General features: G+C 38.8%; 1 protein-coding gene across 1 annotated transcript; it reads right to left on the reverse strand.

The window, feature by feature from the left end:
* Window positions 1-22,960: 22,960 nt before the first annotated feature.
* On the reverse strand, window positions 22,961-52,698 carry LOC117411403 (actin-related protein 2-B). The gene is made up of 9 exons (XM_034018876.3): window positions 52,543-52,698; window positions 44,242-44,352; window positions 41,486-41,701; window positions 38,233-38,305; window positions 37,467-37,603; window positions 36,562-36,711; window positions 28,971-29,116; window positions 27,330-27,462; window positions 22,961-24,052 (listed from the first exon to the last, which is right to left on the reverse strand). The coding sequence occupies exons 1-9, from the start codon at window positions 52,588-52,590 to the stop codon at window positions 23,882-23,884; spliced, it is 1,185 nt and encodes a 394-aa protein (XP_033874767.1). The 5' UTR covers window positions 52,591-52,698; the 3' UTR covers window positions 22,961-23,881.
* Window positions 52,699-68,419: the final 15,721 nt, after the last annotated feature.

The following is a 68,419-nucleotide window of genomic DNA, read 5'->3' on the forward strand; positions in this document are numbered from 1 at the left end:
CCTGCCTGGTGTGTTCCTTGTTCTTCATGATGCTCTCTGCGCTTTAAACGGACCTCTGAGACTATCACAGTGCAGGTGCATTTATACGGAGACTTGATTACACACAGGTGGATTCTATTTATCATCATTAGTCATTTAGGTCAACATTGGATCATTCAGAGATCCTCACTGAACTTCTGGAGAGAGTTTGCTGCACTGAAAGTAAAGGGGCTGAATAATTTTGCACGCCCAATTTTTCAGTTTTTTATTTGTTAAAAAAGTTTGAAATATCCAATAAATTTCGTTCCACTTCATGATTGTGTCCCACTTGTTGTTGATTCTTCACAAAAAATTACAGTTTCATATCTTTATGTTTGAAGCCTGAAATGTGGCAAAAGGTCGCAAAGTTCAAGGGGGCCGAATACTTTCGCAAGGCACTGTATGTAACTTGGTGTCCGGCTGACATATTTCTCAAAACAAATCAATTTCCTATTGAAAATGATATCTTTTTAGAAAGGTAACATTTTAATCTACTCTGCACAATAACTTATTAATACATTTTTAAACGGTTTTAGCCTTTTTTTGTACTTTCATATTTTGAATCTCATAACCAACCCCTGTCCCAGAGTTTGATTTTTAAGTTTCAGAGTGAAATGTTATACATTTAATTATTATAATGTTATGTTTTTATACAAATATCTGAAAAGTATTTAAATTGTTTCTAAAACATACATTCAATATGAGAAATGCTATGTCATTTTGTATTTATACACCATTCTATGTATGTCCCAGAGTTTTGCACACAAAATCTCATAACCGACACCCACTGACTTTTTGTGTAGAAATGATAACATATCAATAAAGTTTTTAAAACAAGGTGAAAGGTAAAGAGTTTCTGGAGGGAAGGACTGGAGACAGAGGTAAATATGCTCTTCATTATTTTTTAAATATTACTGTTTAACTCACTAGTGCAGTCTGGCACAGTTGTGTAGCTCATAACCAACACCTCTAGCAAAACATGGAAATAAAAATATTTATGAAACTTACATGTATTTAATGTAAATTTACTTTATCCTCATTGTTATTACATTGCCATCGGAAAACAATGGCTGCCCTGTTTGTTGAAAATGGACAAAAGTGAAATTTCTCATAAACGACACTTTTCAAAAACAAGAAATATGTTGGTTATGAGAAGTTAGTGTCGGTTATGATTTTTATTTATATTATTTACTTGTATACTTCAAATCATTTTTTGGGGTGGGATGTTGCACATTAATAACAATAAAATACCATTATATAGGTATAGTTAGGGTTACAATCAGTTTTATATTCTCTTCCGGATCCAGATTTTCTCTCCGAACTCATAGTTAACATGTTAATAAGATGTCTTAGCATGTATATAGCAAGGCTGAGCTGTGTATTTGTGTGTATAAAAGCTGTCATTAGCTGTCAGTCGTGGTTAGGGCTCTGGACTCTTGACCGGAGGGTCGTGGGTTGAATCCTCGGTGGGGACACTGCTGCTGTAGTCTTGAGCAAGGTACTTTACTTAGATCGCTCCAGAATAAACCCAACTGTATAAATGGGTAATTGTATATAAAAATAATGTGATATCTTGTAACAATTGTAAGTTGCCCTGGATAAGGGCGTCAGCTAAGAAATTAATAATAATAATAATTATAATTTTTACAGACATGATGCAAGGTAAAGGGAAAGCTAAGATGAGCAATGCAGAGAAGTGTAGAAGATACAGGGAAAGGAGAAAAAATGATCTTTAGACAAAATAAGTACCTAGCAAAGGAAAAGGAAAGAAGTAAAAAGAAATACATACCAATAACTGAAGTGTCCTCTGGTCCTTGTTTCTTTTTTCAGGTCAAAAAATGCCCTGGGTCGACATTGTCTATACCTTTTAGGATTTTGAATGCTTGAATCAGATCACCGCATAGTCTTCTTTGTTCAAGACTGAATAGATTCAATTCTTGATACCCGGGATAATTCTGGTTGTTCTTCTTTGCACTCTTTCTAGAGCAGCAATATCCTTTTTGTAACGAGGTGACCAGAACTGAACACAATATTCTAGGTGAGGTCTTACTAATGCATTGTAAAGTTTTAACATTACTTCCCTTGATTTAAATTCAACACTTCTCACAATATATCCGAACATCTTGTTTGACTTTTTTATAGCTTCCCCACATTGTCTAGATGAAGACATTTCTGAGTCAACATAAACTCCTAGGTCTTTTTTCACAGATTCCTTCTTCAATTTCAGAAGAAGGAATCCTGTAAATCAGGGTAATAAGTGTGCAGAAAGTTCCTCTGTATCTGGAGCAGGCCAGGTCCAAACGCATGAATCACTGTGCACCTCTAGAAAAAGTCTTGGGAAGACAGATGGAAGAGAATACTTCCAAAGAAGAAAGATCATAAAAAAACCACAGAAAAAGCAAAGTTCCTTGAGGAAAAGAAAGCTGGAAAGACAAACTGAAAAATACAGAAAGAGGTTATACAGAATAAATAAAATAACCATAGATTCTCCAGGGAGGGTTACTGAGAAAATGCTGAAAGAATGCCAAGTGAGTAAGAATGTGAAGAAGGCGCTTCTTTTTCATAATGTGATGAAAGTTCAGGTTAAGAACATGCCCAACAAATACAGTGCCTATAGTAAGTATTCACCCCCCTTGGACGTTTTCACAGTTTGTTGTGTTACAACCTGAAATCTTGATGCATTTAAATGGGATTTTTTTCCCTTTGATTTACACAACCTACTCAACACTTTCAATGTGTTACAAAAAATGGGGGGGGGGGGTGAAAAAACAAATCAATTAAAAATAAAAACCTGAAAAGTCTTCATTAGAGAAGTATTTACCCCCTTTGCTAACACTCTTAAATAAGCTCAGGTGCAACCAGTTGCCTTCAGATTTCACACAATAAGTTAAATGGAGTCCATCTGTGTGCAATAAAAGTGGTTCACATGATTTCAGATTAAATACACCTGTCTCTGTAAGCTCCCACAGTTGGGTAGTGCATTCAAACAAATATACTACCATGAAGACCAAGGAGCTTTCAAAACAACTCCGGGATAAAATTGTGGAAAGGCACAGATCAGGGGAGGGGTATAAAAAGTTTTCAAAAACATTGAATATCCCTTGGAAGCACAGTCAAGTCGATCATTAAGAAGTGGAAGGTATACGGCACAATCCAGAATCTGCTTAGAGCAGGCCGTCCACCCAAACTGAGCAGCCGGGTAAGAAGGGCATTGGTCAGAGAAGCCATCAAGAGGCCAATGACAACTCTGAAATACCTGCAGCGTTCCATGGCTGAGATGGAAGAAGTGTCCATGTGTCAACAATAGCTCAGATACTCCACAAATCTGACCTGTATGGAAGAGTGGCAAGAAGGAAGCCATTTCTGAAAAAAAGCCCATGTAAAATCCCGCTTGGAATTTGCAAAAAGGCATGTGGGAGTCTCTGAAAAGATGTGGCAAAAGATTCTGTGGTCCGATGAAACAAAAATTGAACTATTTGGCCTAAATGCAAAGCGTTATGTCTGGCGCAAACCCAACACAGCACATCACCCAGGTAACACCATCCCTACTGTGAAGCATGGGGATGCTTTTCATCAGCAGGGACTGGGAAGCTTGTCAGGGTAGAGGGCAAAATGGATGGAGCTAAATACAGGCAAATCCTTGAGGAAAACCTGCTTCAGTCTGCAAAAGACCTAAGACTGGGATGGAGATTCACCTTTCAGCAGGACAATGACCCCAAGCACACAGCCAAAGCAACACTGGAGTGGCTTAAAAACAAGAAAGTGAATGTCCTAGAGTGGCCCAGTCAAAGCCCAGACTTGAATACGTTTGAGAATCTGTGACAAGACTTGAAGATTGCTGTCCACCAACAATCCCCATCCAACTTGACAGAGCTTGAACAATTTTGCCAAGAAGAATGTGCAAACCTGGTAGAGACTTACCCCAAAAGACTCACAGCTGTAATTGCTGCCAAAGGTGGTTCTACCAAGTATTGACTCAGGGGAGTGACTACTTATCTAACCAAGACATTTTCAGTTTTTTTTTCATTAACTTGTTTCACAATACAAATTCTCTTGCCTCTTCAAAGTGTTGAGTAGGTTGTGTAAATCAAAGGGGAAAAAATCAAATTTAAATGCATCAAGATTTGAGGTTGTAACACAACAAACTGAAAACGTCAAAGGGGGGTGAATACTTACTATAGGCACTGTACCTGACATTTAAGAATAGTATTCTCAAGAAATACAAATTAAATAAATATGCAGCCCAGCAACTGCAGAAAGACCACAGTTATATTACCAGCTTTAAAACTTCACAAAAGAAGGAGAAGAAAGCTGCTAGGGAGAAACAGAAGATTGTCATGAAGTTTCTTTCTCGTGACGACATAAGTCGAGTGATGCCTGGCAAGAGACATACCATCACACTGTCCAAAATCAAAAAAAGGAAGAGGCTCCTTACTGCTCCACTGCAGAAGTTGTTCTTGCGGTTCAAATCTGAGAGTCCTGGTTACAAAATATCATACACTCAGTTCACCTGTTACAGACCCTTTTGGATTGTTCCACCAAGACTGGAGGATCGGCAAACTTGTCAATGTGTAAAAAAAGTGATCATGACCAGTAATGCTGAAGAACTATCAAAGAGTTTGGTTTCCTCACCTGAGAGTAAGCAGGTGACCAATGTAGGGACAAGAAGATTGAAATTGCTATCAGCAATGAAGACCTCACACACGCAATTGTGAACTGGAAACAATGGATAACGCAAAAAGAAGACAGAGAAACTAAGAACAGAGAAATCAAATCGTGCACTGTGACATTCAAGCACACTGCCTGTGGAACTTTGGAAGAATTCATATTATTATTATTATTATTTATTTCTTAGCAGACACCCTTATCCAGGGCGACTTACAGTCGTAAACAAAAATACATTTCAAGAATCACAGTACAAGTATTAATACAATTAAGAGCAAGATAAAATCCAATGACTTCGGTTCTAGCAAGTACAAGTATATGACAAAATATGATTCAATAACGGAGCAGATAACAGTGTCAGTGATAGTTACATCAGGATATAATTAAAATACAAAATACTACAGATTAAATAACACTTGTGACAGATTACAGTACTCTACAGTACAGGATTAAATGCAGTGAAATCGGGAGCAGATAAGAGCAAGTAAAGCGCATTAAGGAAGAGTGATAAAGTGTCCAGAGGGAAAAGAGGAGATCTACAGGTGCTGTCTGAAGAGGTGAGTTTTGAGGCGCCGGAAGGTGGTCAGGGACTGGGCAGTCCACCACTGCGGGGCGAGGGTGGAGAATATAAAAAACAAATAAGGAAGCTGGTAATATGCGTACTCACACGTTTAATATCCATAACCAATTCAAGATGAGGAAACAGCTAAAAAAAAAAAAAGTCTCAAAGAGGATGAGGCTGTGATTCTTGTTGTATTTTCAAAGAACTGCAAGTCCAACAGTCAGGTTCAGGGACCTCATTTTGGGGCATCACACTATCAAGTGTCATGCCATACAGTAGTGGTCTATGTAGGCGGTGAGAAGCTGACAAAAAAAAGTTTTTGTACAGTCTTGGCGGATCGTCATTGTGAAGTAGCCATATGGGCACACATGACACGAATCCCGAAATGGCTAAAAAAAAGAATTCCAAGAGGTGAAAACTCTTTTCTGGAGTGATGGACCCACTACCCAGTACAGAAACAAAGGTAATTTTTACTTGCTTTCTACCTTGCCTTTCATCCATGGTTGTTACGGTGTATTGGAATTTTATGGAGGCCGCCCATGGAAAAGGGCCTCATGATGGTGTTGGAGGCACAATCAAGTCCATTAATAAAAGTGTTTTCATTAAAAAGTTGCTCTTTGTTGAAATTAATGTTCAGCTTTCATATTTTGCTGTGTATTACTCATTTAATCAAACCAAGTAGTGTAAGAAGTTGCTTGTATCATTCATGATGTTTTTCAAATCAAGTAAGCTTATTTGTGTATAAAAAAACGACAATAGAGTTGCAGCCAGTGTCCTCTTACTTAAGCACTCAAGCTGAAATCGTAAAGTAATTTAAAGTTGGCTACAAACGTGGCAGTGGACTGTCTCTCTTTAGCGCGCACGCAAGAACTTGCAGACTTAATGCAACCGTGTTGAAATTTTAAAAAGAAAGCATTTTATGAGATTTTTAACCCAGAGGTTTCGGGACTGTGACCCGGCAAGCCTCGGCACAAATTAAGCACTGCATGCACGCCCCTTACCTACCTACGCTATAGTAACGTGGCACGTTGACTTTGAAACCACACCCACTATAGCGCTTCAGTGACGGTATAGCCTTTCACACAGGCAGTTATGACGGTTCAGTATCGACTCTGAACCACCTTACATAAAATATGACGGTTCTGTGGCGGTATAGGCAATTCACACAGACCTATAAGCCGCTTCAGTGGCTGTTCTGAACCATCATAACTCCTCTGTGTGAAAGCACCTTTAAGTACTGTTTGCTTAGGTATTTATATATTCTTCAGGAAAAAAAACTTTTATGAAAATGTTACTTAATAGAGTGTTGGTTATGAGCTAGAAATTTAAATTAAAAACAATACATTTTTAATTATTGGGTGAAATATATATATATAACAAAAAAAATACAATTCTAGAAATACCACATTTATAAATCTATCTAACAACTATGTTCAGTTTTAACAAGTTTTCTATTGGGTGTCGAGATTTTGAGGGATTCATGATAGAAAATTAAGAAGAAAAATACAAAACAATTAAAAAATATTTACTGTGCCAATAGTAGGAAACAAAACCAAAGATTGCTGATTGAGTATAGGTTTAAAAAAACTCATAACAGCAATAATTTTATATCAACTTTTTATAAATCCAAGTTACATAGTTATTTGAAAATTCCCCAATTACCCCTCGCATTCAATTGTTGTGAACAAGCTTTTACTTAACTGCAATGATATTAAAATAATAACGTCACGGGAAGAGGAATGCAATGAAAATGTATGGTACAATCATCGATATTTACTCGAACGATTATATTTTGTGTGCCCAATTAATCGATTGAAATCTTGAGGCTTAACTGACAGCCCTAGTGCGTATAGCCCCAAGGCCTAGTATAAAAGCATAGGTTTGAATTTCTCCTACTGTATTTATAACCAGGTTCTGAAGAGGCTCACATGCCAGAAGCCTTATGCTCTTTCATGATCAATTTCTTGCACTAGACTTACATTTGAGGTCCTGTGAGCTTTATACATGTTTATGATCTCATGTATTTGTTAATGGAGATGGACAGGCCCTTTGGTTCTGATGGTTCCCCACCCCACCCCAGCTTGAGAACAGAAAACTTGTGTGAACTTTAGTATGAGCTGCCCTGTACATTAAAAAAAAACAGCTTCTCATTCAGGTTTTAGGCATTATTTCAGTGCAGGCCATGGGATTTTGAAACACCTGATTGTTACTTGGCTTTGAGCTTGTCTGGGTTATCCAGGACTGAACAGCCTTCCTCATTCCATTCAAACTATTTGACCTTTCAACTCTGCCAACCCCACCTATGCTAAATATACATAGACAGAGAATAAGTGGGACTGACATGACAGAGTTGAAAGGTTACATGATATGAATATAATGAGGAAGGCAGTTAGCCCCAGCACTCGGTATTCTCCAGGCAAGCTCAAAGCCAAGTAAAGTCTTGCTAGGGTTTGACACAAAAAAGCATGGCATGATTTCCAGTGAGGCTGTTATATAAATTACAAGATTTAATTGGTTTTGTTCCTCCTGATTTTTTTTTTATCTGTGTGCAGGTCAGCAAGGAACCAATTTCTTGTTTTTAAGTCTGGCTAGAGTCTCCGGTATCCCCCTGAGTGTTTACGTTTACTCATCTTTGTCCATCTGCAGTGTTTTCCTGAGGCTTTCTGTTTATACTCTAAAAAGTATTTCCTTCCTTCCTTTACATTTAGCCCCTGAGCTCCCCAGGGGTGTGTGTGTTGATACTCCAGCAAGTAATCATGCACTCCGGCTACACAAGTAAGGATTAAACCCTCTTCACTTGGCTCCCAAAGAATGGGATAGTGGGAGCAGTGTCACTGTCTCCAGCACAGTTGTTCATTGTCCTAGAAAACTAGGAAACATCCTTGAATTTACTTAACAACAATGTTTAAGTAAGAACCAATGCTAAGAATGCTAAGAAACTGATACCTTACCCTCGCCAAACAGGTAAACATGTTGGTGCACAGTTCTATTAGATTACATTTCACAAACATGTTCTTTAGAATTAAAACCTCTTCAAATCTCAAATTAATAGTAGCTATATATAGGTATGTACATAAAAATATATGTATTGTGGATTCTGTAAATTCATGAATCCATTCAGATACTTGATGTGCTATTGGGGACACAAATTGCTGGGTTTAAAGACTAAAATGCATATTACTACAACAACTGATGAGGGCACCTCTTTGCAGGCAGTTTCTGCAGAGGAAAACTAATCAGCTGGAAATGGACGCTAAACTACCCTTAATCTGGGTCTCGAAGGCTACTCCACTCCAGGTTTAATAGGTAAAAAACCCAGAGTGTTGTGGCTAACTACTTTAGGTCATGGATGGTATATTAGAAGGAGTTGAATTATGATTTCACGAAAAAAAAAAAAAGACATGATCCAGAATCGAAGGCACAGCTGTGGCACAATATGTGTGTGTGTAAATTCACATCGCTTCTTACCTACTTACTATCTTTATTACATTATTACTGCTCCACCCTCTTTTGCACTGAGAATGTTTGATTTGTTAACTTGATATTTATGTGTATTTAGGATATATCCTGGTTTCCCTGCTGAAGGTCACATGGCCTTATTTCAAACCATTGGAGTCACGTATGAAATGATTAGGTACCTATACTGGTCATTAAAATATCTGTATATTACAAAGTATAAAATACATGCACAGAATCTTTAACAGAAGAAAAGCTGGACCAGTGCTAGTATTGCTTGAGCGAAGGTAAAATAAATTATTTTAAAACCAAAAAAAAAACATGTACTTGACAGATGGTGAAAGGTGTAAATCAAGAATTTGTTGTGTCCTTTAAATACAACTGAATGGATAATTGGCCTCCACATAAAAAAAAATGAAAGGGGTTTACTGTTTAACTGAAGTTGCTTCATTTTATCACTTGTTGTGTATATGCTTTTCTGCACTGTATAATGTTGTTTATCTTTAACAGATGTATCGTTAGCCCTGCATGTGTCCAAATGTAGGTGGTTTTGCAAAACCTGAACCAAAAAAGAGGACTTTATTCACTAAATTGTTTTTGGCAAAAAGGCTACAGAGGAAAAAACTGTTCATGTAGCAAAAGTAAAAATAAACCACCCAGAATTGTTATTTTAAAGGCTCCTATGTGAACCTAAGTTGTTTTACAAAATTATGTTCCACCTTACGAGAAAAAAATATTTAACTGGTCCTTATGACTTTGAAAGATGCCACTGTGTATGGCAAAGCAGTGAATATAAACATACAGAAAGTGTGAATAGCAATGCAAATAAACTGGTCTGTTGTAACTCAGTATTCTTGGCACGTGCTGTTTAATACACGAAGGGGGGTTGGGGGGAGCTGTGGACCAGGGTAGGGTTTTCATTCGCTACCATCCCTTGTCTTCCTGTGCTGTGCATGTGTGATTCCCTCTCCCCAGCTGCTCAAAGTATTTTACCAGACAATTAAATGCTTAACAGCAATAAACACACTCTTTTCCGCACTGGTGCACTGTTGTTTACTTACATATCACAGCTGAATGCAGAGAACATTTAGTATTAGAAATCAAGTAAAACTATATGAGTCAGTGTGGTCTAGTGGAATGATCCTGTCTTCAACTCCCTCAGGCACTGACTCACTGTGGTCCGAGGCTGGTCTCTTGACCTCTTCATGCCTTGGTCCCAACCAGATGTAAAGCTGGGAAGAAGTAAAACTAGCAATGGAAACAAGCTTGGCTATGCAGGTTAGACAATACATTAAAATAATATTTAACCTTAATTCTGCAAAGCTAAATAGAATGCTAACAACATGTTGTTTCACCTGGTACTTATTTTTAACTCATTTTTCAAGAAGCCTAGTTATTTTTGACAATTTAACCATCTGTACATCTTACAGATTAGTACCTGGATCTCAAAACTGTATTCCCAATTTGGGATTTGTCAAGAACTCTGAATGCTTGTCCTTGACTCCAATATGTAAAAGGTAATATTCATGTTAAAGTGAAGATAAATACTATGTATACAGATGCCACCTAGTGTTCATAACAGTGATGAAGAATCTCCGTTGATTGGCGTTTTTCCACTTTTACTCAGTCCACGTAGGCCATGATCAAACCACGAGACCGTGACACGAACACCATTTGCATTTTAACTGTCTATATCTGCAACTGATGACCTGTACAACACTCTCCGGGGCAGGGTCCACTCTCATCCAAACCACCGACAGGTTATTGTTGTCCATTTTTTAACCATGGCCAACAGGTGATGGTGCTTCAATTTTTGGACACAGAGCTCGCCGACAGATTGCTGCTTGATAATTGGCACGTTTTGTGTGCTGTAGTAGTGCATCCCTTGTAGGAGGCATACACTGCTCAGATGGTGATTATGACGCAAGGCAGAACACCCTGTAACGAACGTCCTTAACATCTGATGATGATGGGGTGACTATACAGATGACAGACACGTTTCTCAAGAGCAGTGACATCAGACGCTGTGATGGTGCAAATTCTTGTCCAAGCTGACTTCAATGAATTCTCCATTTTTGGTTGCCACAGTGAAGGCTGCCTTCTTCCCTTTGCCGTACAATGCACTAGTGGAATCACAGCCAGTGAAGACATGAAGTCCAATCATGGACTCCGTCACTCTGGAACCCAGTGCAGATGTTATTTTTTTAAAGATCAATGATACAAGCTTTGTTCATGCTAGTGGCCATATATAAATATAACTTATAACTCCAACATCAGTATCCGGACTGTGGATGATGACATTACGGTATGTGCTACTGGCATGATGAGCATGAAGAAGGATTCGAGTGTCCGCTTCCTTATGGTCACAGCGCAATTCATCAACAACATCCACACTGAGTACAGAGTTCATGACTCGTAGCCAGTGACACTGTGGTGTATGGGCAACATATATTGAGATGTCATTCTTCAACACACCAAAATTAGCTGTTTTCCATGTGTTGAGGAGGAACTCTATGAACGCCTCCTTATTTTCCCCGCTGGTTAAGACTCACCTAAGTCCACATTTTTTTTATTGGTCCGCATGCGTACCTGCATACCAGTTAAGCCAAGGGGACACTAGTCTACATGTTGCTAGAAAATGTAGAATGAAACCTGTTGCTTCTACATTGTTGCTTCAAATTTCAGAGGACACTATTCTGCAGTATGTAGAAATTGTAGCTAGAATGTTAATGGACAACACAGAGAAGACAATACATAGATGATATTTCCTCTCAAAGTTTATTGGTGTTTTTTTAGTCTAGCATTTTTTTTCAATATAATACTTATATAGTACATTCTTAAGTATGTACACATAGGATTGTATTTGTAACATTTACCATTACCCTCATAATTTGTGTTCTGAATGTGTTATTTTTGGCTTGAATGTTTTTCTGTTTTATGTGTGTAAATAAACGTGTAAATAAAACTGATTGTAAATAGAAAGAAGTGATAATTGCTATAGTTTTTATATTATATTATTTTGAACAGAATTCCTAAATGTCAGGTGTTTGTTTTTTTTCTTCTTCAACAAATCAGATATTGGTAACTGTGTAACAATATTTCATACATGCCAACAGTCCCTATATGGTCAGGGCAGTCCCGATTTCCTAGTAAATGTCCTGCGTCCCGATGCATAGGAAGAAAATCTCGATATTTACCCATAGGAAAAAAATAATTTATTCTGCACAGTAGAGTTACTGAAAACCACACGCTGTGTTCTTCGTGCGGCTGACACATCTGCTGATCACTAACTTATACAAAGGTAAGAACGCTTCATTATGTCTATTTTTACTGTGATGATGGTCATGTGGTGTTGAATTGTGTATGATGCATAAGATTTAACATGAAGGCTCTAATGCTTCAGCATCAGTACCAAACCGGCTTTTTTTTTTTTTTTTTTTAAAGTAATTTCTACTGTTATACTATAATGCCAACACAACATTGTTTAAAAGGGTTCATAATAGTAAATCGTTTTTTTCAAGGAATATAATATTACACATTTTGTCGACTTTATGCAGCTCTAGTACATCTCGTGGCATTAACTGACAAATTGGTCATTGACTACCAGGAATGGTCCGATTAACACTTATTTACTTGCCTATACAACCTATTTTAAAAAATCACCTTGAAAAAAATTAAAGGTGAATCTCGGCTCAGCATTCATTTTATCTGCCATTTTTCTAAGTTTTTTTTAGCCAGTGAAGAAGCTAGTAATGTGACTTTTTATATCACTTTCATTGGCTGATTTATTCTATGACGTAATGTTTGTTTCTACAAAATCAACAGTCATTTGATACAGTTGCTTGCAACAAAGTTGCCTGAAACTTGTAGCTTGCACGTCACTTTCTACATTTTTCTAGCAACATGTAGACTACGGTCCCCTCGGCTTTGTCAACCTCTGATTATGGGTCAAGAGGGTACAAGGCGTTGGAAAGCCATATTCTCTGCAGAAAACATGTAGACATAATAAATACTTGTCGCAGTAACTACAGCCTGTCGTCTGCTTTTTCTTTGTGACCTGATGTTGATGGAGACAAACATGGTGATCCAGCAAATTATAAAATACACCCCATGTTTCAACAAGCATCTTTTGAAAAACAAGAAGTTGCCAGACATTTGATTCCCATAGAAGACAGTAAAAAATCAAGAGGTAATTTTAAACTTTTTTATTAATGCAATGTTAAGAGTTTTTGATTTTTTTTTTTTGTACACGAACCCATTTTAAGTTTAAACTTTTTTTTTTTTTATTAAACTTACATTACATAAGCAATTAGTGTTTGTTTTTAGGAGCCGAGAGAAGCTGGAAAAAAAAGGGGGCGTATCTCCTGAAATACAGATAGCCCTGACACCACAACACGGACATAAACAAACAAGATAGCTGCTTCTGCATCCAGCGCTCAAAGAATATCACAGACATTTGCAGAGCTTTTTTTAGATGTTATAGTAATAAAATAATAATTGAGGAGTTTGGTGATAAAACGAGTGATCAGGAGATGATTTATCGGTATGCACTACTATGAAGAGGTATGTGTAAAATACAACGAACAAGGGGTGGGGCAGGGCTGGAGATACAGTACTGAGTGTCCTGTTGATATGCAGTGCCTTTGAAACCTGTTTTACTGTAAAAAAAAAAATACTTTTAAACAGCATGTCTAAAATAAACTGAACATGTGAAAATAAATTGGAACTGACACGCCTGATATGTGCTGAATAAATGGACAGATAAGGGTTAAACTTTTTTTTTTATTAAACTTCCATTACATAAGCAATTAGTGTTTGTTTTTATCAGCACTATATTTTCTTACATTTTCTTTCCATGGTGACATAAAATGAAGCAGAAAATGTCCACTTTGTGCTTAACCCTTTGCAGTCCATTTATTAAGTGCGTGTCAGGCGCGTCAGGTCCAATTTATTTTCACACGCGCAGTTAATTTTAGACGCGCTGTTTAAAAGTATTTTTTTCCCACAGTCAAACGGGTTTAAAAGGCCCTGCATATCAACAAAGCACTCACTAGGCATCTCCAGCCCCGCCCCACCCTTTCGCTCGCTATAGCTTTCACATATGCTAATAAATAAATAATAATAATAATAATAATAATAGTCGTACATACCGATCGATCATCTCCTGATCACTCGTTTTATCACCAAACGCCTCAATAATGCGATCCAAGTCATTATTTTATTACAATAGACTACCCTCATGGCCTAGATTTACGGTTGTTCAAGAGAAGTCAACTGGTCACATGGCCTGGCGGCCATATTGGAATTGTCAAAAATATTCAAATGTCTTCTCTGAAACGGTTATGTCGATTTGAAGCGAAACTTTGCATACATAGCTTGGCAAGGTTGTCTAATAAGTTTGTTAAAAGCAAGTCGCTACATTAAAAAAACATGGCCAAATGGTAAAATTGCACATATTTGCACATATTACCTTGCTAAAGCTGAAATGCAAAATTTGTTTAGAACTCCTTTGAGAGTTTTAGACAGTGTCATAGTTACTGTAGATTACACAAATTAACCCATATATGCTCTATTCAAAAATGAACTTGACCATGACCTTTGACCTCTCCATAAGGTCAAATACAAAGCTAGCGTATAACTCCTTACATATTGCAGATAGGGTAATGGTTACTATGGAACACATATAGGAACCCATACATGCTCCATTCAAAAATTGCTTTGACTGTGACCGCTGACCTCTCCTTAAGGTCAAATGTAAAACTAGCTTGTAACTCCTTAGAAAGTGCAGATAGGGTCATGGTTATTATGGAACACAGATATGAACAAGAATGCCTTGGAAGCCGTCAAGTTGCTTGCAACTTCTAGTTGTTATTATTATTATTATTATTATTATTATTATTATTATTATTATTATTATTAATTTTATTTTGTTTCTTCCTCCTCAAAGTTGCTCAAAAACTCACGAAAATTGGTAGGTTGGTAGATGCCCATGGGACGGTGCACCAGAAAAAAAAACAAATGCCATAGGTCACATGGTTCAGCAGCCATATTGGATTTCGCAGAGACTGTTAAAATGCCTATGTATCGAAAACAACTTATTGCAGAGTTCTGAAACTTGCTATACATGTTTAGGGATAATCCAGGATTAATTGTTGCTCATAAGAAGCTGATTGGCGGCCACGTCATAAAAATAGAGTAAAAATGTGAAATCATCAAAAAACAAAAATCTGCAGGCAAAACATGTTTATTGGGTAGGTTTTTGAGTAAGACCATAATTCAATATTGAGCAAAACAGTGTATATATATGTGTGTGTGTGTGTGTATGTGTGTGTGTGTGTATATATATATATATATATATATATATATATATACACACACACACTACAACTTCCCTATAATGAACTTGTTGGGGTCCAAGCCTTTTGATTGTTATATTGAGGGGTTCGTTATAGCGAAAGGACAATCAAAATGAACGATAAACTGTTGGAGTAAATTAATGAGATGATATTGTAAATAAAAATATAATTAGATATACCTGTTCGTCTAATGTATTCAGAAAGTGGTTGCTGACTGAGGGCGACGATGCCGACACATCCCAGGGGCTGAAGCCCAGCAACCGAAAACATATATGAAGGTTATGACACGAAGAGCCGCCCCTCGGGAGAGGAAGTCAATCCCAGGAGACCAGGACACGAACAGAGATATGAGGGAGCCACCCCGCGGGAGAGGAAGTCAGTCCCAGGAGACTAGAACACGAACAGAGATACGAGGGAATCGCCCCTCGGGAGAGTAGGGTATCCAGCATCTGAGACTTCTGTAAAGGGGAGCTTGTTAAACCCCATGATTAGCTGAGACTTCACACTGCCTGGGACCTGAAGTAAGGACAAAGCATGCAGGTTAGTATGGGACTCGAGCACTGGAAGCATAAAGCATCCACGTCCCGAAGAGGGATGGATAGAACAGAGCCTCACGAGGTGAGGTAAGATAAGCGCAGGAGCTGTGACAGGACGGAGTGTGGCCAGGGGTCTGCTCTGACTCACGTGGTGAGAACCCCCCCCCCCTTGAAAAGGAAGGTAGGTGGATGCCTGGACCTGAGGTCAGGGAAGTGAGACTCACTTGCCCCTCAAAGGATGGACCCCCGGCTCCTCGTAAAACCACACGCACCGTGAGACAAACAACAGACAGCACATGCCAACACATAATATAGACAAAAGACCAGGACAAACAGAGGGATGATTTGGAATTTTAGTAGGTGTAACTGTGTGTGCCCACCGCTCAGTGGAAAGGAAAAAAAAACCTTAATTAGGGGAAAACCTCTGATGGCCCCGGTGGTCAGGAAGCCCCCACTCCGGGCATACTAGCGGTTTTTAAATGGGCTGCGACTATATCAGTGGAAGATGAACAGATCCAACGCGGAAGAGGACCAGCACCCCATGTTCTTTTATCAAGCTGAGATTAATGTTGGCCCTCGAGGAGGAGGTGGTTGCGCCTATACGGAGTGAATGAGGGGTGTAGAGCTGAGGAAGGAGATCTGCTCTGGAGACGAGGGTGGAGAGGTGGGTTGAGAACTAGTGGCGAGTGATGGTGGAGCGAGATGAATCAATGAACAGAGGGTCCGAGGGGGGGGCAGGGTTTCCTGCTGGAAAGATACCTTGACATTGAGGAGATAGCGCAGATAGGGGACTCGATCCTAGACAGCTGAATGAACTGACCTTGCCGAAACTGATCCCACGTAGGGTCAGACGAACCGCTGGTGTGGAGAGAATGGTGGGAGAGGGCACAGACATGATACGGTAGTGGTATTGTATCCTGGAAATGTAAGCTTTAATAGATGCTGGGGCAAGATGGAGAGAGTCCCTAGCGTGGACTGTGAAAGCCTAATGCTGGGCACAGAAAGTTGAAAATGCTGACCATGCTGTAGAAAATGAAACTCTTGAAGAAGGGGCGAGGGCTGCAGGCTGTAATGCTGAGCAGATTGAAGGAGGTTCCTGAGAATAGGATTCAGTCGAACAGCATCTGGTGGAAGTGGGGAGTCGGGAGGGGGTTTGGGGAAGCAGACGGGACCAGCTGATGGAACTTGGATACCTGCAGGCGAGAAAGAGCATCTTCATTGTTCATGTAGATACCAGGAAGGTGGCAGGCTTGGATTAAGAAATTGAGACAGAAGACCATATGAGATGATGAAGCAGACGCATGATGAGAGGGGATGAGGAACGTCCTTTGTTAATGATATGCACTGTGGGTTTATCGCTGAGGAAAAGGATTGATTTCCTTGACCACTGGTGACCCCAGAGGAGAGCAGCTGCCACAGTTGGATAGATTTCCAGAAGAGCGGTGGATTTGTCTTGAGGGGGAAGAAGCTGAATTTTGAGGGGCCAGGTTCTGGAGAACCTATACTGATGTCAGGAACCCGCCGAATCCGATGGATGAGGCATCAGTGAAGAGGGCGAGATTGTGCGGGGCTGAAATGAAGTCATCATAGAATAAAGAGAGACCATTCCAGTGAGTAAGGAGATTGACCCATATCTTTATATCGTTCCTGGCATCGGGTGAGATCTTAATGTGAGAGTTCAGGTTCTTAGCAGTAGATGAGAGAGCTAGGAGACAGAAAATGAATGTTCTGCCTTGAGGGATGATGCGTATGGCAAAATTAAAATGGCCAAGGAGAAACAGGTGGTCACGTTTCTGAGCCATGAGCCTGCCGAGCTGCTGGCTGGGTGTAAGCAGAATCGTCTGGCAGGGCTGGTGCAACCAGGGACCGGGAAGAGGAGGGACAGGAGGCCGGCGGAGGAGTCTGAGGCAGGGACTCGGCAAGTCAGATGGGAAATCTAAAGTTGGAGACTTCTCCATTTTGAAAGCCGGTAGGTTTTTGCAAGATTTGAATTAGCTGAAAAATTATCTTGGAATCCTCTTTGCTGAAACATTTATTTATTTTTTTAAGTAGCACTACCGAGTCACTAGACAGTGAGGGTGCAAGTGATCAGGGCTTAAATAGGGAATTACAGACTAATTGACAGGAAATTAGAGATCCCCAGCTCTTCGCCCCCCTGAATTGCGCTATGCTAACATTTAAAATGCAGTACAAAAAGCAAAAATTCTGAATTGAAGCTAAACTTTTATTCAAAATCAGTCTGAGATGAATCCAACATGCAAGAATCCCAGAGTTTTTATTCCAAATCAACCTGACATGAAAAGTTAATCAGAGCTTCATTTTTCTTTTTTTAATTAATTTTTGCTTTGCCGCATGGTTGCTGAAGAAGCTAAAAAACAGAGTGCCTTTTGACAACCTACAGACGTGCTCAAATTTATTGGTACCCTTACAGCTCATTGAAATAATGCTTCATTCCTCCTAAAAAGTGATGAAATTAAAAGCTATTTTATCATGTATACTTGCATGCCTTTGGTATGTCATAGAATAAAGCAAAGAAGCTGTGAAAAGAGATGAATTATTGCTTATTCTACAAAGATATTCTAAAATGGCCTGGACACATTTGTTGGTACCCCTTAGAAAAGATAATAAATAATTGGATTATAGTGATATTTCAAACTAATTAGTTTCTTTAATTAGTATCACACACGTCTCCAATCCTGTAATCAGTCATTCAGCCTATTTAAATGGAGAAAAGTAGTCACTGTGCTGTTTGGTATCATTGTGTGCACCACACTGAACATGGACCAGAGAAAGCAAAGGAGAGAGTTGTCTGAGGAGATCAGAAAGAAAATAATAGACAAGCATGGTAAAGGTAAAGGCTACAAGACCATCTCCAAGCAGCTTGATGTTCCTGTGACAACAGTTGCAAATGTTATTAAGAAGTTTAAGGTCCATGGAACTGTAGCCAACCTCCCTGGGCGCGGCCGCAAGAGGAAAATCGACCCCAGATTGAACAGAAGGATAGTGCGAATGGTAGAAAAAGAACCAAGGATAACTGCCAAAGAGATGCAAGCTGAACTCCAAGGTGAAGGTACGTCAGTTTCTGATCGCACCATCCGTCGCTTTTTGAGCGAAAGTGGGCTCCATGGAAGAAGACCCAGGAGGACTCCACTTTTGACAGAAAAACATAAAAAAGCTAGACTGGAATTTGCTAAAATGCATATTGTTAAGCCACAATCCTTCTGGGAGAATGTCCTTTGGACAGATGAGTCAAAATTGGAGCTTTTTGGCAAGTCACATCAGCTCTATGTTCACAGACGAAAAAATGAAGCTTTCAAAGAAAAGAACACCATACCTACAGTGAAACATGGAGGAGGCTCGGTTATGTTTTGGGGGTGCTTTGCTGCGCCTGGCACAGGGTGCCTTGAGTCTGTGCAGGGCATAATGAAATCTCAAGACTATCAAGGCATTCTGGAGCGAAACGTACTGCCCAGTGTCAGAAAGCTCTGTCTCAGTCGCAGGTCATGGGTCCTCCAACAGGATAATGACCCAAAACACACAGCTAAAAGCACCCAAGAATGGATAAGAACAAAACATTGGACTATTCTGAAGTGGCCTTCTATGAGTCCTGATCTGAATCCTATCGAACATCTATGGAAAGAGCTGAAACCCATCACACCCATCAAACCTGAGACAGCTGGAGCAGTTTGCTCAGGAAGAGTGGGCCAAACTACCTGTTAACAGATGCAGAAGTCTCATTGAGAGCTACAGAAAACGTTTGATTGCAGTGATTGCCTCTAAAGGTTGTGCAACAAAATATTAGGTTAGCGGTCCCATCATTTTTGTCCATGCCATTTTCATTTGTTTTATTATTTACAATATTATGTTGAATAAAAAATCAAAAGCAAAGTCTGATTTCTGTTAAATATGGAATAAACAATGGTGGATGCCAATTACTTTTGTCAGTTTCAAGTTATTTCAGAGAAAATTGTGCATTTTTAGTTTTTTGTGGAGGGGTACCAATAAATTTGAGCACGTTTGTATATTCAAGCCTGCATTATTCCTTTTTTCAAACGATCAATACAGTTTCCAGCTTTGTTGCAATATACAATGATTTTCGTTTTGGAGGCAGTTACACCACGTGTGCTTTTTATTAACCCTAAAGAGTTAACTTCACTGCGGAGGTGGCAGACCGGGATGTTGACAGTGTGTGTTTATATTATCTTTTTTAGTTTTTTTTTTTGTAATTATTATTTTTTTGGTCCAGGGGCCAGGTTCCCTCTTGTTACAATTGTTCGATCTATTGATGTTGAGGTTTAAACGTTTTAAATTGAGAGGAGGCAAAACATACATTATGACAATTCCCTTTGAATCGAAAGCACTCTGCAGAACCTAGTGACACAATTTAAGAGCATCACCATGTTCAAATTAAATGTTGGTTCTATTTATTTTTTATTTTTTAAACCCTACTTGAAGACGTTACACACTATTGTTATGCTTATGTGTTTGTAATGTGGATCTGCATCAGCCACACGAAACTCACCTGTGTACAGATTAAAAGGTGACAATTTGTTTTTAATTGAAAGCACTTTGGAGATACACACAGCATAACCTAATTGTGCAAGTTAAAAGTTTAACCAGCTTTCAATTAAAATGTGACGGTTCAGTGAGATCTTAAAGGAAAATTATTCAGAACCGCTGTATTCGTCCCATCCCTAATATATAGTCTATTTAGATCAACTTCTTAGGAGAGTGTATATAAAAATATAAAAAACACGACATTTCACAAGTGCATCCTACACTGCATGGCCTTGTAAGACATACAGACACTTGTAACCAAATTATTGGTTAGTTATGAGCACCAGCAAGGTGTGTAAGGGAAGCTAATGACTATTTTTATAGGCAATTATGTTGTAGAATTCCTTAATTGAAATTAAGAATATATTGCATTTATATCTACTTCCCCCCACCCCAAAAAAAAAATCTAACCAGCGTGTCTTTATATGTCGTGCAAATATATATCTCTGTCAGAAGTTATATTCCATCAGACCATTTTGGAGATATTAGTGCGAGGAAAAACAAGATGGCTCAGGCAGCCATTTTGAATACAGGCATGGGCTCTCCAATTCCTTAAGGGTGTGTGGTCCAGGGGTTAAAGAAAGGGCCTTGTAACCAGGAGGTCCCCAGTTCAAATCCCCCCTCAGCCACTGACTCATTGTGTGACCCTGAGCAAGTCACTTAACCTCCTTGTGCTCCGTCTTTCGGGTGAGACATAATTGTAAGTGACTCTGCAGCTAATGCATAGTTCACACACCTTAGTCTCTGTAAGTCGCCTTGGATAAAGGCATCTGCTAAATAAACAAATAATAATAATTTTGCCTGTATTGTTTTAAACAAAAAATAAAAACTCCAAAGAGACATTATCAGTTCATTTTTGCCTTCACAGAAGTATCAGTGGTTCTTATAAGCACTCCCTCACCAGGGATGCTAAATGAACTACCACTCCACTGTACCAAATCTTGGACGTTCCCAACATTTTTTGATAGAGAAGAAGGTTGCAACCCTCACCTCCCCACTGCAACTGAAAATATTTGATTATCAGAACAAATTGCCTGTTGCCATGGAACCGTGTCTGCTGTATCCAATGTGTTAAGTGATAGTGAACATAAGGTGTATATTACAGTATAACTAATATGGTAAATACCAGAGCAAATAAAGCCTGGGACATGAGCGGTGAGGGGGCGATACCGCAAAATGAGTGGACACACAACAGCGTATATGCGGCGGTGGTTTCCAAAGTAAATCATGCCCCTACCAATACAGCCAAACGCCACAAATTATGTACTGGAGTTCCAGTGATGATGAGAAGAATTTCAAACAAAATTATACGCTGTTATTTATGGACCAGGAAAGAAACAGGAGGAATTGTATTGTGCAACAGTATATTTCTCTTCATCTCAACGCTACCTTTGTCATTCATGAATAGTGAGCTTATTTAAAGGTTACAAAATCGAAATGTACATGTATGGCTTCACTCTGTGTTTGAGATTTCTTAGTTACATTTTAAATAAACGGCAATGAAAGAGGTGTTAATTTAGCAGGGCAACCCTTCATTATGCTTTTAAAAAAATCGCCTTATGTTTCTGAAAGCTTCATTTTCCCCCCTTAACTTTCTGTTCTTGCATAATTAAATATCAAGAACTGTATTACTGTATTAGTACTAAAAGACAATAAAACCAGGCCAAAATGTTTTGAATGTCATTTGTTATTTTGTTACTTCTGTGTGTGAAGTAGTAGAAGATATTAATCACACAAATCATGTTGATGGATATTCTGAAGTTTTCATCCAGATATGACGTATCATGCAATCCAAACCACCCATCTGATTGGTTACAGCTAGAACTGCCGCTGAAGGAAAATGTCTGAACTGCAAACTAATCGCTCATCTGGCGATATTTTGCCGTTCTAAAATTCTGCCACTACTGTATTTTTTCGTCAATGTGAGTTCAGTCGCATAGAAATAAATGGTGAGCGATATGCGTGGCAAAATGCTGTGTTTTCCACGCTGCTCGTGTGTCCTAGACTTAAGACTTGCTCTTTTTGTGTGTGCCATTTTTTGCTTACATTACCACCTTTTATCATTTACCATAATATACAGAAACAAAATACCCTGACACAATTTTGATTATGTAGTCCTGGAGACCATTTCATGTGTGGGATCCTGTATGATCTTAAAATGGTTTATTAGTTAATTATGGGACTGTAGAATTTGATAACCTCCAAACCTTTTTGACAAGAAACATCAAAATGTCACCAGTCTCCATTATGTACTACTTTTGTATATAATGGTTTAAACATGGACCTATGTGCTGTATCAGAAACTGATGTTTTCTGATGGATACATTGGATGTATTGGAAATTGATTATTCCAAAGGTAAAGGGGTTAAGTGGAAACTTTAATACCAAATGTATTTACTTGTGGCAAGTTGAAGTAATTTAAATCCTTTCTTTTGATTCCTTATTTTAATGACCACTCTATCGGAAGCAACAATATTTCCACTGTTGGAATAGCTGTGGGGTTCTGGGTTGCTGGTGCTTCTCTGCTGATGAACCAAAGCATTTGCACACCACATGCTCTGCTGATCAATCTCCAGGGAAACCAGTATAATACCAAAGGGATGCACCACATCTTGGGTAAGTGATTTCCCCACAAACAGGCCCCCACATCAATGTCAACCACATCAAAGTCAATGAATTAGTTCTACTATAATGTCTCACAAAAGTCCAGACATAACCCCCTCCATCTATACCTTGATGCTTTTAAAATATCCAGCCATTTCCAAACTGGAACCCTGTTCTGCAGCAATAATGTAAAGGGAAGACACAAGTTTCAATAGCAAAAAAATATTTATAAATCAGTTTGCTTTATTTAAATCAGCATTAGGCAGTTACGCGATGAAAAACAAAATCCAGTTTAATAACTGCGCTTGGCATTGGATAAAAACGGTTATGCAAAATTGAGTATGAAGAGCCTCTGATATACACATGAGCACCAAACAGAAACTTAAATACCAGCTTTTACAATGTCTGTGTCACATAGACACTGATTTTATTTGTATTAATATTACAAACATCCCCCTGCGCTTTTTTTAATTTTTTTTTTTACTAATTTAAATACATTTATTCCACAGAACCCAGTCCCTTTTAAACAGAACAATGTATACTGAAGCTTTGTGCATGGTTGTGATTGTACATTACTTGATGAAACATTCTTGCATTCTACTCAAGAAAATGGTGCTGCACAGCAAAATTAAAAAGTAAGAGTATGAAAAATAAAATAAAAACATGTTTTGAACCCCCCCCCCCCCCCCACCCCACCCCACTGACCACTGCAATATAATTGGGGTGATAAATAAAAAAAACATCTTTTATATTTACCCAAGCTTCTTGGACTCAGAAAGCCATATACCACTTGGTGTGTTAAAGAAAGCTAGCAAGCCTGTTGCTATAAATGCAAATAATAAAGAGAGACCACAGGAGTTATCAGAATGCCTACAGGACTACAACAATGTAAAAGACAGGTCCTTTGCTTCTGTGGTTTTGTTTACAGGGCAATAATCAAATTAAACTGGCAATAACATACATTTAACAAAAGCTCTCCCAAGAAACCGACACATCCCCCTCCCCACCCCTCCCTGTGGGCACAGACAGGCCTTTCCAAGTAAGATGGATGAATGACTTGGAAAGGTAGCAGAAAACGATAAGAGTAAGAAAGCCATAGGGAAACGATGGTTAACAAGTGTCCAAGCTTATCTAACAGTTACTCCCAGCTTCTCAAGCACGCGCATGCCTTTCTCCTCATACTCCTGTCGAGTCATCCAGAAGTTGTCCTTGTCTTTCATGATGTCAGCCAGCACTGCCCCACCCAGGAACACCATGTGCTTACGGCGAGGAGGGTCCTCAATGCGAATCTTGAATTTCTAAAAAATGTAACGAACACTAGGATGAATAGAGATCTTTCAGTATTTTCAGAATTCACACAAATATTCTTTGATTTTTAATTAGGAATTTGTGCTAACTGGCTCCTGCTAAATCTGTTCTGAAGATTGCCATTATGAAAGCACAAGTCTCACCTCAGTCTGAGGGTTCATGCAGTTATAGGGGAGGAACAATGTAATTAACAGGGGCCTGATTGCTCAAACTCCTGGATCCTGATTATTCTAATAATATACTTAACTGAGGGTAGTTCAGGCAAAACAGCATTGGCTAGTATGGGATTCCAACCCTGCAATTACCCATGAACAACCACAACCTTAGCTTACTAAACAAACACCCAGTGCCCCCTTTAAAATTAATATCATTGTATTTATCTTGCTCTTAATTGTATTATTACTTGTACTGTGATACTTGAAATGTATTTGCTTACGATTATAAGTCGCCCTGGATAAGGGCGTCTGCTAAGAAATAAATAAATAAATAAATAAATAAATAAATAAATAAATAATAATAATAATAATAATAATAATAATAATAATAATAATAATAATATACAACACAGAATACAAAGGAAATACATTTTTTTTTTTAACTTAAAGTATTTATGATGTACTGACTGTACATTTGTAAACATGACATATCACATTATCCTGTAGACCTGTACAGAAGTGTTAACTATTAAGAAATAATGGTAAAGCAGAAAGATTTCAATAGTAGCTGCCCATGTAACAAGCTCATTCCTCAACCAAGTGTATGCATTCACCAAGGTGTCCAACAAGAAAGGTCTCATGGGTGTTCCTGGAATATCAAAGTTTGTAGAAAACCACTATTGGAAAGCGCAACACTGTTTGCAAGCAGGAGCCCTTGTGCAACATATTGTGAACAGCAACAGGTGTGCTACAGGGGTGTATTTATACTGGTTTGGTCTGTCCAGGGTTTAGGCCAAAGATAAGTCTCAAACATGTATTCTTAATAGTCATTTAGGGATAAAGCAGGTTTACCATAAAAATCTGAAGCTAATTTAACACAGTTTTAAACAGTAAGTAGCAAGGTTTCAAAAATATAGCACTACACATTCCCACGTGTTGCTACAACTGTTTAAATAACGTACTTGTCATTTATTTTCATTGTTAACATCCTGACAACTTTTTACACTTATAATTTTAAAGTCAGTTTCAAAATGGCCGCTCTAGTGCACTAGTGTAAGGATTATTGCCCACAATGTCAAACAGGAAACACAGCAATAACAATCCATGATCTGGTACAGAACAGAAAAGCCAGAGCACTTGTTATGTTTTGTTTTTAATCACTCTTCCTGCAGTGATTTAGAGGACAGATCTCAAACCCCAGTGCACTACAGCGACGATTTTGAAAATTGCTTTGAAACAGACTTTAAAAAGTTATAAGTGTAAAAAGTTGTCAGGATGTTAATGTTACAGGTACATTATTTAAAGAGCTGTAGCAACACATTGGGACGTATAATGATATATTTTTCGGAACCCTGCTACCTACTCTAAGTTAAGACAGTAGCTAACCCATGGAGCCAGGACAGAAGTGCAACAGTGTAGTGTATAGGGCAGCAGTGTGGAGTAGTGGTTAGGGCTTTGGACTCTTGACCGGAGGGTTGTGGGTTCAATCCCAGGTGGAGGACACTGCTGCTGTACCCTTGGAGCAAGGTACTTTACCTAGATTGCTCCAGTAAAAGCCCAACTGTATAAATGGGTAATTGTATGTAAAAATAATGTGATATCCTGGATAAGGACGTCTGCTAAGAAATAAATAATAATAAACAGTGGAGACATAAAACAGCACCACTGTGGTGGTCTATACAAACTGCACATGATGCTAGATAAGATTAAAAGGTTGTGGGGAGGGCGAATCTTTACAACTGTTGGTGGGGGAAGGTTTAGGGAACCCTTGACTTGCTGTCCCACATCAGGAAGAGATAAGATGCATTAGGCAGGTGGGAAACATTTGCATGAGAAACGCATTTAGAGGATTAAGGCAATTAAGTCTTTCCTGCAGTTGAACTCTCTGCTGTTATCTTTATATATATATATATATATATATATATATATATATATATATATATATATATATATATATAAAAACACCACACACTGATGCTTACAGCCCATTAGTGTCAAACTCACTGATCCCTGAGGACTATTCAGGGTAAACCTAAAGGCTTGAATGGCTGATCCCTCGAGAGACACAGAGGGTGACCGGTCTTTTCTGTGAACTTAGATATCCGCGATTGCCAGGGTGAAATGCGGCAGCACGTCATTTATGTGGGGTTCTGCTTGTATTGAGCTTTGTGGCTGAACAGATTAAAAAAATTAACAAAATCTCCTCACCCCCTCTAATTTCTTACTGCTATTTCACAAGATGGGAAAATTAATTTTCACATAACATTCAACATAACTCTCATAAAGTTTTCTAGATGGGTGGACTAACAAATCCTATTCAATATAACACAAAACTTCAGAAAAATCTCTCAATAGAACAGGTCAGATGTTAGGTGCATGAAGGGCACTTTATTTTCTGAACATTATATATATGACTGACATAAATGAACATAAACCTATCTGGCTTATAAATCTGTAATTGATCATCTAAAAATAGATGTCTGACAACCTGAGAACTTAAATTAGGTTTTCCAGGCAGGAAGCCAGGCTTGAAATAGCCAGACTGGGCTAGCCATGACCCAACCCACCCAAATATTTGACCTGACCTGCTGTGCATGTCTCCTGCTAGGTAAGAACACCACATGGGGCCTGCCTCTGTCCTTACTGCACTTTAGAGCAGCCTTTTTAACCTTTTTTGACCTCTTGCTCCATCTTGTGGCACTTTATAGTAGTACACACAAGAAAACAAACCTCAGTACAGAGTAACCTCTGTTGGTTCAATTATCACTGCCACTACTATAAAAAATAGATTATTCATTTTACAGGACGTTTTACAACAAGTGTGGTGTTACATGTTGCATTAACCCAGTAAAGTTCACCGTCATTGCACCGGAACACATATTATATAACTCACTCAGCAAAAATCCATACCAGCCTTGTTCCAACCAGGTCCTTCATTATTTACTTGAAAACCTGGGTTCAATGAAACAATTAAAGGAGTTCCTGTGTACCAGTGTTCTAACAAAGCCACAGTTGCTTTACTGAAAGCCCATGTTCACAGCAGACTATATGCCTGATTATGTATAAAAAGCATGAGGATTACGGCACGGGCCCTGGCATACATCACACTTACTGAGAGCTTCTCCACGTCTCCCTTCAGAACACGCTCCAGGTAGAGCTGTTTCAGCTCCCGCTCAAGTCTCGAGGGCAGCCCGGGGTACATAGTGGAGCCTCCGGACAGAACAATGTGCTTGTAGAACTCAGCCCTGGGGGAAACAGGGAGAGAGAATAATAATAAAAAAAAAAAATTAAAAACACACAGCTTTTTTCATTGATTGTGATTTGCACTATTCCTGGACTACCTTACCTATGTTAACATTAGGTAGTCCAAGACTAGTACTAATAAGTCAGGACGTGTAGCAGACACAAAAGGACTTCACAGCTTGTTCAGATTGCGCTTAATGTACAGAAACAACATTAAATGTGCTCAGACTATATTGAATGCACAGGTTTTCAAAAGATCCCCATATGAAATGCATATCCTAAAAAACTGCTTTACATACCCTTTCAATTCCACATCAGTATTTGCCTGAAGCGTTATACGTGTTAGACGGACTGTTTGCTAAATCTCTGTAAATGGAGTTGACTTAACAGGGTGCAGTGCGCAGCTTTGGTAGTTTTAACTTTGGAAGGTGTCTATTGTAACCTTAAATCATTTTGCGAACTGTGTATTTAGTGCCACTGTGCTGTTGAACAAAGCACAGATGAAAAACTAATACTCCTGCAGACACACCCAAGAATGAATTTGCACACATTAAAAAAAAACAAAAAATTATGTGTCAATTCTTATGTTTGCAAATTCCCCATCTTATTTGAAACAAACATTTCTATACAACGTGTTTACATAATAGAAATGACCACTGTTTGCTCGTAACTGTGTGTAATTGTGGTTCAAGTGCAGTACTGAATGTACAGCTATATTCACTTACTACAATGCAAGACGTAACCTTCAACCCTCCCATTCACTTTTACAGTGTTTAGATTTAGGGGGAGGTTTTATTGGTTGCTAGTTTGAGTTCTGATCACCCCTACGTATAGAGTGCTTACACTTAAAAACAAGAGTGAAGAGGGTTGCAGCCATTACACAAGGAAAGCATTGGGCATCAAATTGCATAGCAACTTATCCACGTATATCATACTCCAGACCTGACTGTCATAATTACACTGTATATGTTAGCCTTTCAGAAACGAGTTAGTAGCTTAACATTACATTCTTTTCCTTTTTTTTCCCCCCACTGTTGCCTTTTTATGATGTTTGCAATGATTCTGATTGTAAGAACAGAAGAAAGTTTACAAAACGAGAGGAGGCCATTCGGCCCATCTTGCTCGTTTGGTTGTTAGTAGCTTATTGATCCCAGAATCTCATCAAGCAGCTGCTTGAAGGATCCCAGGGTGTCAGCTTCAACAACATTACTGGGGAGTTGGTTCCAGACCCTCACAATTCTGTTTTTTTTTTTTATTACGGTGCTTTCAGACTGCACTTCAGTTCTAGTTGCCAGTCCTGGACTTCTGTAATGTAGACTAGATCAGCAAAGGGGTATTTACATTAGTAAGCACCAGCACCCTCCAGTGCAAAGCAGTGTATTGTGAGAAAGGAAATTTGACCAAAAATGCCCGATCACTACTTGGCTATTACTTCTATAAAAAAGACTCCTTTGTTAATCTAGCTATGATTAACAAAGGTATGTTATGTTAACTATTTACATTCCCATACCTGGTATCAATATCAGCTGCATGGATAGTATTGAAGAGTAATTCAGCCACTCCAACCCCTTCCACATTGATGAGGTGAGGCTGGAACAAAGCTTCAGGAGCTTCGAAACGCTCTCCTCCGACTTTTATTACCCTGCCGTCTGGGAGCTGAGGGGACAGGAGAATAAAAAGTGAATAATAAAAAAAAACAACACTAGAAACCCTTGCATGCTCATATTTTGCTATAGAAAAGAATATGTTGGCGCTTCATTCTAACTTCTCATGAGACATTCTAGACAGACACGGTGTTAATATTGGCACAGTGCATTATAAAGTCAGGACAATTTTTATATATATATATATATATATATATATCCTCAACATAAATTGTCAAGATCATGTTGATTTTTTATTTTGGGGTTGTGATTTCACTCTTGGTGTTTGTACTAAATGAATCCATTGTACACAAGTTAAATAAAGTATAAACAGTGTTTCAGGTTAGGAATATACATACAGTGGTAGCCACAGCCAGCTACTTAAATGTCGCAATACTGTCGCGGTGCAGTGTGCACTGCGGGTGAAGCAAGTGAAGAAGAATCGCCGTCAACAAGTGATTTGCACACATTAAAAAAACATTTAAAACAGCACTCGGAAGTGCAAACGTAAAAGCTGAAGTTGTTGCAAAACTGTCAAATGTAAATAGAATAGTAGAAAATATGTTTTTCATATGCAGAATGGCCTTTTTTGCCATTCCCCCCTAAAATTTTGAAATCCACCCCATTTGCTGGAGTTTAGGAGGAAATCCCGGTGTAATTGGTAAAAACACTCACACAAAAAAAGAACTCTGTGGACTTTTAGTGTACGTTCAAAACACTCAGGTCACATTGATAACACTCTACTTCTACGTTCAAAACTACACACCAAGTACTTTCAAAACACTCTCAAGCTCAAAACACTCTGCAGTACATTTAGTTCAAAGCATTTACGTTGTTTTTTACAGTTATGGTATTACATTTGTATTTTCCCCAAACGTTTTTCAGCTAAAGCTAACTGAATTAACCAACATAACAATTTACTAATGGAAACTGTAACTGTACAAACATACTGTATATCAAAATACGGATTTGAAATACAAAGCAAACAAAAAATAAAACTTACCAAAATTAACTATATACACATTAAAGAAAAAAAAACACAGTACAATATCCAGAAACACACGCGCACACACACACACACAAATACAGTACAGTGGAATCTATGGCTAATGGATGACCTTCTTTCAAGCATACTGGTTTAAGTTATTTTGCTCCAAAAACAAAAATCATTCTCGAGGGATTACAAATGTTTTCGCTATACAACATGTTTTGAATATCTTGTTTAATAAAGCTTTTTTTAATGAACAAAAACAAAAAAAGTTTTATATTATAACTACTACTTGTTTTTAACACTAAAGTGTAACTCCTGTACATACTGATAGAACGTGTATTTTGTGGCTCAACTTTGTCGGTTTTGTTTGTGTACTTTGTGTTTGTACATTAATTGGCCATCTGTAATGAAAAAACGCTGGCATTGTCTCAGAAAATTAGCCTTTCCTCCATTGTTCCCTTTAAGTGTATCTAGGTATTTCCAGTTTGATAAATAACTGAATATTTCTTACAAGTTAGGCTCTCTTTTTCCAACAGGTCTACCCATCGTGTTGAAACTCCTGCACGTGGCTGGATTGTGATGTCGCACATAACATCAACAACAAATCTGAGGTAGAATTGTATAGTTTAGTTAGCTAAATAGTATTTGCTCCAACACTTTGTCAAATACAGAATGACATTCATATTTGGTCTAGTTTAGACACATTTTGATTAGCAGTATTATATACACACGTTTTACGAATGTTTAGAAAAAAAAAAATTATATATATATATAATGCGCTACTAACAAAACACATTGACGAAATAAAACTAATAGGCTAAATGTATTAAATGTAGCTGTTTTTATTTATTTAATCAGTTATTACAAAATATGGTATATGTACATATTAAACTGTTTATTGATATGATTGTGTTCGAGGGGGAGTGTTTTCGGCATACGTAGCTATAGTGTTTTGGTTTTGAACGTGAATTCAAAGCGCAGCAGAGGGTTTTGAATGTACGCTCATTACACTCTAGAGTGTTATCAACTTACATTCAAAACACTCTACACACACACACACACACAATTCAAGCCCTAATAGTTCATATGAGAAATGTGAAGTTTCCCTTTTATTGGAAGCAATGCACAGCTGGTGTTTCGGATAGCTTTGGCTTTTGTTAGCTATTTTTACCCACAGTGTTTTCTTTTGTATTAATTTATTTTATGTACACTTGTGTGTATGTCCTTTTGCCCTAGGACAGCCATTGCAGTTACCCTAGTGGCAGCCACCTGCATCTACAACTCAAACTTGTAAATATTGTAAATAAAACCTGCTGGCCTGTGTGGCGTGTCAAAGACACCTTCTGTCTCGATCTCCAGTCTTTTACAGCACTTCCCCAAACCCCCTGTAAGGTTGTTTTTAATTCACTTGAAAGAGAAAGCACAGCGATTTTTCAGTTCAGTTTTTTTCTTCTTGTGCTTCAGTTTTGTTTGCTACAATTTGCTTTGTTTTTGCAATGGTGAAACACAATGTTTGGCTCTGCTAACACAGACACAATACAGTAGTTATACAATTCTATGGTTATGGCAGGGAAAGAACTCATGCAGTAACAAGTCAGTAGAGAAGGCAGACGAGTAAAAATGAGACAGAGTTTTCATTCCCCCAAAAACTCCTTTAAACCTAGTGAAGAACTCTCAAACCAACATGTGTAAAAACTGTATTGGTGTACTCTATGTTTGTCGGTATGTGGATGGGAGTGAAAATGTGCTCCAGATCTCGACCTTGTTATAACCCAGAATTCTGCACCTTCACTAAAATAATCGAGTACTCCTGCTCATGAACTTTGCTGTTTTGAACTTGTCATATCAGTGAAGCACAATGTTTTTAGAAGTATAACTGCTCCAGTAAAAATAAATAGTAAATCACCAAAACTCATACTTTTACAGTTTTTGTTTTATTTATTAGGCACAGCTGCATTGTAGTAACAACAATAGTGGCTGGTTGAATTTGTTTTTGGCGTTTGAAATGGATACATTTCTTACTTGTAAAAGAAAAACGAAGGAAGAAAATACAAGAGTCTACAGAAAGTGCAAAGCAACATAAAGTTATACAGAGTCCCTTTGGATAATTTTTATGCTGGCTTTAGTTAAAAAAAAAAAAAAAAAAAAAAAAAAGTTTATCATTGTTAGTTATTATAGTTTTATCTCAAAGTTATTGCTTTTTATATTGTAAACATTTTAAATGTTTAAAAGTTGCAAGCGATGCTCAGTTGCTGTTAAGGCGAATCACAGAATTTGAGTTTCTGATCAGTGCAAAGCTGACCCAAAAACTGCTGCAATACACTGTGTCCGTCCTTGTAATGCATTACAAATCACCTGATTGCGATCCTGTTAGGGCATCTGAACAAGCTGGCGATGTTTTGGCCATTTTAAAAGCTAAGAGAGATGATGAACGGTTTAATGAGTTACCTCGTCTGAATATGACATTCATGTTCGCGCACCAAGAACAAACGGCAGTGACATCGTGCCAACTCAGGATTAGATGCATCATTTAAAGAGTACTGGAGAATAAATGCCTTTCTTCCATTTATCGACCACCTAATATCTCAACTGCAAGTCTGCCTTTGACAGCCTCTGCCCCGCCTGAAAGCCCAGTACCTTTTACCTCAGTCTGTAAGGGATATTACACAGGAAACATTGGCTGACATTAAACAAGTGTACCGAAGACTTCTAGACAGCGTTGACTGCGAACTACAGCTGTGGCAGATAGCAGTCCAGAAAGGGCGAATCAATGCACACGATCTCACTGCTGTGAAAATCACGCACCAGCTATGCCCCAAAATGCATGCCATTCAGAAAGTTCTCTTAACAATGCCTGTGTCTACTGCTTCCGTTGAACGATAATTTAGCTGCCTTCGACGTCTTAAGACATATCTGCGGAGTACAATGTGCCAAGAAAGATTAACAGGGCTTGCACTATTGAACATACATCAGGACATGGAGGTGGATATCAAACGTGTTCTGCATGATTTTGATGCGACAGGACACAGACGAATTGCCCTTGTTTTTGATGACCAAGAGTAAAATGGTGCACTTACAACTATTTTTGAAGGGTTGTTGTGACATATTCCTTAAAGACTATAATCTGCAATAGTGGGCCTAATATTTCTCTAAAGCACGAAGACATCTTGATTACAATTAAATGGGCTTGTTTTTAACATTGATGTTCATTTGATTTTCCTTTCTGTTTGTTGATGCGCTTCAATTTTGCCATTTTTTTTTTTTTTTGGAGGGGTAGGTGGGGGAGGGGGTGGCACATGGTTTTGACTTTGCGTATGTTTTTGGTGGGCTGGCGGCGGGTATGAGTTCATATGATGTTTTGTTTCTGCCTCTGCGGGCTGCTGTAAATTGTCTCCGCTCTTTAGACACTAAAACAGGGGTTCTCAAACCCAGTCCTGGGTAACGTATACTACATTACACAATCACATATTCTATGATCACATATGGTATAAGGAGATCTGATTCTATAAGTTTTGTAGCACAGATCTCATAACCGTCTTCTAACTAGAATTTTGATTTTCAGAGTTATATTTTAGATATTTAAACATCAGAAATGCTGAATTTTACTTTTCATTCTGGAAAAGACTTTTAAATACTTTATGAATCTGAAGCTCATAAAATCTCATAACCGACATTCAAAGGCATTTTGTCAGAAATCATAGCACATCAATAAAGTTTTTTAAATGAGGTGAAAGGTCAAGTCTTCATGTCAGTGAACACCACAGACACAGGTAAAAACTGCTTTATCTTTTTTTAAACTTGTAAGTGCCACTTGGCACACTGTTGTAGCACATAACCAACACCCAAGGAAAAAACTGAAACCGAAATATTAAAGGAATACGGACATATTTAACAAAAGAATGACTTTGTTCTCACTGCTAATTTAGTTTGTACAAGAACAAAAATGGCTGACATGTTTGTTAAAATGGACAAGAAAGAGGAATTTCTCATAACTGACACCTATAATTTATCTCATAGCCAACAGAAACAGAAAATATGTTGGTTATGAGAATTTGGTGTTGGTGTTCAATTGTTTGATATTCAATGTTTTTGTTTGTTCGTTACGTTATTGAACCAAGTTAAATTTAGTAATAAGATCTGATCATTTGTATTATAGAATAGGGGTAATTCAAAAGGGCAGCATGATAGTATTGGGTAGATTACAATCTATTTTTGCCATTTTACAGGCCATGAAAACTAAAACTAGTAATGCAGAGAAGTGTAGAAGGTACAGAGAAAAAGAAGTACAGAGAAGAGAAAAACTGATACTTAGAAACATAGTGTATACTTAGCAAAAGAAAGAGAACAAAGTAAAAGGAAGTATGTGCCAGTGGGTGAAGTGTCAGATATAGAAACATCTGGAAAAAGGCATCTGCCAAAAAACAAAAGAAAGAGCAGCTAAAGAAATAGGCCACATTCACTCCACAGTCATCATCACCAGAGCCTGCATGACAGAATTATGGTAGTGTAGAAAGGCCATCAGTATCTAACAAAAGAAAGGTCTAAATCTGTAAAAGAAACAGAATTGCTAAAAGAAAAGATAAGACAGCTGGAAAGGGAGGTGTCAAAATACAAAAAAAGATTATACAGGATAAATGCAAAAAAAAAGAAACAAAAATTCCCCTGGCAAAGCTACGGAGAAACACATGAAAAATAGCAAAGTGGGCAAAAATGCGAGGAAGGCAATTTAAATCGTGCCCTTTTCAAGAAATACAAACTGCTATATTATGCAGCGGATTACTTTCAGAAAGATCACAGGTCTCTTACTAGTACCAACACTTCAAACATAAGTTGGTCATCAAATTTCTTTCCTGTGACTATGTGAGTTGGGTGTTGCCTGGCAAGAGAGATACTATCACCTTGCACAAAGTGTAAAAGAGAAAGCGATTTCTTTCTGCTCCTCTGAAAAGGTTGTTCCTGCAGTTCAAACATGAAAATTCCAGCGTCAAAATGTCACGTGCTCAGTTCACGCCAGTGTGTACAGCACGAGAATCTTCAAATGAAAGTGGATGCTCTCTTCTATAGAAAAATCATAAATATCAGTGATGCTGAAGAACTTGCAAATACTCTGGTTTGTTAATCTGGAACTAAGCAGTGCTGTTACAGAGAGTGTGAACAATGTCGGGACAAGAACATTGAAACAAATCCTAGCAATGAAGACCTCACAATGACAGTTCTGGTTACCCGGGTCACAATCCCGCATAGTTTGAAATCACGTACCTGGGTCGTACCGGGGTTAACCCGGGTCCCAGCGACCCACCTCAGGATATGGGTCGACACGCTTTGATCCGGGTTGAGCGAGACAAAATGCATTATGGCCTTTCTTAAGCCGACGAAATAACGAACAGCCATGCCTGCGTGAACCTTTCACTTCCGCAAGGAACGTATTTGTTTATTCTGTTTAGCCATATTTTTGTTGCTTGAGACACACGAGCCAGGTTGCAGCAGGGATGAAGAAACATGCTCTAATCAACATTTGGGCCGATGGTTCAATCCTGAGAGGCTTGGAAGGAAGCGTCCGTAACAAGCTGCTTCCGGGGCATTGAGACACGCATTGTGTACTTGCGTCTGTCAACCAGGTCAAACCTGCTTTATCAAAAGCAGTGTGAAATCGTGTACCCGACCCACATGACAGCGAGTCCTGACCCGGGTACAGCTTGCCAGTGTGAAAGGGGCTGAACAAAAGCGCATTTCCCCCAAATCCCCAAAATATACATAAGAAAAAAAGTTATGAGAGAAATTACCTTGTGATCTCAACAAAGATTTTTTATTATTATTATTTTTCGATGGCCTCACCGCCGTATATATGGGCTTTAAAGCAACATCAATTTAAATATAAAGTATTTCTTTTTCGTTGGACATTTTAAAAGAATTTATACCGGGGCTGCATTTTATCTTTTATTTAACCCAATAGCTACGAAAAGATAAAACCACATGCTTGTCATGAAAAGTTCTATTGTATAAAAAAATATTGCAAAATGCATGTTTTCCATATTTCCTGAAACAATTTATATGCGGAAAACCGCAGTTTATGTGCCATCTGATTCAGTATGCTACAAAAATACTTCTAGGAACAATACATTTCATACTTATTAATAGGGGGGCAGGGTCAATGCTAGTTTTGTTTAACCAGCTAAATGAATTTCATACAATAGTTAAACTAAAGATGCTGGCCACACGGGAAATCATGTTATGCAGTGGTTAGCAACAGCCACAATATGTGTGCTTTTCAAAATGTACTCTACTGAAATGAAGCTGCCCAGTTATATTTAGTCATAGACAAATGAGGTCAAGCTGCTTGGTTTCACCAGTTTAAAACAGCAATGCCAAAAAATTGCAAATGGAAACATGATGCCAAAATACCTGGTAAATTGTAAAAGTAGTGAATGGACTAATTAAGTTACAACTTAAGTATGTTCATCACTCACCGTGTAAGACTCTACAAGCACGGTGGTCTCCAAGGCTAGTTTCTGTTCCTGCTCAATGTTATAGCCGACGTAACACAGCTTTTCTTTCATCATGCGAACCGTCTCAAAATCAGCCGAGTGGTTGAAGGCGTATCCTCTCAGCAAAAGCAACTATAAAAAATGAAGATAAGCAAAAGGTACATTAACTTTCACATAGTTTTTTTTTCACATGTCAGTGACACATGTCCATAAATGCAAAATTTGAGCCATCAATAACATGAAAATGCACACTTACTGCACACAGAAGGACAGATGCCTCCACATATCCCCAGTTTCTGATACTCTTCCTAAGCAAGTTTAATTACAATTTGGCTGGTTCGCTAGATATATGTAAAAGTATAAAGTGACACATTATTTTAATATGCTATAAGTCCAGCATATACAAGGGATTTTTTTCCTGCAAGTTCTTCAACTGAAAACATTTAAAAAAATTTAACAAGTTTGAAGTTACTCAAAAATGTTTTCTGCTTAATCAATAGGTAAAAGTAACACTACTGCAACCTGCTTGATGGCTGGGTCTATATTAAAAAATAAGCAGTGTTCTGTTCTCCCAACACCACAACAGTATTATCTAAAAGTCCACACTTCACAACTTACACATGTTGAAGGCATTATTGGCTTGTTGCATTAACAGTGTACATTTTTTAACAGACAATTTACTTGCGTCTCAAATTCAGTCATGCTTGTTGTGTTTCTATACTAGTGCTACTAGGATCAATTTTCCACAGTATTCATCATATGACAGATGCCCAAGACTGACAAAACCTTTCTTATTATGAACATTGAACAGAACACTGACAATGCCACTGTGTGACTAATTCAGAGGGTAATGAACACACATACATACACAAGAGGGTTTGGTTTACCTTGATGAGGTAGCGGGTTATGTCCCTTCCAGCAATGTCTAGTCTCCTAGTCAGGTGAGGCAGTGAGAACCCCTCATAGACAGGGCAGATGTGGGTTACACCATCTCCAGAGTCGACAACCACTCCTGTCAGCAAGCCTAAAGAATTGAGACAAATCAATGTGAAAGCATTGAGAAAAGCCTAGCTATTGCATTGAATTGCATATTGACGTTCTTAAGGAGGCTGTGTGGTCCAGTGGTAAAGAAAAGGGCTTGTAAACAGGAGGTCCCCGGTTCAAATCCCACCTCAGCCACTGACTCATTGTGTGACCCTGAGCAAGTCACTTAATCTCCTTGTGCTCCGTCTTTCGGGTGAGACGTAATTGTAAGTGACTCTGCAGCTGATGCATAGTTCACACACCCGACTCTCTGTAAGTCGCCTTGGATAAAGGCGTCTGCTAAATAAACACATAATAATAATAATAATAATAATAATAATAATAATAATAATAATAATAATAATAATAATAATAATAATAATAATAATAGAGAATAATTCATTAACATGGAGGCCCACTAACTCTTTAGCTAAGAAATAGATGGGCAATAATATAAAATCTGAAAAGGTATACAATAAAGTTAACCGAAGTCACTTCTTCTCCAAACTTAACACAGAAAGTAGGGTGACAGGTCAGAGGGATGCTAAAGCACTGTTTTCACAGAATTATATGGCTGATGTAGTAGCATCTAACACTATTTTTTTTTCTCGAATTTTGTGATTAACTTACCTTGAGCATATAGCGTAAGTACAGCCTGAATAGCTATATAGACCCCAGAAAACTGGTATGTTTCAAACATTACCTGAAAAGGAAAAATGGAAAAATGATTTTAGTAAATCCTGTTGGAAGCAACGGTCAATGACAGGCCCGAAATACAGAAATAACCTGTTTAGATATTTTTTTTAAATTTAAGAACCATGTTCACCCTGTTAGAAATCTAACCGATTCCCTTGCACAATGCCTGAGAATATATACAGTCAAACTCCGATATAATGATACATTCGGACCAGAACATTTTTTACTTTATAAGCAAGGTATGTTATATCCAACAACGCCTTTATTGCATGCATATTTTTAGAAACAGCAACACATATAATGCATATTTGATGACTTTAGAACAACATTTTGTAGAAGTTAAAAATAACAAATTATTATCGAATGTATTCTTTTCAATTAACTGTGTTTGCTCGAGTAAGTTGAGAAATTTAACCGCAAAACACAATCCTGAAGTTGGGGGGGTAGACTAATACACGAGTTTAAAAAAAAAAAAAAAAAAAACCCTATCAGCAAACCTTTAATGTCTGCAAAAGTCATGGCTGGTGTGTGGTTACTACAATCCCCGTCTGTACCTAGCAGGGTTTAGGACTCAGGGGAGCCCTGTGCAGGCATGCATTCAGTGCACAAGGCAAGTTCACATACAGTACTTAGCAACGCACCTGCAGGTCCGCTGGGAGGGACTGCCTCACTTTGAGGCTTGCTTACTGCCGTTTGATTGTTATTTTTCTTTATCAATAGTTTGTATTAGCGCTTGAAAAGTTAAGATCAGGTTTGGTTAAGATCAGGTTAACTTAGTTCAGAGAGAACGGACTTGTTCTGTTTCACTGAACATGCTTTTATGGTTCACTGCACTGCCGCTGTGTACCTGCATTGCCGAGCCTCTTTCCCTTGTGGATTACAAACTAATGAAGAACGAATATTTAATTTGGACGCTAAAACTCAGAAGATCTCATTGCTACACTTCTCTCAAATGGGTGAGAAACACAGTTGAATCGTTTTTTCTTGCTGGACTGCTAACTTGGATATTATTTTTTAAAAGTGCATATTTTTTTGTTGCTGAGCTTGTAGCCCACATCTTGTATTTTTTTGTTTTTGTTGTACTGGATGATTGCTTTAAACAAACGGAACACTGCAATCTTACGGTCAATTAATTCATGGGGGATGAAGTTTAAATGTACGCTCTCCAGTTAATATTATTCATTCTAAATTAATTGTTTGTTGTGGTTGTTGCATTGAATTGTGCGTGCTTGCCTGTGCAACTGCTGCGTTTGTTTTTTAGTTTTGTTTTTTTGCAAGCTTGATTTCATGTCCTTATTGGAGTGCAAATAGTTTCATGGATTTGCCTATACTTTGCACCATCCATTCTCCCCTCTAGCCTGACAAGCTTCCCAGTCCCTGCTGAAGAGAAGCATCCCCATAACATGATGCTGCCACCACCATGCTTGACAGTTGGAATGGTGTTGACTGGGTGATGTGCAGTGTTGGGCTTGTGCCAGACGTAACGCTTGGAATTTAGACCGAAAAGTTCAATATTTGTCTCGTCTGACCACAAAACCTTTTTCCACATGTCATCTACATGCTTTTTCGCAAACTCCATACGTGCTTTAAGACGAGGCTTTTTGAGTAATGGCTTCTTTCTTGCCACCCGTCCATACAGGCCAGCTTTGTGTAGGGACCAGCTTATTGTTGATGTGTGAACACTGACTTCCATCTCAGACACATAACTTTGCAGATCTCTCAAGGGCATTGTTGGCTTCAGAGTGACATCCTGAACCAGTTTCCTGCTTGCCCAGCTGCTCAGTTTAGGAGGGCGACCTGATCTCGGTAGTGTCTGGGTGGTATGATGCATCTTCCACTTCTTAATGATGGACTTCACTGTGCTGAGAGGGATAGTCAGCGCCTTTGAAATGTTCTTGTACCCTTCTCGTGCTCTGTGCCTCTCTACCACTTTATCCCTGACTTTTTTCGAAAGCTCCTTGGTCTTCATGGTTGCTTTGTAGGATCACCATGTGAGTTGCAGCTTGAAAGTCTTTATATACCTGAGGGAAATTATCTGCAAGTTAAACCACTTTGAGTACACACAGGCTGAAACCATTTCCTTTTGAAACCATACCCTTTAAGCTTTCTGCAGACCCATTTGGTAGTTAATCTGTTAATCTGTCAATCAGAACATGATTGACAGACTCACTAGTTTTAAGATTGTAGGTTTCAGTATTTATGGTTTATTATGTAACTTTCCACCAAATATAACATGTATGGAAGGGTTCTTCTTGACAGAGTGGTTTGATTGTATGTAATAAAATGCCTATAATACGTATCGGGAATCCGACAGTTGTACGTAATATTCGAGGAGTACGCAACAGCAGAGTAAGTATTAAAGGATGTGTGTTGATAGTAAATAGCTTGTTTGGGTCCTGGTTCCATGGCTTAGGTACGTTATATACTGGGTGTATGTTATATCCCAGGTACTTTATAGGCGAGTTCCACTATATATATTTTTCATCCATTTTGAAACAAGATTTTAAAATCTGACACTGAAAAATAAAATATTTACTGTTTTGACCTACAGAAAATAATACCCTATAAACTTATTTAGAATTACCCTGATTCTTCTCTTTTTATATATATGTCCACAATTTCTGTGGACTACAGTTCTATTCTAATAATCCAACTATAATAGTCATTTTATTGTGAAATGGATTGATGAATCCCCTAAAGCTCCACCCCCATCCCAAGGAATCTCCTGGGTGAATACTTTTCTCCTCTGTGTTTATTAGGTCTTTTAAAAGGAATGCAGTCAGGTCATCATGTCCATACTAATCTGGCCATATATAACTGTCAATGTCTATCCTGGTAAACTTCTACACATGTTTTCTATGAATTACTGGGTTTTAAAGGCAATAGCAGAGTTAGAGAGGCTGTATTTAAAACAGTTTGCTCTGAAAAATGTCACTGCGTTAAGGATAACAAACGTACCATATGGACAAAATATGAAAATCTTTAAGATAGTGATGAATGCTACTATCTACAAATTGTTTGCATATTACTATCAGGTACTTCCTGTGTCATCCTGTCCCCGTCCCCGTCCCCCGTCCCCCCCGTCCCCGAGATGAACTATTGCAGAAAAGTAAAACAGCTCATTCAAACTGGAATGAAGGATTTTCAAAAAATCTTTTCTTAATGAAACATCAGCCAATCATGTTACCTCTATGATCTTCTCCCTGTTCTTCATGGGGTTCATTGGGGGCTCTGTCAAAAGGATCTTGCAGTTCCTGGAGTCGATGTTGAGTTTCTCGGGACCGAACGTGTAGTCCCACAAGTGCTTCATGTCGTCCCAGTTCCTGACTATCCCATTCTCCATGGGGTAGTTCACTTCCAGCATGGAGCGTAGCTCACTTGCCTCATCTCCCACCATAAGATCCTAGGAAGCCATAGAGAACTAGTCAATATCCAAACACAGCACAGTGGGTTAGACCAATACTACTCTCCGTAAGTTTTAATAACCAGTTCAATATATTGAAGGGAAAGTGGGTTAAAAAAAAAAAAAAACATGCTCCAGATGTCCTTCATTTTTTACTACCAAAATTTACAAGTAAAAAATACATTTAACACTGTTCTAAGCACTGTCTTGCACTGCCACACAAGCAAGATGATATAGTACCTACTACAGTATTTTGACATGCCAAAAAAGTCATCCCGTTTTTAAATTAGTGATATCTGAATTTTATTTTTAAAAATGTGCTTGTTTGTTTTTGTTTATTTTATTTCTTTTATTTAAATGTAATACTCTAATGGGCAACTTAAATGTTAAAGTTGTGTGTGCGCCCATCAATTATACGGTAAATAAATAAATATTACTAATAAAAGTAGAAAACCCTTGCAATGCTTTATTCAACACAGCCTATAGGTTTCTACATGAGGTTGTACTGGACAAATTACAATTGTCCTGACAGTAAGGAAGTCCAAAATGAGACAGATAGATAGATAGATAGATAGATAGATAGATAGATAGATAGATAGATAGATAGATAGATAGATAGGAGATTTTTTTTTTAGCCAAGGCTGTCGGGATATTGTCTTATTTCCAGCCTATCCCGCATCCCACTGGAAATGAGTTCTCCAAATAGATAAATGCAATTAAAGAAACAAGAAGCAAATTGATTAAACCTGATATGCCTGGTCTCTAATGCCTCACAGGAGCAGAATCAGAAACTGGCATGCAGATACACTATCCATGCATTCCATTTAAGAATGTCAGAACAAATTCCATACAATTACATTTCAAAAGATGCATTTTCTGTTATAAGGCACTAAAGCACACAGTACAGTAGGTGAAACATAGCCTACTCCATTGCTAAAGAATAAGAAATCCACGTTAGTTGACACTGGTGCTGTGTGGACCTTTTTTGCATAACACCACCATGGTTTTCCCTTTAAAATAACACTGCACCCACTATTAACAGTAATTTGCAAATAAAAGGATAATTTCCATTTACTTTAAAAGTTTATATTTGCGTACAAATTCTATAATCCCATTGTAAACCACTCTGTTATAATCAGACAACTCAATTTTGAATATTGGTATCTACTTAACCCTTTAATTTCCCCAAATCTCTTGAAAAGTTTTTGATTTGTAGCCAACATAACCCAGAATGTACATTAAATGGTAATATCCAGGATTCAAGGGGTTAACTTTCATGCCCTATAAAATAACTACAGCAGGCCACTTCATTTTCATATTAAATTATAATAAAACTCTTCTGAGCTTTAAAATAAGGAACTACTGCAAGTTTAACCAGGATACAAATAAACCATTTGATGTTCTCATTCTATTTCCTTCCTGTAGTGTCATATTACTACATTTACAAAAATCTCTCACAGACAAACCCTAAAAGTTATAAATCTGCAGTTTTAATATTCAAAATGATAAGTCAGCAGCAACAGTAGCAGTACTTTACTTGCAGATCACATCTAAAATACACTTTGCTGACCAGATGTAATATAGACCAGCCAAGCTAACAAAAACAAAATAAAGTTAGAAAGAATTCTTTCACCAAGGCAAAGTATGCAAAACCATAAGGGATGGATAAATAAGAAAAGAAAACACACAAAAACAACACAGAATTTAAGAAAAGAACAAGCAGAGCAAATCTTTCTTCTGGCCAAGCAAACAAGGGGGGATTGAGCACAGCACACACGCAACCTCACTTACCATCTTTTTGTTATTCTACCTCAACAGGTCAAGAAAGAAAAAGAAAGAGAATGCAAAAGCAGGTGGTCAGAAAAGAAGCTTGAGTGAAGAGGTCACTCCGAAAAGAAGCACTAGAAAGGTATAAACTCAACTCAAACCCTTTCTTCTAAACCTGTCTCAACAGAACAGGCTCTGTTTAAAGCAGCACACTGTAGAAATCATTCACCTCAGATGCCAGAATAGAAGTATAACAAAAAGTTGTAGATTTTATTTCTTGTTTAATCACCTGGCTTCTGCTTAATTAATAACGGTGAATGAATTAGATAGATATACTCCACATTCTTTATACTTTTTTAATGGATCATCCCTGGTTTCTAGTGGTTGGGTTGGGACATTTGCTCCCAGCGTTACCTCAGACTGCTTGCTTACTAAATATCTTGCTACATCCCAAAGGGATAACCATTACCTATTCACAAACAGGCAAAAGACTGTAAAGCAAGACACTAACTATTCAGGGATGCCACCGGCTCATTAAAAACCTACGCTCAAACAGCAGACACTTACCTATTCAGGCATACCAAGATATTTAGTAAGTAAGCAGTACAACGTACAGTTCAATGGCAACAAATGTTCCACCCCCATGCACCACAAACTAGTTGGGGTGGTCAATATTTACCGTACTGCTGCAAAGGTAATTTGGCCACATGACTAAAAATATTGGAGTCCTGTATCCTATTTTAATAAAAAGCCAAACAAAAAAAAACTTGTACCTTGATTTCGATGTTTCCCACTTTGGCAGTAGACCTGATGATCGGCCTGCCCACTAGCGCTGGAAAGATGTGCTCTGGAAAATTGGAGCCAGCATAACCGCACTTCACAAACTAGCCAAAAAAGAAAGGGAACAGATTAGTTACACCTGCAGCATAGAGTACACATGAAAGTTACAGCATTAGAAGACCCAAGTCTGTTCCACAGATAAGATGCTCAATTTATAAACCAATCTTCAAATCAGAATGGTTTCCTTAAAAATATATATATATATATATATATATATATATATATATATATATATATATATATATAGAGTACATTAAGAGCCTGGGGACTGGAAGAGTAGCTTGCTGTGCAGGGTGAATATCAGTTCTGGAATCAATTAAAGTACATATCACACACAGAAAATCATTTTTTGGCTTTGGGGTCGTACTTGGTTTACTTTCACAATGAGCAAGAAATTAAATCTCCATGATCAACTTTAGAGCACTGAGAGATGTAAAACTATCAATAATTCTGGAAAATACTGACAACGGACCGATGATGCACGAAGTTGGCGTGACGTCACTAGGGGCACACAAACCAGGAACAGCTGAGAGATATACATGTCTTCAGACTGTGAAAGCGATCACTACGAATTTCTCAGATGTTTTGGAGTAGTCTGTATTACAGTAAGGACAGCGGGAGCGTGGTGTGTAATGAAAGAAATTGTGGGGAGGAAGAATAAGTGGTTTGAGGCCCGATTCCGAACTGTTTTGAACCTCCAGCAGGAGAAAATAACCACACTGGCATGAGGAATGGGAGTGACATGCCCCCTTGTCTGCAGGTCGGCAATTCTGAATGTTATTCTTGTATACACTTAACCCCGGCTGGCTTATGGCAATAATAAAAAAAAATTGTATTTCTATATTTGGTTTGTTTTACCATTTATATCGTGCAAATAGAGTTTACCGTTTCCCATCCACTTCAATAATAAAGCATTGTTTATATTACAGGGCCGAGATGACTTGCATGGTCAGGTATAGCTCTTCAACTTCATTCATGAAATACACACTTATGCGTTCCCCGATTTAGTGAAATTAAATAGGCCTAACCTCCTTGTGAACTGCACGTAATTATTATTATTTCTTGGCAGACACCCTTACCCAATAATGTTTACCTTTGTTGATCAAATTGAAAATCGAAAGCTTACCTAAAAAAGCTGGATGAGTGGATTCATTCTTTTGATTTCTGCATCAGAATTCTTGAGCACGCAATGTGTTTGTACTGGTTTATAGTACTCTGATGTTACTGTATTTATTAAGTCAGCAATGTGAAAGCCGTGCTCATGTTTATTTTCTTTGGGTAGTTTTGGGCCACAGAGTTTATTTGACAACAGTATATTGTATAATAAACAATAATAATAATAATAATAATAATAATAATATCTGACGTCTGAAAAAACAAATACAACACTTGCAGAGAACTGATAATGCCTAGTAGTATTGAGCACTAGTGCACAGGGTAAGAAAAAAAAAATCTATGGCAATCATTTTTATATCTGTATGAAGTGTCTTACAGATGCAGCTATTTAAAAATGTATTTTTTGTCTTTGTAAAGGTCTGCGTGTGTTTGTGAACTTGTGTACCAGTGTCTTACAAAAGAGAAAAAGTAAAATTTGTACCTGCCAGAAACCAACAAACAAAAGCTTTAGTCTCTGTGTTCCGTGTTGTATGAAGTGATCATTGCATTGTGCACTGACAAACTCGTTGATTTTACTTTCACGGAATACAGTATTTTTTTTTTCATGCAATGCATTCCCTTGCGCCTATCTGAGGTGAAATGTATTTTTGACACTGTTTAACCATCGCGAAATAGGCCTGTATGTATTATCGTTTTGTTTATGCCATAGACATATGCATGCATGTTTATAGTTTGTGTTTTCCCCTTGTGACGTCACAGATGTCAAGATTTGAAATCAGGGCTTTTTGGTGGAAGCTCTCAAAACAAGCTTTATATTGTAAATTTCTTAAAGAGCAAAAGTATAAATGACATATATATTTTTAGAACACTATTATAGTGTACTTTAATAAAATATAATCAGATTGTAATGTGCAATTGGTGACATATGGACTTTAAGTTACGTATTTATCAAGGTAAGCATAACATCGAAAGGCAATATTGCCGCACTAAAAGCAATGCTGGTGTACAATTCCCAGCTGTAACTAAACCCTGAGCTGAGCTAATGGAGGGTTTGACCGAGACAATATTGTATAACTATATAGGAAAATACTACATGAAAGAAAAGAAATCCCTTTTAAATCAATATTTTGGAAACAGCAAGAAATATTTGAAATTCAAATATCCAAAACAAAAAACAACTAACTTAAAAATCGATTTGGTTTATTTTTGCAATAATGTTGACTTCTACAAGTAATCTATGTGTTTCAGTTGCAGCACATAATAGGCTTCAAGAAAGAATGCAAGAAGCCAGTCACAACAGGCCTGCCTACAGCAAATCAAAACAGACAGACCCGTCTGCAAGCATTAAGTGTTCACACTTGGGGTGGGGCAGAGGCATAGGAAGATAAGAATTCTTACCCAAGGGTCATAAAGTAAACAGGAGAGTCTAAATTGGAATTTAAGTGTTCCAGGCAACAGTCCTTTTTTATGCACAGTTTCTTACGGTATCTATTACATAAGCTGGAATTTTTGAAAACACGTTATCCAAGGGATAAAATGCTAGAAAAATCTACTATGGCAGTGTGATAAAGTCAGTTTGCTTGAAAAAATTAAAAGCAGACCGGGCATTAACTGCGCCTGCTACTGTGGTACCTGTACGACTGTTCTTTATGTTAAGCAGTTTTGTGTTCTCTTCTTTTTTTTCTTTTTTTTTTTACAAGGGGTTAATTAAGTACTGTAACAGCCAAAACAGTGTATTCCAGACTTGTTAGAAAGTCTGCAACAAAAACAAATTAGCTTTGGACTGTTACTGTCGATTCGTTGTAGATACTACTATTAAGACACCCAGGTATTGCAACGTCCCTAAACAATATGTTAAAATTAATGAGTTCTGTATCGTATAAAAATGAGTTGATTTTGCCAGTGCATGCTCGTCTATTAACTAATTTTAAATTTAAAGCATTTTTGTTTCAAATTTATTGTTAAAGTTTTCACATGTGGCAATACTGTCCTACAATTATTTAAAAAAAATTAAATGAAATTAATGAAATTAAAAGCAGAAACACAAAACTGTGGCATTTTTCTTTGTGAACGTGCCAAGTGAAAAATGGCAATTAAAAAAAACGTCAAAATCTACCAAGGTAGCAAATCCGCCGAATTTAATACCAGCCAAAATTTCCCGTTATATGGTAATTCAAATTTAAAAGAAAAGTATTATACAGTGCTGCTTGCATCAATTAAAAAAGCAAAAAAAATAAAAATTAGCTAAACAGTGCACTATCTAATATCCAGTAAACAAAACATCATAGTGTTGCATTCAGTACAATTGCATTACACTTCCAGCTGTACAAATACTAGTGGTGCAATCGGCACGCTGATTTCATATTCGATTATCGTATAGGTATTTATCAACGATAATCGATGCATTGACATTTTACTTTTTCAAAATAATGAACAAACATTAGTTGTTTTTTTTTTTATAACAGAAGATCCAATAACTAAAAACACAGTTGTGCATAATAGTCAAACAAAAAGGCACAATTTATATTCAAATTAAAACACTTTCGATTATAAATAAATACAAAGGACTTGAGTTTTTAACAACTGAAAATAATGTGCGTGCATCTGCATTATGTCCCTTTAACATTGTAATAATAATAGAAAATACCATATTTTAACAGAAGTAATTTCTGTGTGAACTACGGTTGTTCTTTACTGTTAACATTTTATGTCCAAAAGCAAAGTAAAACATTTGAAATAATCTCACAAATCCTGCCTAATTTAACTATCGTACTAAATTCAGTTTATTTTCATATAATATTGCCATATAATCCAATCAATATGCTTTGAAACAAAAGAAGGTAAAATCGGTAGATTTAAAACAACAAAAAAAACCCTATTGCCTGAATGCGAATGTAGAGGCCTAAAGCGTGTATCCTAGCAACACGCTAATCTACCGTACTAGCATTAAAAGAAGCGCACTCACACACTCAAGGTTTAAATGTTAACTGGCAACAGGAGACCGCAAACCAGGTTCTAATTTGCTGGTTCACCAATATGTAATCGAAGCTCCCAAAATTTAAGGACAGATGATCAGTAATCGATGCAGAGATTAATTGTTGCACCTCTAACAAATACATTCATTCTGTTTTGTTAATCAGAACCATAACCATACACATACTTTACAAGTGTACCACTGTGTTGCACTGACATGTAGAACAAGTAACAGTATGTATTAAAGTCATTCAAGCAAAATGTTTTCCACATCAGGCCATAAACACTTTCCTCCTCCATCAGCTCGTTTTTCTTTCATTCTTTTTGAATGTAAAAAATATGTTTTAAAATGTACCCGGAAATTCATTTTTCTTTAGAAATGTCTCCATAAGTGTAATTTAGTGATCTCATACCTAAAAACTGTAAAAGTATCAGTGATAGCCACAACACTCACAAAGTATGATCAGAAAGAATGTGGTAAGTACCATTTCAGGTTTTCATTTTAAACCAAATTGTTTGACGGGTGGGTAATGTGAAGAAGTTCGCCATCAGATAGATCTGTGAACTCGAAACATCTTCTGTAAAAAATATATCTTTCGGGTCGGTAAGCATTCTTGGTTATGTAAAGCAATTTAGTCTGCTGTCCAGTAATTCTGCGCTTTAAAATCATGGTATACAGTATATGGTAATCTAAACCGAAACCTAAAATACTGAAATACTGCACCTCATATTAAAAGGTATCTCTATTGGCCTGGTGCATGAAATCTGACTTGCCATGTATAATCCCCAGAAATTAGATGGGCTCAGTTATGGCAAGTATGTTCTGAATTACGTTTTCTTTATTTGATTTCATGAAGCAAAAATTATTATTAACCACTAATTGATTGTTTAATAAAAGCAACATTCTAAAAGTTATATTCTAGTTGTGTGTTTTGTGGAACGGTGAGGGGGCAAGAAGATTTTTAAGAAGGACAAGTAAATGTTTCTAGCATTTTGTCCCATGGACAAGATATTTATCAAAAATTGCACACCCCTGCCAATAGCTCTTTGCTATGGATCCCAGGGGCGAGTTCAGTCTGAATGTTCACAAATCAATGGCTCGGCAGGGTGGGAATAAGGAAATTCATAGAGTCTGACAGCTACTATGTTAACAGTGAAAAAGTACGGTTTTCATATTCCGAAGATTGGTAACTTTAACCATTTTTTCTTTCTCCACGTACAAGAGTCTGAAAGCTCGCGTTTAACATACAAAATGACTAAGGGTATTGAGACTAACAAATTCAAACTTTTAAATAGAACAGTGGTTTTGTGTTTCTACCTAGCAACATAACCTGAATGCCGTAGATCCTGAAAAAATAATTGGGTTGTTGACAGTTAAGTTCGTGTGAGCCATACTAACCGTGGCTGTAGTAATCCCATTGTGGCACTGGTACAATAGTTTAATATTAGACAACCCGGCTCATATGTCGCACCAGTGTATTAGTCGCTCCCTCCCTTTAAGGGCCCTGCAAAAATGCCTACAAATTCGACTTTTTTTATGGTAGTATATTGTTGCACTCATTTAAGTACATTTGTGTGTGTGACTGAGGGTTTGTGAATTAAAGGGATATGTATGCGCGTATATAGTTTTGGTTTGAGGTTTAAAGGTATGCATTTTTGTGTGTATGTGCTAGACTTCCACAATTCAGTTTTCATTAACTTATGTGGCTCTCTAAAAATCTACCCGGAGTGTTTTTCTAGCAACAGAACAAACGTAGTGAGGGAAAAAAATATAAACTATTTGTCCAACAGGTAAAGAATGACAGTAACCCTTATTGTCCCTCAGACAAATGTTGTTGTCCTGGGTGTCGGGCAATATGAATTCCACACCCCTGCATAAGACTCCCTCAGAAAATCTGTTAGAGATCTCTCAATGCAAACACCACAGTGAATCCAATGGTCTTAGAACTGGTCATTCAGATTCCAAATTGAAAGGGGCAGAGAGAGAAAGAACACTTAACAATTTCTACATAGCTTTGTGGTTTCAAAGCTGATCTCACTTCCTTCTGAGTCACACATCTGAGCATTGCAAACTAGCACTTTTTTGCTGCATGCATTTAACGAACATCCTTTGCAGTTTTCCTCTCCGCTCTCTAAACAGCCCTAGCTGGTCGAATCTGAATAGTTGATAAAAGTGCTGTAAAATGTATTTGCTATTGCAAATGTGTATGTTCTGTACACAAAATATCTGATATCTGACTTTTAAATCCAAAGCCATATCTTCATAACAAGCTGCCAACCATTATGTTTTGATCAATCCCCCAGCTACTATATTTTTACCCTTGATTTGAAGCATGAACAGCTGTGCGTGTGTTTGAATACAGAAACCTTTGTTTTAATAGAAGTTAGCACTTAAACTTGAGTCAGTCAGTTTAATCACTGATAAAACACGCCATTACAAGATTTCCTATGGTATACTATTGACATTACGGTTTTCCAAGGGTTTCTCATGGACCTCAATCACAATATTTTTTTCATGCAAATCCCAATGTCAACTCATCGGATAATAATGAAAGTTTTCTCCCAGTTTTGTCTGCTTTATTTACCACTGTAGCCCAAATACCATCACCTTGTTAAACGATGGCTGCTTTTACAAATACTGTAGATCTGTGCCACATAAAAATGAACCACAGGGACAAGCTGTCCTACTTTTATGGAATTGGTACACACTTGACTCAGCTATATTTAGACAGATGCAGGTGTCAAAGACATCTGGTTGTTAGTACTTTTTTCTATTGTGACACATTTTGCACAGTTCACTATCACATTGGGACCTGTTAGTGTTCACCACTACACTACTGTAGGTCATGCTTTCTTTGATTCAGAATTATGGTTGTCCTAAATATACTCAGCGTTTGCATTATTTCCCCTAAGAGGAGAATCAAGTGTTTCTATGGGTTTTGAAAATGGTTTGTGCAGACTACTCTTACTTCTTTTTTTAAGGCGGGATCTGGGTACCAGAATACTAATATCTGAAATATTTTATGCTTGTTCATTTTAAGTATTAATCGTGATTTTTTTTTAAGTTTGTACATCCAGATTCACAAAGGGAGATAGATAATGGGGACATCACAATGAACATAGCTGCATGCTAATTCATATTACAGGGGCTATAAGAGGACTTTGCTGTGGGTGGTGTCAACTGAGCAAGCATGTTTTGCAAAACATAGTTTTCTGGATTACACTTAACCACTGAAGACGTATACATTCCTGATCGTGCAGGACAAAAGAAAAGTTAAGTTGCATTCATAACATACACAACGTGTGCGGAATTCTGTTGTCAAAACTAAACGGTGGCACCATGCAAGCGCCCAGTCCCTTATAACTTTGAAAACAACATTTAATCAAGGGATGTTGACATGACTTGAATTTAAATGTAAACGCGCTATTGCAAAAGTGTCCCATGTGGGCCACGTCCCGTCGTACCTGTACCACAGGCAGCGGTGTACCAGTTACTGTCAATAAGGAAATCAGCATCAAATATGTCCTGTGACAGATACTGCTTCAAAATGAAAAACTAAACTTGGCAAAGATATGGCGAGAAGCGAATTAGCTACCGTATGATCTAATCCTCAACAAGGTTAAATGTAATTTCATTTTCTTTGTTTTGTAATGTGATCGGTGAGGATAGTGATACATGATGGAGGATCATGCAACTGAAATTAGTGGTGTGATGGCATACGATATAACGTATGTAGCCTCGTTTTTGTTTTTTTGTTTTTTAACATCATACAACCTACAGACCGTTGCCTGCTGGCTCCGGTACATCATGATGACTACATTGTACAGTAATGGCAATGCACAATGCCAGCAAAACAGCTTGCCCAGAACGTATCTGATACAGTAGCAGTGCGCAGTTGGGATGGGAGAAACCTATACAAGGTCTCCATCGCCATTATGTATTTTGCATTTTAATTAACACAAGACATATAATGACCCTTTCACGAAAAATATAACAGGCAACTGACACATTCCTTTGCCTACCCACCCAGTGAGCTCGCCTCTTTACTTCCTGTTCCAATCGGTTCTGTTTCCTTCGTTCAAAACAAACCCATGGAAATAGTGCAAAGATAAAATGATAACAAGAATGCCGGTTTAAAACCTACCCCGGTTCCATTGTCACAAACCACCACTTTCCTGCCCTGGCTGTCCATTTTTCAGAATCCAAGAACCTGCAGAGCGCTCCTGCTCAACTTTCTTCAGCAAGCCGGAAATCACCACCCCGGCTCCCGGAAACAGTTTCTTCCGGTATGTCTGAAACGTGACACAGTCGTCGACAAACACGCCTACCACGATCTTCAAAAAGCCAATCGGGTTTGAGATCTTTCCAAATGGTTCATTTTGATTGGAGACAATATTATTTGACAATGCGTGCCCACCAATCAAACGTTAATATTCAATCGCCGTGAAGCGCAAGGAGTCTGAGCCTGCGAGGGAGAAAAAAGGGTGTGTGATTTGTAAAGTAGTATCGTAAACAGAGCAGCTGTCATGTGGAAGTGCTGTCAGAAAAGAGTATGCAATGTAAACTGAAGATATGTATAACATTTATTTCATAACAAATAAAACCCAAGACTGTGCAGTAGTATGTTTTGTTGAAATTAACGGTTTGTCCATTCGTTTTACTGTAATAATTGTCGGTGTAGTAAACCGTTTTGCAAATTTCCCGTTTTGCATTACCTTTAAACATATTTTTTTCTGACTTCCCTGGACAGCATTTGGATATGCATAGACTTAGGTGCCAAATATTATTATTATTATTATTACGTTGTTGTTTATTTATTTAACCAGGAAAGCCATTAAGCCCCCGTTTACAAAAGTGTCCTATGCTGGGGTATATTTAATTAATTAAATAAGTAATTAAATATAATCAAGATATAATACATATATATTTTTTATTGTTTTAACGAGCGAGCGAGTAAGGCATTGCAAAATAATGTGGCAGAGGCGACGAGGCTGAAGTTGTCTTCTTATTCGCCTGTTTCTTATTATTGGCCGTTTCTTATTCAGACTTTGATCTGCTCCAAACTGAATGATATGCGTTGTATTTAAGGGGTTAAATAATGTTGGGCTGCTAATTTCTCTGTGGATATTTATAGAGGGGCAGCTCCTAAACAATATTCATTTATTTTTTGTTCAGCCCAACACTGATTTCAGGGTCATAACAGCTGGCAAACATGGCACACATGCCAATGTATGTATTATAGTTGAATAAGTAACAGTGTATTTAAGGGGTTGAAATCTTAACATCTAGTTGCATTTCTGTAATCCTTAGCTTGCCACCACAAACATAATGTAAAACATACAGTATGTGAAAGGAGTAGGGTATTCAATGATGAACCCACCCGCAGAAGTTGCAAAAAGGACACTCGGCAACACAGGGGCAAAGGTAGCTGAGGCAGAAATACGAAAGCAACAACCAGTATATCAAGTTAACAGAATTAACGTATTCTTCTTGTTTAGATTGTATCCCTGTAGCACAATTGAACGTTCAGTATCACTAACCCACAAGTACATCTAGTAGTACACCAGGATGTAACCAGTCCTCCTGCAACACTGCCTCTAGTGGATATAAGAAATATCACATTTGTTATATGTGGTAATTATTACTTGTATATTTCTCAGGAGAGGTTGGTGTTGCAGGGGACAGGGTTACACTCTGTTTGGCATTATTATGAGAGTTAAGTTAAGACTAAAGGAGTGCTTTAAACCTCTTAGTTATATAAAGTCACCAGGGGAATATGTTGTGTGACCTTGACTTTGATCTTCTATGGCTGTGTTGAAACCATCTTTTAGGTTATTCTCGGTGCCACAATTGTTCCAAAACCTGAATTATTGCAATGACCCTTCATGTAAAGGTGTGTAGATTCAATTTTGGAGTAATTCAGATCAAAGGCGACTAACGGGTGGCTAATATGATGATCCTTATGATGATACAGCCATCTTCTTCGTGTCGGTCTGAAGCAGTCATTGGTGTCCCCCAAATCCTCTTGTGTGCTGTCCCAATTTAAGCAAATGTTTAAAAAACTGTCAGCACAAAACAAGCGTGTGGGACTGTTAGGGCAAAGGGAATAATGTGTAGTATTGGAGTTCAAATTCACAATTAATGGGGAGCAGTGAAAACAGTACACAACATAATAAAGTAACATTTTATAGTCTCCCTGCACATATCCTGTAATGCAATAGAATTACAGAATTAAATTCAGTAGGAAATTTGGCCTTGCAGGATAACAGATACGACTTCCATTGCATATGATAGAAGTTTGCACATGCATACTTTGAGCTTAGTTACATTGAGTTGAGTTTTGCCCCAGCAGACTCCCTAAGCTTGCAGGAGTGCAAAGGGCAATGCAGCGCTCCCAGTTGGTCCCCAAAAAAGATTAATCAACTTGACGCCAGCGGTATTCAATCCACTCTTGCCTGGTTCACCCTGCATAGGTGAGAATCTGTAATGGCAGTGCATCACACAGCACTGCTCATTGAACTTGAAGAAGTTTGGTGCATATCGGTGGCAGGTAGTCTCCATCTATATCAGTCTCCATATCTGCGGCAGGTAGTCTCCCTCTATATCTGGAGACTGGTACAGCTCTCCTTCAGTCACTGGAGAATGGTGCGGCTCTCCCTCGGTCACTGGAGATGTCAGCAGCTCCTCCCTCTCTGGCATGCAGGACGGCAGCTCCTCTATCTCTGGCCTTTGGGCAGGCAACTCCTCCTTCTCTGGCCTTTGGGCAGGCAACTCCTCCTTCTCTGGCCTTTGGGCAGGCAACTCCCTCCTCTCTGGCCTTCTCTGGGCACGACCACTCCTCCCCTTCATCCTCTTCTGGACACGTGGCCACGCTTCTTAGCCATGAAGGGGGCAGCAGGCCACAGAGTGTCCGAACTCCCCACAGGCGAAGCACCACCTTGTTCCTCGAGGATGTCCTGAAGTCCACCTTCATGCTGGAATTGGGATGCTGTGTGGTCCAGTGGTTAACGAAAAGGGCTTGTAACCATGAGGTCCCGGTTCAAATCCCACCTCAGCCACTGACTCATTGTGTGACCCTGAGCAAGTCACTTAACCTCCTTGTGCTCCATCTTTCGGGTGAGACGTAATTGTAAGTGACTCTGCAGCTGATGCATAGTTCACACATCCTAGTCTCTGTAAGTCGCCTTGGATAAAGGCATCTGCTAAATAAACTAATAATAATAATAATAATAATAATGTGTCAGAGTCCCAGCAAACCCAATTCTCCATGTCCCCCCCCCCCCCCCCCCAAAAAAAAATGTACCTGCAGTACTCCTCCTGGCCTGAGTCTTCCGGCGGCATTGTGATCCCTCTTCTGACATCAAGTGTGACACGATAGCGCTGTGGGCCCAGGTGTTACTGTCAGGTAAGGAGACTCAGACACAGGGAAGCTGCAGTTCAAGCGATAACGCGCACTTTAATAAACATAAATAACAGAAATCAAAAGGCACAAGGGCCAAAACAAAAGGTTTAAAAAATACACAAATATACACAACAAAAACTGCTGTCAGGCTGGGCATTCACCTTCATTGAACAGGTCTTTTCAACAAACAGCAACACACAGAACAAAAACTCACCAAACGCCCTCTCCCTTAATGGTGCACTGGGCTCTCCTTTTATAGAATGTGGCTGCTCACAATTAGCAACAATTATTCTATCAAGGAGCAGCCACATTCTCACATCTTTTTGGCAGGGGCAGGAATTAACCCCATCCCTGTCAACCACCACCAAAACACACACAAAACACCACAATATTTACAGGCAGAGCTCTTGCCCCCCTGCTCCTGCTGCTATGCTGTCTCTGCCTGCGTTCTAAGCAATATAATGGCTTTTATTACTTTTTGAAAACAAACGAATATCCAAACGAATATTTAAATTATGAGTGAATATCTGAACATGAAAATCCCATGTTCTTCCCAGCACTAATATACAGTTGTAGTCAAAAGTTTACATACCCCAATGGAAGTGTATAATTTCTAGAAATTTATCAAAAACAAATAATTATAGGAAAAATCTTTTGTAGCAAAAGTTTTGCTTTTGTGGATGAGGAAAAAAAGTTAGAAGAAATAGATTCCTACAATTATTTATTTCAGCATTTTTTTTGTAAAACTCCAAAAATATTAATTCAAAAGTATTCATACCCTGACAAGGAAAATGAAATTAATAGCTATTTGAGGTACCTTTAGCAATAATAACCTCTTTTAAATGATTAGGATATTTGTCAATGAGCTTTTGGCATGATTCTTTAGTGATTTTTGACCATTCTTCAACACAAAATTGTTCCAGTTCATTCAAGTTCCGAGGACTTCTCTTGTGCACAGCCTTCTTCGGATTCTCAATCGGATTTAAATCACTAGACCATTCCAGAACCTTGATTTTATTCTTCTTTAACCATTCTGAAGTAGATTTTGATGTGTGCTTTGGATCGTCGTTGTGTTGGAACGTCCAGTTACGCTTGAAATCAAGTTTTGTAGCGGAGGGTTTTAGATGGTTGGCCAAAATCTTTTGGTATGCTATGGAATCCATTTTACCGCGTATTGGAACTAAATTTCTTGCGCCATTAGAAGAAAAACAGCCCCATAGAAGGATATTACCACCTCCATGCTTGACAGTAGGTATGGTGTTCTTTTCTTTGTACACTTCACCAGATTTTCTCCAAACGATTATCAGCGTGACCAAATAGCTCGATTTTTGTTTGTACTTCTTGATAATAGAAGCAGTAGATGAAATTGGGATACTCAGATGCTTGGAAATCTTCTTGTATCCTTCTCCAGCTTTATGACAATAAATAATTTTCTGCCTAAGATCTTCAAATAGCTCTTTGCTTTTTCCCAAATAGACTTATTGGTAATGATAGCAATCACCCTATGCCTAACACTTTTCTAGAATTAGGTTCTACATTATCATATTGAAATTTCTAGCACCTTGTAAACAATACTATCATAGCATCAAAGGGTATGAATACTTTTGAATAAGCATTTTTGGAGTTTTGCAAAAAAAAATTATTGTAACTTTTTTTCTTTTTAAAACAAGCTCTTCAATCGTAGCTCTGTCTCTGTCCCTAGAAAAGATGAAATGCAAGATCATGAGATTCATTTTAGACTTTGACCGGACATTGTTGGGCACTCCTAGATCTGTGCGGGCAAAACCCGGAATGAAAGATCCTTGTGATTCATTTCGGACTTTGACAGGGAAATTCACGAATCGCCAGGGCAATCTGCTGATTGTCCAGTTTCAGACTTTGCCCGTATATATAATCTAGGTAAAGTACCTTGCTCAAGGGTACAGCAGCAGTATCCCCAACCTGGGATTGAACCCATGACCCTCTGGTCAAGAGTCCAGAGCCCTAACAACTACTCCACACTGCTTTATTTTTATATAGCGCCCTTCATAGTGGACCACCATCACAAATCGCTTTAGAGAGGTAGACTGTGACTATGTCACTTACAATAGGACATTGATTTAACTCACTTTATCTCATCTGCAAGATGGACTACAAGGAGGTTAAGTTACTTGTTCAGGGTCACACAGTGAGTCAGTCAGCGGCAGAAGTGGGATTTGAACCGATAACCTTCTGGTTACAAGCCCTGGACTTTAACCACTGGACCACACTGCCTCGATATACATTGTAGCGTGCACGGGGGTAGGGATCAGAGCGGGTAGGTGACTCAATCAAATATAAAGCCATAAGCCCGATACCAGCTCCTGCAAGGAAGCCCGGCTCTTTTGTACAGCGGTATCGGCGCTATGCTTCAAAGCGGGGAGTCCCAGGTTCGTGTCCGACCTCCACCTGTGAGAAACTTGCGGTCTTCTGTGTATTATTATTATTATTATTTATTTCTTAGCAGATGCCCTTATCCAGGGCAACTTACAGTCGTAAACAAAAATACATTTCAAGAATCACAGTACAAGTAATAATACAATTAAGAGCAAGATAAAAATACAATGACTTTGGTTCTAGCAAGTACAAGTATGACCAAATATGATTCAATAATGGAGCAGATAACTGTTAGTGATAGTTACATCAGGATATAATTAAATACAAAATACTACAGATTAAATAACACTAAAGTAAAAGATTAAATGCAGTAAAATAGGGGGCAGATAAACACAAGTAAAGCGCATTTAAGGAAGAGTGATAAGTGTCCAGAGGGAAAAAAAGGGGAGTTCTACAGGGGCTGGGATTCAAGTGAATAATTAATTAGTAATTGAATCCCAGCACAACAGTATATATAGAGACACATAGCTTTCACTCGGGGTTGGGTGTTCGGTGAGTGGAGAACGGGATTGGAGACGGAGGTAGTAATTGTTAAAATAATAGTAAGTGTTATCTGCTCACCGTGTTTGTTTGTCTGTCTAGTCCGTTTTGTTCGTCTATTTATTTTGGCCTCAAGTGCCGTGTCCTGTGTTTTGTTGTTTCAAACCTTTTATTTTCTGTTCTGTTTATTAAATGCTGAGCGAAAGCATTCACCAAACCACACCTCTCTGTTGTTTTATTTCCTGCATCTGGTCTGACGCCACCCACTCCGGCCGTCTTTGTGACAATCCCACTCCTATCACTTCTGATTGGCTAGCTGTGGAAAAATTTGTTGAGGTGAGGTGGGGTCACAGGGAACCTTTTGTGGATCTTGAAGAATTTAGTGAACCAGTCAAGCCACAAGGTTGCTTTATTTAATCCAACGGACTGCCCAGGCTGGGCTGGCAGCCCCAAGATTGGTCTCCCAACCAATTCCAGTAGGTCCTCGTTCAGTGGCAAACTGGCAGCCCCGGGCAACCCTGGGCAGTGGCAAACAGGCAAGCCGGGAGAGGCAGAGCTGGCGACCCCAGGTGATAGCGAGCAGTTGGCAAATGAAACATAAAACACAAGCAAAAGATTACAGTATCAAGCTGAAAAAAAGTGTTCTTTGTGATCTCCAATAAACCAATGTTGTCTTTCACCAGTCAAATCATAGGCTGCCTAAATTAAGTTTTACCGTGAGTCAAGCTGGATCTATCCCAGATGCAATAGATTATATTATTTACCTTCAGGATTTTGGGGATGATTTAATTGCACAGCAGCTTTCCTAGTTAGATGATTTATTCAGCCAAAGAAGCAGGCACTGTAATTTAAGTACAGACATTAAGTTACTGTTTTATTGTCACTTTAGTGTCTTAGTAAGTTGTTGTATTTTAAGCAATTGAATATAGTAGGAACCAACATGCTCACAATGTGACACCCAACAATTGGATTTGGTGACCAATGTTTTTGGCCTAGGATCCTGTGACAGGGTAGTGTCACTGGCATGCTGTTTCTACCAGGAAGTCAGACTCAGACACCAGAAGCTGCAGGTTTAAGCACTAATGTGCACTTTTATTAATAAAGCATTTTAAACACAAAACACAAATAAATAGGCACAATGGCCAAAACAAACAGTTTTCACAAAACTTACAAAACATACAGCACAACACACACCACGAAACACTAACACCAATGACCATTAAACTAACCCACCTTCTCTGACACTAATTCTCTGACATTACCCGTGATTACAATTTTTATACACCATTTTTACGACTCCAGCCACATTCCCATGTGTTTTCTGGCAGGGAGGAATTTAATCCCCCCACACACACACATGACCTTGGCGGGGCGTTCACTCTGCCACAGAGCCATTGGCTCCTAGGCCAAAAAGTTTGTCTGTAGCCCTGCAATCTGAGTTGTCAGTCTTACAAGATAAAATATTAATTATATACAAAAGAACTGGGACATAACAAAATGTAAATCAGGATTTGATCGTATGTTTAAATTCACTGTATTACTATGGAGCTCAAAGCGTTTTCATTATGAAACTGATCCTGGATGGCAGCCTTGAACCTTCAGAAAGCTAGTGAGATAGTGAAATCAGAGAGGGCACTGGAGACCCTCCCAGGGCATAGTAAAAAATTGGTGACAGAGCCTGACAGTGTGATGCTGCAGAATTACCAGTACACAGCCAGTCTATAGCTGTGTGCACCAATGCTATATGTTTTTCCACAATACTAATGTACATGGAGATTGTTAATTCAATTTGCTAGTAGGCTCTGCTGCTGTGGAGAAAATAATCAGACATTGCTAACCAAATTGAAGAATGTACTCCTTATAGAGATATTAAAGTTCTCTCAACAGAGTTAATCAAAATAACCCTGAATCGCCCTCCCCCCTTCGTGGTCGTCCTAAAATGCTGTTGCCTATTACTTTTTGCCTTCACCTGCCAAACTCAGCAGTGACTGTTGTTTCCACCACAGAGCAAAATGTCTTCACACTAGACTTGAATAATGTTAGTCAATTTCATATTAAATTGTTGTTAACACCCTGTGAATGAGTGGTTTGCAGTGCTCAGGTGTACAGGTGATGTATATTTCTTAGCAGACGCCCTTATCCAGGGCGACTTACAATTGTTACAACATATCACATTATACATTATTTCACATTATACAGATATCACATTATTTTTACATACAATTACCCATTTATACAGTTGGGTTTTTACTGGAGCAAACTAGGTAAAGTACCTTGCTCAAGGGTACAACAGCAGTGTCCCCCACTGGGGATTGAACCCACAACGTAGATGTAGGTGCTCCAACAACGACAGACACAAAGTTACGGTTCAAACAGCACTTTAATTGTGTTTTTCCTTGGTTTGAGACCGTCAAATAATAAGGTTCGCTCTACCCAACAATGGGTATTGCCAGCATATAACAAAAGGGGTTGCAGTCCCAAAATAATAAGACAAACACAAACATGCAACACAGACACAAAAACATGTCTCCAGACTGTGCTCTTTGTGCAGGTGCAGCGCTCTCTGACAAAGACAAATACAGACAGTTCATCAATAGAATTAGACACTCCACTCAAGTTTCCACAGTCCTTGTTTCCTCCCATTAACCATAACAAAGGAACCGATTATGCCGCCATATCCTCCTAAAGTACCCTAAGCCCCCCCCCCTCCAATAGCTAGTCTCCTCCAATTCATGACTTACACTTCGCTCACCGTGCTAGGGCAATGACTCCTGGTACCGTGACTCCCCTGAATGGCCGGCTTCTGACTGCCCTGGAATGAACTGCCCAACCATTCAGTAAGAGGTGCACAGTTCCTGTTGTACAGCATCCTCACATGTCGAGAGGGAGATTGTTGATTCGGATTCATTCGCTCTCTGTCACACACCCTTTTTTAATAATATTTTTGTATTGGCTTTATTCATTACTTGTGACAATTAACTTGACTGAATGTGGTTTCAAGATATTGTGTTCAGTCTATGATTTAATTTTTTCCTTTATATTCTGTGTCTTAAGGAGTTTGTAGCAAAAAAATAAAGATGCATTAGGTAAAATTAAGTAGAGAAGTCCCCCAAATGTGCATTGGTTACAGTGACACCTAGCCTGCAATGATTGTATATCAGGGTTGTCTACTGGACAGGTACATTATACTTCATTGACATCCGTTTCCTGTCATTTTCCAGCAAGGAGGTGACTATTGTGCATTGTTCTGCAATAAGGTGTTGAATCCACAAGAGGGATTCATTCAAAAACAATGGTACCTTTTTAACCACATTTGTCTATCTGTACAAAGGCCGTAAAATATAAAAAAAATACAATTACCTGATGAGCTCCAACACTGACTGCTGGAGCTTAAAACTTTTCTGTTTTAGCAACAACAATGATTAAGAGGGACTTTTATTTAGGAAAAGCATACAAGATCCGAAACATTAGGTTACTTACCATAACCCTGGTTCCCTGAAAGAGAAGATGACCACCAATGACATTATGTATGGGATATGCCTGCCCGTTGGGTAGGTATCGCTCAGCTCTCTATACCAGAGCTGCCGATAGGCCCCTTCCTGCGATGATGCACTCGGTCCCGCCCACCGAGGGAATAAAACTGTCATCCTGAGGAAGCCATTTCTCTTTTTCCATCAAACCTGTGAGGGCGACCGATGCAACCTCGTGGTTGATGGTCGTCTTCTCTTTCAGGAAACCAGGGTTACGGTAAGTAACCTAACATTCCCTTTCAATTCGAAGATGACCACCAATGACATTACGTGTGGGATGATGAACACCAGAGCCGTCGTGAGGGAGAAGGAACAGAAGCATATGAGGGACTCACCAGCATAGTCTAACCCAGGGGTTAGCCGTGTAAACTTACACCCTCAATGACCCTCGTGCCTAATGAAGGCAGGGCAGGGTCTACCAGTACAAATATCAGACATTGAGGCTCCTCTGAAGAGGGCCCAAGATATAGCCAACCCTCTAGTGGAGTGTGCGACTACCCTACCAGGTGGGGGCAAGCCAGCACCATTATAAGCAGTCAAGACTGTGTCCACAATCCAATGTGACAGATGCTTAGAGAGGGGCTGTCCTAGGGTCAGATTGATGCAGCACTCTTGTCCTATGCACGTAGCATCTCAATGCCCGCACTGGGCAGAGGAAATTCAATCTCTCATCCTCCGTTGAAGCAAAAGGAGGTGGATGGAAGGACTCCAGTTCCACAGACTGTTTAATGTGGAAGGCTGTGATCACCTTGGGGAGGAAAGCAGGGTTGGTGCGCAGAGACACTCTACTGCCATCCTCCCAAATACGCATGCAGGAGCTGTGTACAGACAGCGCCTACAGCTCACTGATCCGCTTTACGGAGGTGATAGCTAAGAGGAAGGCTGTCTTCATAGACAGGTACTTAAACTCTATGGAGTGTATGGGCTCAAACGGGGCCTTCATGAGAGCCTCCAATACAATATTAAGGCTCCATTCGGGGAGAACAGTCCTCCTGGGAGGGCGTAATCGCCTAGCGCCTTTAAGAAATTGGATAGCCAAGAAATGCGCACCCAGAGGCACAGAGTCTACGGGGGGTATGGCATGCAGAGATAGCTGCTAAATACACCTTCAAAGTGGAAGGTGACCTACCAGCATCAAGCAATTCTTGCAGAAACTGTAAGATGACTGGCATAGGGCAATATATTGAGTCATGGTTTCCAGCCAGACACCAAGCTTGGAAATACCTCCACTTATAGATGTACAAAGAACTAGTACCTGTACCCACAACCACACCTGATAGCCATAGGGCTAACCAGCCGTCCCTTTCAGGGGCCAGACCCATAGTCGGAACCTGCCTGGTTCCGGGTGCCAGAAAGTGCCTCTCGTCTGACCGAGGAGATCCAAGCGCAGTGGCATCTTCCAGGGCTGGCCGTGTAACAGCTGGCACAGATTTGAAAACCAGATTCTCCTGGGCCACTTAGGGGCCACTAGGAGAATTGATGCTTCCTCTAACCGGACCTTTCCAAGAAAGGCCAGGGGCAGCAGTATAGGCGGGAAAGCGTACAAAAAGCTTTGGGCCATTTGTGTGCTAGGGCGTCTACGCCGAGTGGACCGCCTAAGCAGTGGAGGGAGTACCACAGGGGGCAATGCGTCATCTCTGCAGAGGCGAAGAGATCGACCTGCGCCTTCCCGAACCGTTCCCAAATGCTCTTCACTATCTGAGAGTGGAGTCGCCACTCTGAGAGATGCGGACCATTCCTGGAGAGGAGGTCCACTGCCCAGTTCACCACTCCGGGAATGTGCATCGCCCGTAGGGAGGAGGTCCCAAGCAGAACTGAAACGTGTAACCGTTTTGCATGGTGGCGAGCACCCAGGAGTCTGAGGTGCAAGCGTGCCAGTAATGCAGCTATTGTGCCAAAAAGGGGGTCTGAGGCTGCTAGCCTTCAGGGGCCCTGCTCGGGCTGCTGAGGCTGTGGCGGGGCAGTTTGGGGTGGCTGTTTAGTCCACTTGCCCTGGAAACGCCTCCTGTGACGCTGGTGTGTGGGATGGCCACGTCCTGTGTTCCCTCTGACTGCCAGGTGGGCCCAGTTGTTTGCTGCTGGTGTGACCTGTACCATGGGCAACGCATGCACAGCGTACCGGGCAGCACCGTGCAGCACCATGAGTTCGTGCACTAGCGCTGTAGCAGTGGGCACCAAGCACCGTGCACCATGTGCACCGAGTACTGTGCAGCACTGTGACTGGTCACCGACACTGTAGCGCTGGGTACCGTGTGCCGCATGCAATGAGCACTTTGCGCACCAAGATACCTAAGTACCAAGGGCTATGCGTGCTCCACGGTACCAAAGCACCGGGGGAGGGGGGTGGCGGCAGCGTGCACCAGGGGGACACAAGGACCAAAGCCATGGTAGGCGGGTTGAAGCAGACAGCAAAAACCACGGTAGAATAGATAGTATAGGGGAGAGCACACTGTTTGTTTACAAGGCCCTACTCACCGAGGTGGGCAGGCCTTCGCAGCCGGCGAGGTCTACTCGACAGTGGGGATGCGGCATGGCCTAGCCCCGTGGAGAAGATCACGGCTAGAAGAGTCACTCAACAGCGGGGATACGGCAAGGCCTAGCCCTCTGGAGGAACTGTGTACTCTCAGAAAGAAATAGACAACCACTCGCGGGTGACTGCACAAGGAGTTAGTTGCACACACACGACAGACAGATAACAAAGAGCGGCCAACCACGCAACTGAGGAGGCCGCTGAAAGACAGAAAGGCAAAAAGCCTCGGTCTTTTCAAAGTTGTTGATTCCAGGAAAGCATCGAGCCAGCTTTCAGCACGAATACAAGGGAAATACAATTGACTCAATTCGACTTGAGGAGCTCTTTTCTATCAATACGCTAAGCTCAACACAGAGGTCTTACCGTCCCATCTTGAGAAGGAAAAAGAGAAATGGCTTCCTCGGGATGACAATTTTATTCCCTCGGTGGGCAGGACCGAGTGCATCATCCCAGCTCTGGTATATATTGCTCAGCGATACCTACCCAATGGGCAGGATATCCCATACGTAATGACATTGGTGGTCATCTTCAAATTGAAAGGGAACCAAAATTTCTCCAATTCAGTGTATACAAGGCCCTCTGGCGGCCACATATTAAGGTGATCCCATACCATCATTTGTAACACAAAAAGCTTATAACAAAACAAGAACATAGAAAAGTTCAAAAGTGCTAACCAAACTAGACTTAGTTAGCATTAAGTACGAAAACAATTAACTTTACAAAAACAACATAATAAGTATTTCTTCCACTGACCTGTGAGGAAAAGTCACAGCAGTTTTTATGATTGTGACTGTCCCTCAACCAAACCACCTCTTCTTCCCTCAGATAAATTAGGTGTAGAAATCTACAGGAAAGTCTGTGGCCCATGGAGCCATTCATTCTGAAATGGTTCTTCATGAAACTTTATTGATTTGCATGGTCTTTGATATAGAAGCACCTGCCAAGCGCCTACTATTAGCCCTCTATCATGCCTATAGATCTGCTGTCTTTACAATCACAAATGAGGTGTAAAGGTATAAAAATGCTGCAGACTGATTCATGTTTCGTCTCCTTGTCTATATACTGTCTTTGATCTTATGGGTTGGATTTTGTGCCCATGCTCTACTTGGTGGGTCCCGTTGCACTGCAGCAACTGTATTGTTTTACGTCTTGTATTCATTAAGCAACTTGGTGGTTACCTTAACCAAACATGTAGCACAAAGGTAAGAATAGGCACTTTTTATATGGAGGTTGTGTTTATATTTAATTAACATGATCAGAAATTGTGTAAGTTATTGCAGGTTTTAGAAATGCACGTTTATTTATTTATTTATTTTTAAACATTTATATATACTGTATATATTGACACAGGCGATGGAGATAAGATTGTGTGTTTTTGCCCTAGCTTTTCATGTTCAGCTGATGAAGCTGATGTAATTTTCATTCCATTTTACTACAAATCTAATAATCACATGGCTTTTAATATACATCTATATGTAGTTCGAATATCTATTAATACATTGTATTTTGTACTATGTTTGCTGGAAAATGCATATTGAGGTATAGAAGTTTGCTACCATAAATAAGCCAATTGCAGAGTGGACAATTGGCTTAAGTTTTGAAATATTATGTATAAAATGGCCTTGATATAAAATGACATGCTTTCTGTTCAAGTGGAAATCAAGTTCGTGCTACTTTGATACTAATTTGTGGATGAAAATCGCCTATGCTCCGAAGTGCAAGAAGCAGCTATATGTTTTTGTTAGCTGTTTTTTTTTTTTTTTTTAATTGTACTGCATAGGATTCGAAAAATATTTATTACATATTTCAGAATGTTTTAATCTTGTGAGGTAGTTTAAAACGTTTTCTCATCAGCTACAACTGTCAGTAAGGCGTATTTTTCTGAAATAAAACAGATATCAAGGATTTCAGTGTAAAATTTGACAGGGTTTTGAGATACTGCAACTTTAATTTCGGTAAAATGATGCTGGATATTCAGTAACTGAACGTTTTGTTTCTAGGGGTTATCTCCTGCTAGTGCTTGTCAGATGGTTCTCAATGATATTCAGAGAAGCATTGGAGCGGATGCTGTGGTTGAATTTGGGCTGATGGCCAGGGATTGTATTTGCAGGGAGTTTCCAAGCATGAGAGCCCTCCGTGTTGGAGGATGTGTTTATGAAATGGCAGTAGGGGAATCACAGGAAGCTTTCGCATATGGTTCACGGCCAGGTACGCTGATAGACAGCGGTCCCAGACACCAGCATTTGATCATGACTTTACCTCTACCAGCAGTGGATACAGGGTGTGAACAATTTAAAAAGCTTTATGGAATGTCTGGGTAAACTTTGAAGGTGCTGTAAATATTTAAATGAATTCAACATTATGCTGAGATTTTTGCAAACAGAATATATGATCACCCTTAACTTTTAAAGCCTGCACTATGTAAGCACATCCCATACATGACTGATTGATTTGACATACGAGTGCAGACTGAAGGACAATCCTATCAGTACAGAGAAGGATTTCAAAATCAATTCTAGATGTACTGTATAAGAACTGTGTTTTTGTATACATTTTTAATATGATAAGCGGAAACATTTCAACATAATTAATTGAGAGACAAAGGCATGAAACAGGTAAGGGTGGCCAGTTTCTTGTAACTGCTACCACAGCTTGGCCCCATGACATGTCTTAGTACACTTCTGGTAAGATTTAGCTTTTTTTTAATATATAGTATATACAGGGTGATGTTGGAGCTGCATCCTCAGGAGAGTTCCCACGTGCATTCTGGTGTCAAGGAAGCAACACTGTTGAAAAAAATATTCATTTGCCACTTCAACAATAAACCAGCACCTCCTATCTTTATCATGATACAAGAAAGAATTATACAAATCAGATGGAAGGAAAAGGCCTTCCTCTTAAGAAGATGACATCTGTGCTGTGCTACAAAACCAAATCGTACATGTTTATTAAAAAATGATTAAAAAGAGAGTGTGACATGACAATTAAAGCCAGTACTTGATATGTACTACTTTTTTTAAATCGAGAAATCATGGTGCTGTTTGCTGTGTTTGACATTGATTCTTGCTCTGACTGGAGACAGAACTATCTGCCTTGACATCTGAATCTTCAGTTCTACGCCCAGCATTTAAGCCACTTACTTGCAAGACTTTAACAACTCAAGATGATTTGCACTGATGGCTTCACTATTTATTTGTATTGTTGGGTAGTACAAAGTGCAAATTCCTAAGACAGTAGTAGAATTTACCATGAAGCTGATTCAAATTACAATGATAGCAAGCAGCTGTTTGGAAGTGTCTCTAACCCTCTTCCTGTTACCTGTTTGCTGTTCACTGCATTCATTAATCATCTGATAAAAAACACTGCAAAGTACAATACAAATGTATCCATATTGCACACTGTTGTGCTGATGATTATAGATGCAGTTTGATGGACAGCTTACATATATGTTTTAGTTTATGATTTACGCCAGTTTGCCCTTTTTTTATAAAACAAAAAAAAACTTATTGGAGATCTGTATTAAATCAAAACGATCTTCAGTCCTCCTGATCGGTAAGCGGGCAGAAAAACAAGGATTAAATACAATATATTTATGACCTAAGACTCTTTCATTGAAATCATTTTAATGCCTGCAGTGAATTGATATACTGTATTGTTATATTTA

This window comes from Acipenser ruthenus, chromosome 6 (assembly GCF_902713425.1).
Source record: "Acipenser ruthenus chromosome 6, fAciRut3.2 maternal haplotype, whole genome shotgun sequence".
Classification (NCBI taxonomy): domain Eukaryota; kingdom Metazoa; phylum Chordata; class Actinopteri; order Acipenseriformes; family Acipenseridae; genus Acipenser; species Acipenser ruthenus.

What these genes read in the sequence shown, in the direction of transcription:
- LOC117411403 (XM_034018876.3), bottom strand. Translation starts at nt 52,590, where the DNA reads ATGGACAGCCAGGGCAGGAAAGTGGTGGTTTGTGACAATGGAACCGGG. An exon ending in ACTTACGCTATATGCTCAAG is followed by an intron (nt 37,604 to 38,232) that starts GTAAGTTAATCA and finishes TCAATTCTTTAG; the next exon opens with GCTTGCTGACAGGAGTGGTT. An exon ending in TGCTTGTAGAGTCTTACACG is followed by an intron (nt 29,117 to 36,561) that starts GTGAGTGATGAA and finishes CTGTCCCCTCAG; the next exon opens with CTCCCAGACGGCAGGGTAAT.